Genomic DNA, 72089 nt, shown 5'->3' with positions numbered 1-72089 from the left:
GGTGAGTGCTGGTTGGCACCGATCCCCTGTGCAGGAATCTCTCCGCTTTGCCCTCCGCACCCCTGTTGCTGTACTCTCCTCCATGGCTCCGAAGCTTCTCCCCCACCCACCCCCCATCTCCACCAGTGAAGGGGCTTCCTAGTGTGTGGAAACTTTGCCTCCTTCACAGCTCCCTCCCCAAGGTGCAGGTCCCGTCCCTATTCTTTTGTCTCTGTTTTTTCTTTTGCCCTACCCAGGTACGTGGGGAGTTTCTTGCCTGTTGGGAAGTCTAAGGTCTTCTGCCAGCATTCAGTAGGTGTTCTGTAGGAGTTGTTCCACATGTAGATGTATTTTTGATGTATTCGTGGGAGGAAGGTGATCTCCATGTCTTTCTCCTCTGCCATCTTGAAGGTCCCCCCTCTTTTTTTTGATGATACTACATATTTAATTATTCCAGAAATCTTTCAGATTCAAAACATTCTATTGATATTCATCCCTTCAAGTAACATTGAGTGGAGGTAGGCTTCGAGATGCTTCTTAGACTTTTTTCAGACCTGTTTCTCCTTATTTTAGTCACATCCCTTCACCATCAGGTGAGGCTAGGATGTGTTATATCCCTTACTACAACTAGACCTCCCCACACCAAGTCTATTACCATTAATAATAACAATAGATAATAGGTTATCTTAGGGTTGACTTTTAATGGAAAAATTATGCTTGGTTATCAGAAATCTATTTATAAGTATGCATGTGTATTTAAGTTTGTAAAACTTTCACAATTAGTAACTGCCTAATTTTCTCTTTTTTACTTTAGAGCAATATATAATCTCAACATGTGCTGTAGAAAGTGAATGTACAAAAGGCAATGTGTTTGTAAAGCTATGGCAGCAAGTAATAGCAATTTATAGACACACTGAGTACCTTGTGAATTAATGCAGTAGGACTATCAAAGACTAAGACAAAAACATGAATAATATTGATTAAGGTGTGAAAAATAAAACTTTGGTAATAATAATGTCTTCTCTGTTAAGGTGGAGAATTATGAGAGTAAATTGTGCACATTTTTATTAAAGTGCAAGTAGACTTAAGGCATCAATATTTTTGTGTAAATTAAATTGTGCAAATTATATAAAACATTTGCATTTTATGGAGTTTTTAATTTAGAAAGAAAACTATAAATAAAATTGTGTAGGGGGAATTTTAAGGAAACACAGAAAAAACTGTTTTTCACTGAGTTTTAAGTGACAGGATGCTGATAAAACAGAAGACATTGAAAGTAATCAGAGGTGGCAGAAAATATTCTCATATAAGCAATAGTTGTAACATTGTGCAAAAGGGCGGATGAAATTAAATGCAACTGCACATCTCTCTCTCTGTTTCAGAGAGATAGGCATTTTAAACTGGATCATGAAATGGATTGGGAGCCAAAAGGAAATCTGAGATAAATGAGATGGCAAGCATGAGGTTTAGTGTAATATGAATTCATACAAAAAGCTCCTCCACAATTTAGAAAATGAGAAACGGAGATTTGTTCATGTTACTTCAGAGCAAACAAAATGTGAATTTAAAAGGAAAGCCAAGAAAAAAAAAAAAGCAGACCTTTTAGAGTACGGGAAAAAGGTGGCCACAGACATGATTATAGATGCAAAATGAGTGGAGATGAGCTGAGTTTTCTAAACGAAAATGATCAGAAAAAGTTGATGGATGATCAAAGAGAGGTAAATGAGCATAGAAACCTGAGCTTGAAAGTGTTCCAGATCAAGAAGGAGTTTTGATTTTGAAGTATCTATACAGTATATAAAATCATTTTAATGTGCTCTTTGGGTCATCCCAAAATTCACAGGGAATATGGAATCAATTAGAGGTGATTTATCACAATTAATTTATATATTCCAGAAAAATAAACTTTCTAGACACATTATGACTATCCAAGCTGCTATGAAATAAGCAACAACAACAAAGCCATAATACTTCCCTCCTCTCCACAGAGTTAGAGATTTTTTTGGATATAATTGCCAGGAGCACAAATTAAGCTGTTGTGAGTGAAAAAAAAAATGTGAATTTAATCATTCACTTAAGTGGTTTGAAAAGAGGTCGAATTAGACTATGGCAAAGTTCCACCCAGACATTAAAGAAATGTTATTAAGGATCTGTACCTACCTCTCTCAGCCTCTGAGCTCACTCCTGTTTGTGTTGCCTTCATTTTCTAAGCAGTTCTCTCCATATGGTGGGATTATACACCTACCTTCAGAATCAAGCATTTTCTCCATGGTTCATGAACAAAAAGATGCTGACAATAAAAACAACAAAAATGACAAATACCACCATGTAAATTGTTAACTAAGGGAGAGTAACTTCCTGTTCTATTTTCTTCACCTAGTATAGTTCTGTCTGTTACATGCATACCTCAGAGAGATTTCAGGTTCTGTTCCAGACCACCACAATAAAACGAATGGTGTTAGAGAATTTTCTAACTTCATTCTTTTACATGTAGCTGTCCATTTTCCCCAGCACCACTTATTGAGGAGACTGTCTTTTCCCACTGTATATTCTTGCTTCCTTTGTTGTAGATTAATTGACCTTAGGTGTGTGGGTTTACTTCTGGGCTATCTATCCTGTTCCATTGATCTGTAAGTCTACAAACTTACGGTTACCAAAGGGAAAACTTGAGCTGGAGGAATAAATTAGGAGTTTGGGATTAACATATGCACACTACTATATATAAAATAGATAATCAACAAGGACCTACTATATAGCACAGGGAACTCTTTTTCAGATTATTTTCCCCTGCAGGTTATTACAGAATACTCAGTATTCTGTAATAACCTGCAGGGGAAAATTATCTGATAAAGAATGGATATATGTACATGTATAACTGAATCATTTTGCTGTACACCTGAAACTAACACAACATTTAAAATCAACTATACTCCGATATAAAATAAAAATTAAAGAACGTGAAATGAATGGGACAACAAAGTTCATCACAGATTTTTTTGGGGGGTTTCCCAATGAATATAAAATATATCATATCACCCTATACTGTAGTCTATTAAGTGTTCAGTAGCATTATGTCTAAAAAAACAATAAATAAAAAATAATTTATTGCTAAAACCTGCTGACCATCATCTGACAACACAGGGTTGCCACAAACCTTCAATCTGTAAACAAACATGGTATTTGTGAAGCACAATAAAGCGAAGCACAATAAAATGAAGTATGCCTGTACTTTTACCACTGGAGAGTGGGGGAACAGTGGGATAAATGACTATCCACAAATAGAATAAACTGCTGTCCACTAGCAGTTCAAAGACTACATGCAGCCAATATTTAGTGAATACCAACAATGGGCCAGACAGATACTCTGCTATCGGTGCATCAGTGAAAAAAGACACAAAGATTTCTGTTCTCATAGAGCTAAGGAAATGAGTTAAGGAAATCAGAATATAAATAGTAATCATAAAAAGACATACATTATATAATATTTTAGAAGGTGATAGATGCTTTGCAGAAAATGATAAAGAGTTATGTTGAAGGAAAGGGCTTGAGAGTACAAGGATTGGGATATGGGGGGTTGGTACTTTAAATATGGTGCCTAGGGTAGGATTCACTGAGAAGTTCCTGCCAGGGCGAGACTTGCATGGAAGTGGGAGGTGGCCATGGAGATTTCATTCCTTCCAGGCCTAAGACAGGAACCTCTCTGATGTGGTAGAGGAATGGTGTGAAGGCTAGTGTGGTTAGAACGGGAGAGTGAGGACATGATGTCAGAAACTGCAACTCATTTTTGACTTTGACTTTTATTCTGAGTGAAGTGTGGAACCTTTAGAAGGTGTTGAGCAGAGGAAGGACATAATCCAAATTATGTTTTTAAAAAGATCACTCTGGCTACTCTGTTGAGACTTCTCTGGCACATGGGCAGAGAAGCAGTGAGATCAGTTAGTAGGAAATTGAGTAATCCAGGAGAGAACTGATGGTGTCTTGGACGAAGATACCTCCAGAGCCTTCTGGTTCTGGAATAGACATTGAATAAGCAGAGAACACATGTCTGCTACAACAATTTGGACTGCAATTTCTGTTTAATTTGGCTGATGCTTCATGGGGAGAAAAATGTAGCATTTTATCCTAAACAATTATAAGACTTTATTATAATATACCTAGTTATTAATAACAGAGCTAACCATGGCTTTACTAATAACATTCTATACAGTTATGCAGGGCTCTCTTCTACCATTTATTTATACAATTATATTCTTCCCTTATTCTGTGAAATAAGGCACCCAAATATTATCAATGCCTTTTTTATAAATAGAGAAATGGACATTCACTATAATTAAGTGTCTTGCTCAACTCGAGATTTTCAAGAATTCCAAGTGTCAATCAACACTGAAAATGCACCCATTTTGTCCTGCTATCTTCTCTCTTTTCTGTTTAACATGCCATTCTTAGTGAAGCCATGCAGCTGTTATCCATTCTCTTCCCATTCACTCCTTTTAATGCCTATGGAGTCTACTCTTAATATTTTGATTGCTCTTTGAAGAACAACCCTCTTGCTCAGCGATTCTCCACCCCTTCTCTCTTCCTTTCCCTGTAATGGAATTTAGAACATTTGATGCGGAACTTCTTTTTTCTTTTTGTCCTCAAACTCTCTCCCCCTTTGGTTCTAACCGTCTAATCTTAGGTGCTACGGGAAGTTGATGTCTAGATTTTCCACTGAAAACCAGTGTGTTACATTCATATAATTTTAGCTTCAACATCAGGAACAGCCAAGTTCAGCTCACTTCCATGCTTACAATTATCTTTAGGAGATGTGAACTTGAATGCTTCACTACTGTCTTAGGAATATTAACACTAATTTGGTAGGGATTCTTAAAACTTGCTATTCTTCTCATTTCTGGTGTCTGATCTTGACATTAGTGGTCTCCCAGTTGTTCCTGATTTCAAAATATTGAATTATATTTGATACTAGCAGGTCCTTAACTCATTTTTGTTGATTTTTACTTCCAAGCTACTCTCAGGGTCAAACATTCTCCTTTATTTTCGTTTCCATCAAACTGGACCTGGTACTCATTAGCTCATACCAGGTTTACTTTGACAATATCACTTGATGATTTCCTAGCTTCAAGGCAATTTATAATACTTACCTACATACTGCATTCAGAAACCCTATGGTGACATTTTTTCCCCTACAGCTTCAGGCCTAAATAGCTCTGGTTCTCAATTTCATAACTAATTAGATATCAATTTACTTCTAAAAATTTGCTTTACCAATCCCTAGAATTTTCTGATTTGGCCAGAGGAAGAGAGCAGGGAACTAATGTTTGTGAAATGCCAACTGTATTCTGGTCATATGAGACAGAAAAGAAGATCATAGAAAGGGACTTTAAAAAGAATGTATAGGGCTTCCCTGGTGGCGCAGTGGTTGAGTGTCCGCCTGCCAATGCAGGGGACACGAGTTCGTGCCCCGGTCTGGGAAGATCCCACGTGCCGCGGAGCGGCTGGGCCCGTGAGCTGTGGCCGCTGAGCCTGCGCGTCCGGAGCCTGTGCTCCGCAGCGAGAGAGGCCACAGCAGTGAGAGGCCCGCGTACCGCAAAAAAAAAAAAAAATGTATAGTACATGGTATGGTCTCTTCACAGAGAAGTTGATGAAGTTGATATGGTGATGTGACATGTTTTAGAGAAAATAGGAACAGCTCTTCTGAAAAGTGAAATCAGATGGCAAATGCTAGCACAGTCAGTTCATTTTGTTCTTCTCTGGCAACGTGGAAGGATGAATTGGACACATACATAAATAATACAGGAACATTTTCTCCTATTACGCCTTTGGATCTTCAAAGTTGGAAACTGAAACAGTATTCACAAGTTTATAACCTGAGTCTGAGCTAGCACTGAAGATGAGGCAGACCCATAAGGGAACTCTTGGTCAATTCCACGAGCAGTGCTTTAGTTAGGTTTAGAGAAATTATTGGAAGTTCAACATGGCAGCAGGTACATTTCAAGGAGCTAATGAGTTTCATGAGGATGATAATCAGGTTTTTCATACTCACTCAAGAAAAAAAAAAGAAAAAAAATCCCAGTAAGATTTGGAACAAAAATATCTGTGCCATCCAGGATCTTTTTGCAAATTATCACTCTATATTTGGCATATGCTATTTAGTATTTCCTTTCAAATTAATTTCTTAATAAAATTTTGTAACAAACGCATGTTGTGTGTGTGTGTTATGTGTATGCATGTGTGTGTGAAAGAGAGAAAAACAGAGACACAGAGGGAGGCACAAAAACTTTTAGAAAATCTGCTTTCCACAGAAATGTTTTGTAGGGAGATTGAAGATAAGGGTATATATGATAAATATGTGACAACATAACTTCTGTCAAAGATGGTGAAACATTAATAAATAGAGAACTGAAGCCAAGAGCCTGGAGCCAGGTGGGGCGAATAAAAAGACAGGTCACTTCTCCTGGATACTTAGTGAAACTGGAGAGGCATGGGATTTCCACCAGAAGTGGGTTGGAATTTGAGTCAGTTTCATCTGAATGGGAGGGGACAGGCTACACATCCGGGTCCAGTGGGTGCAGACACGGCATGCTGCTAGGCCTCGTCACCTCACACCAGCTGTGGGAGCAGCCACGAGCTGGTGCACAATGCAACCGGGGGTCTATTCTGCGCTGTGAGGGAAGAGTGCCTATTTTCTCACCTTATTACCATGAAGTAAGAGAAGCACTAGTCCTGAAAGCCAGCACGCCAGGAGAATTCCAGAGTTCTGTTGTCAGTTAAAGCAATTAGGGAGATTCCCAAACAAGAAAAGCAGTAAGGGCTTCCCTGGTGGCGTAGTGGTTGAGAGTCCGCCTGCCGATGCAGGGGACACGGGTTCATGCCCCAGTCCGGGAGGATCCCACATGCTGCAGAGCGGCTGGGCCCGTGAGCCATGGCCGCTGAGCCTGCGCGTCCGGAGCCTGTGCTCCGCAACGGGAGAGGCCACAACAGTGAGAGGCCCGCGTACCTCAAAAAAAAGAAAAAGAAAAAAAAGAAAAGCAGTAAGTAAACAAAAATCAGACCAGTTAAATTTGCATCTCTTAAGAAGGAGAACAAGCTGATATTTTTCTGCAAATCTTCCTAGGTGATATTAATGTAAGTTAAAGTTGAGAACCATTGTTCTGGATGGAATTACAGACTTTAGTATAGTCTAACCATTTGTGCTTACTATTTTTATAGCAGTTAATTCCATGAAGGAAATCCACATTTTCTTGGAATAGATTGGAGGCACCTTAAGAGCAGGGACTAATTGTTTGTTTTTGTTTATTTTTTATGTCTATTATATCCTTAGTATCCATCACATTGCCTGGCATTACTAGGTTCTTAGAAATATTTACTTTATGAACATTCATGATTGAATACATGATTGCATAATTCCATATCTTGTTTTTTGGTCCCACTGGTATTACCTCAGACATCTACTGGCAGGCTGTTTTCTCTTTGTCCATGACTGGTTCCCCTGTCTATCACACACAGGCTGGGTAAGTTCCTATAGTAACGCCAATAAAACAACTCTCCAGAGTGTCTCTTGTGAGGTTACCCTTCAAAGCCATCAGTACCAGGTGTATTAGTTTCCTAGGGCTGCCATAACAAAGAATAGCAAACTGGATGGTTTTAAACAACAAAAATGTGTGCTCTTACAGGTCTGGAAGCTAGATGTCTGAAATCAAGGTGTCAGTCATACTCCCTCTGAAGGCTCTGGCAAAGAAGACTTCCTTGCCTCCTTTAGGTTCTGTTGACTGTGGGCATTCCTTGGCTGTGGCAGGCTAACTCCAGGTTTCTGCCCCCATTTTCTCTCTATAAACTTCTCTGTCCTCTTCTACTTGTAAGGATACAAATTATTGGATTTACACTCACCACCCTAATTTCAGAATGGTTTAGTCTTGAGATTATTAACGAACTTCATGTGCAAACACCCTATTTCTAAAAAAGATCACAATCTGAGGTTCTGCGTGGACATGACTTTTGGGGGAATGCTATTCGACTCACTACACTCGGATAGTCAAAGGACCAATTAGAAATTGTCTCTGTTGAGGGGTTAATGCTGTGTTAGTACCATGACAAACATCCAATAGGACAGCTTTGCCAAACCAGGGAATTTCTAGTTTGAGTCAAAAACTAAATGTACTGCATTTCAAGAGCCAATAAAAACATGTAAAACATACCAAATAGTTTTTGTCTTATTATTTCTGCAATTCTTTATTTTGATCCAGGGAGAAAAATACAATTGTTTGTTAAAAATTATCATTGAGTATCATATATGCAGATGTAAGTGTTGTTTCTATATGTAGGAACTTCATTAGGTAGATTCTAGATTCATCCTAATGACTCATAATACAACTTTAGCTGTAAAAAATCATTTTTACTGTGGCAAGGAAAGCACATTCTTACATGAGGGTAGTGTCTTTAAAACAGACTCTGGAACTCAAAATTCATGAATTTTCAGGTTTGTAGATTATGTTTGTTATACTAGAAAAAACGTATACTTCACCATTAAGGATTCTAGAACACAGTGAGATTTCTTCCTGGAAGTGTTGGGCTGCTTCAAGACGGAAGAAAGAGCCTGGAGTCAGCAACAGAGACACCAACGGTTTAATGGAAGGGGAATCTTACATGTCTGAAACAAGCTCTTGGAACGACACCCCACCATGTGTGGAAATAGAGGGCAGGACATGGTGTCAGTCTTCGCTCCTGGGGAGAAGGGGAGGTTACCAGTTAGAGAGGGAATTAAGTCAGGTTGGCTCATTGGTTACCAGGGAAACCAGCAGGGGGGGCATGCCCCTCATTGCCCCTTTGATAAGCTATCATTGTGGAGATGTTCTATTCTAATAATTAGCTGGGGTCTGGGGCAAGTATGTAGGAAGGTCAGTCATGTGAGTAGGGTATAGGTAAAGCAGGCACTGGTCGAGCAGGGGGTGTACAGAGAGCAAGAGAACAGCTATCTTGGGTGGCCTGACCATACAAGTGGAAAGTAAAATTATAAATAGTATACAAGGACTCACTTTCTTTTATCTTGTAAAACATATCTGTGAATTAGTTATAACTAGACATTTGAGAAACAGATTCTATTTAATTGATTGCATACTGTTTGTGTCACAATACAAAATTGGAGACTTCTTAGGTCAAGAAATTTCCTTCTATTTATTTAATTTATTCTATGGTATCTGTAAACGAAAAAAATAAGGATATGGACTCCGAAATGGTATATACGTTTCAGAATTGATCTTATGAAAATATTAGTAAAATCAATTTGTTACTCTTACCATGTGTAAATATGGGTGTTTTGGCTGTAAAATGTTATGAGAGTGGCTTTTACAATACAGGCATGCATACCTTGTTTTTTGTGCTTGGCAAATATTTTGGTTTTTTTACAGATTGAAGATTGGTGGCAACCCTGCCTCGAGCAAGTCTATCAGTGCCATTTTCAAACAGCATTTGCTCACTCTGTGTCTCTGTGTCATATTTTGGTAATTCTTGCCGTATTTCAAACCCTCCATCGGCAAAAGAATTATGATTTGCTGAAGACTCAGATGATGGTTAGCATTTTTTAGCAATAAAATATTCTTAAATCAAATTATGTACATAGTTTTTATAGACGTAATGCTATTGCACACTTAAAAATCTACAGTATAGCATAAACGTAACTTTTCTATGCACTGGGAAACCAAAAAATTTGTCTCATGCTTTATTGCAGTATTCGCTTTACTGCATGGTCTGAAATCAAACCCACAATATATCTGAGGTATGTCTGTATCATCAGCACCAAATCATGCATCATCATCATAATAATAACAGTAAAATATTAATATTAAAATGCATTTATGGAAAATAATAGTATACTAAAATCAGGCATACTTAAATAGTGTGGGTTTTTTTTGCAGTATGCGGGCCTCTCGCTATTGTGGCCTCTCCCTTTGCGGAGCACAGGCTCCGGACGCGCAGGCTCAGCGGCCATGGCTCACGGGCCCAGCAGCTCCGCGGCATGTGGGATCTTCCCGGACCGGGGCACGAACCCGTGTCCCTTGCATCGGCAGGCGGACTCTCAACCACTGCGCCACCAGGGAAGCCCAATAGTTATATTTTTGATGTGTAGCTTCAGAATATAACATTTATGTTCAAACGTCAATTAAGTATGTTACATTTGTATAGATATATATTATAATATATATTTTTCAAATATATTGCTTTAGGTTAAGTTTCCTTCTTAATGTTTAACAAGTAGAAGGAAATAACTGATGGATTAGAAAGCAAAGGCAATATGCTTTAACGTTTGCCTAGCAGCATTCTGATTAGGGAGAACAAGGAATTTTGTTTCTAACTCTTACAGCCTAAAGCTTGTTATAAACATGTAGGCAGCATTCATTTGAAGAAACTATCATTATCAAATGGTGACTCTGTGGGAAATCAAATACATTGTGAGAATTGTATAGATTACAACTTATAAGATAAAGTAGGACATATTTAACTTGCCTTGTAGCTCAAAATAATTCACAGTGTTGAATAATACCTTTATTAATGATCAGACAGAAGAGATAAGTAGCACATGAGACCTAAGAATGTTACAATTTTTGAAAAGAAAAAAAGGAAACCTAGGGAAGGCAGAGAACTGTATCAGAAAAAATAAAGGTGCATGAAAATATAAGTAAAGGATAAGATTGAACTTTAAAAATGTAGAATGAAAAAAACACAAGATGTTTGTTTATTGCCATTTTCAAGTTAACATGAAAATCAATCCTTAGAACCTCATAAAGTTTATTTAACATCATAGAAGAAACAATTAATTAAGGACAGTTTTTTCTTCCCTTAAAAAAATTCAATCTATTTTCTCATTCTATGGGCTTATTTACTCCCCCCTCCCTGCACTTCACCTATATTCCTATTTCTGTCTGCCTTTAAGATTTAACTTTGATTCTATTTTCCTACTTCTGTTTTTCTTCCCAAACTAGGATAAACCAAATAATTTTTTTCTTCTTTTTTCCCCCAATTTTATAGCTTTTCCCAGAAGCAAAAATTGCCTGATGAGGTTATAAAAGAATCTAACAGAAAGAATGTCCATTGGCCTATTGCAAAAGTCAAGCAGAATCTATGGGTGCATGCCACATAATCTGCATTCATTTAATACAGGTTACAGGCTATTTCAAACTTGCACATGGAAAGACTCTAATTGGAGCATCTGTACTACATGTGTGTCCATTTTTCTCTCTATTCTTAAGGTTTCAAAGCTCAAATATTAGGTTTAAATGTAATTTTAATTAGTCCAGGACATTTAAAATTCATATTTATCTATATACACATGAATACACACATGTATAAATACAATATATATTTTTTTACAAATGCATTGTGATCAAGAATTTCTGCTTCTCCATGGGATGGAGTAGTTTGCGTCAAGCCAGCATTCCAACCAAAGAAAACTAGAAAACCCAGATAAAATAGAGAAGTCATCTCTTTGAAGCTATCAGAGCTCTGCAGTGGCGATGGTATCTAGAGGGGCTAAAACTCCGGAGATGAAAGACCTTCTGAGAGGTGAGCAGACATCTGCAGCCACTTTTATTCTGGAGAACTTAGCTATTTCTAATTCTGCACCACTGTCCAAGAACTGGACCTTTGTGTTGGCAGAAGACTATTGGCAGTGGACAGAGAGCTTTTGGTGGGAATTTGTGCTCAAGAATGCAGGGCTTGTTCCAATCTGGGATTTTATAGGACTGGAACCAAGAAATCTAAGCCATGTTCTAAAATCAGGCAATATTCTCTCAATTTGGGGACAAAATATTAGAGTCAGGGATTGATCAGGGGAGGGGTCCTAGACACTAGATCGATAGTTTAAAACTTCTGGGTGATCAAGTGCACATCAGATGTAGACATCTTCCCTTGGGTCTTTCTCTGTGTGGATTGAGCACAGTCTTATTTAGGTTAAGGCGATCAGCCTCCACTCTCTACCTGGTGGAGGGAAACCTTAATCATCCCTCAGGGAAGTTAACATCATCTGGAGACTTTTAAAAACACAGTATCTATCAATAAAAAAAATTACTAAGCACACCCAAACCATATGACCAAAATGAAGAGAAAAACAGTAAACTCAGATCTGCAGTGATTCACATATTGGAATTAGCTGACAAGGACTTTAAAATAGCTTTGCTAAATATGCTACAGAAAATAAGGGAAAAAAATAGGGAATTCCACTTGAACACTGGCATCTATGAAAAAAGAATTGATTAGAAAGAAGCAGACAGGGTAACAGAAAAATAGACAAAAACCTTGGACACTTCATAAAAGAGGGTCTTGAAATGACCAATAAGCATATGAAAACCTGTCAATTTTATTTTCGTCCGAGAAATATAAATTAAAATCACAAGATGCTAACACTACACACCCACCATCATGAATATGAAGAAAAAGTCAGAAAATAGCAAGTATTGTTAAGCATGTGGAACAATTGGCATAAACAGTTGCAACCATTTAAGAAAAAACTATTTGATAGTATTTTATAGAGCAGAATATACAGATGCAGTTTGATCCAGAAATTCGACACCTTGGTATCTGTTTAACATGTATTAAATGAAAGATGTATAGAAAATATTCAACAGAGCTCTATTCATAATATTCAAAAGTTGAAACAACACGAAATGCCTTTTTACTGTAGAATTGGTATAGTGTATAATAATAGTATACTATCAAGCAATGAGAATACGTGAATAAAGACTGCACAAATCAACATAGAAGAATATCTCAAAAATAATAGAGAGCAAAGTAAGCCAGACACTAAAGAGTACATAATTTAGATTCCATTTACATTAAGTTAAAATAAAGATAAATTTGATCTAAAGTGTTCAAGCTCAGGATAGGGGTTTTATGATTGGTGAACATAAAGAGTAATTTGAGAATATTAATGATATTCTGTTTCTAGATTTGGATGTTATATAGCTGTATTAACTTTATGAAAATTTACTGAACTGTACACTTATAATTTATATTCATTTCTTTTGTTATATTGTAATAGTATCATTAAAAATAAAAATAATGACATTTAAAGTCCTGACAAATTTTAATAAACACAAGAGAATTTATTCTACCAAAGTCTTGTTGACCTCTACAGTAGTCATATTCAGACTTTACACTGCATTTATTTCTACTGATGAGACTAACACTACATAATCTATTGCCTATAGTGTTGAAATTGTTTTTTAACTTCTTTGTACAAATTATTTTTGAAAATCAGAATTATTACTGTATTTTAAGCTCTTTCACCAATATTCAATGTATTAAAAATAAAAACAAAATAGTCAATGGCAAGGAACTTTAGACTACAGCCAGTGATAAGATAAAACAGACTATTGTAGAAAAGTAGAAACTTAGAAAAATTGTTTAAAACTCTGTGGTGACTTGTTCACTTTCTGGATAGCACTGAAATACTTATAAATCTAAAACAAAAGCAACTCAGATTATTACGATGACGTTCCCAAGGAAAAGTGAAAACGAAATAAGTGATTTTGCTCATGTGGTTTGTCCAAGAGCCTTGATACGACAATCTTGTTGATAAAAATGTCACCTAGTGAGCAGGACAATTTATTTACAAGAGCTGGTTTACTCAGATATGACCACACAGGTGCCATAAATATGATGTTTTAAGAAGTTTTTCTTTATAAATTAAGACAACACACCAGGTTTTAGCCAAACATAAGCACAAAATATACAGGAATAGCCTCACTTTTTAATGTCCTATCTATTGAAGATTATGTTTAAAGGAGAGCACACAGAAATAGAGAGATTGTGAAAGCATATGTTTTCTGTAGCAGGCTGAAGAGTAGATTTCCGATATCATCAAAGTTATAACTGCTGCATTCAAAATTAAAGAACACATACAAACCTCTAATATATCTGACCTGCTGGTCTATCATTGCTCTTGAAATTTTCATCACATGTATCACTTATTGTTTTAATTTTCTATTTATTCAACATGGACAACATGAATTTTGCCCATAAGGCAATTTCAGCTTCCATTTTATCACTAGCCATCACATTGCTTTAGAATTGTCCTAAATATTAAGGTAGGTTGCAACTTGATGTGAATTTCTTCGATCAGGAGACTAATGTTTCCCAGTAGGAAAACTCCATTTACATGCAACGTTTTTCTTTTCCCCCTTTGGCTTTTGGTGAAGCTGCTGTCCTGAGGTAAATGCTCTATTTGTAGCCCCTTCTTCTAAGAATCACTTTATATATGAGTCAGGCTTACATTTTGGTGCTGCTGACCGAGGAATGAGAGAGAAGACAGTTGTGCACCTGGGGTTGTGCTTTTCCTTCCAGACCAGCCAATCAAAGATTCTTAATCCAGAGCAACAAAAGGGGTTTTGTGTTGTGTGCTCACACTTGGGCCCGTATTTCCAACACTCACGGCTGTGATTTTCTCAACAAGAGAACTGCCTGGTGGCCCTTGTGTGCTTGCCTGCTTCAGTCTGCTGGGGTCAGTGTTTTGTGATGTAATTTGTTATGCTGGCGCCTTCTGCTTTCCCAACTAAAGAAAAGTTCCATTTGTTATTTTCTGTGGATTTAAGATAAAGGTAAATTGTTCAAGTGCCTTGAGAGAAGTAAATTTAAAAAGCTAAATATTCAGTACTATAATACAATATTAAATTACAATGAAACACTGACTTTGAAACAGAGGATCTCATTTCAAGTTCTGGCTCTGTCACTTGCTGATGATAAAATTGGACAAGGTGTATCAAGCCCTGTAAAATACAACAATAATAGTTTTCATTTCTTAGGTTTGTCGTGGAGACTAAAAGAGTTAATTAATGTACAGCAAATAGAATAATACCTGGAAGGTATTACATACAACATTAAGATTAGTCATTATTAATGTTATTATTATTACAAATATTCTTAACCAATTCTTCTAACATATGACTTGCTGCTTCAGAATTTCAAGTTGTATTAACACCTGGTTTTATTGATAATCTCTATGATTCAATACTGAGTAACATAACTTGTTTATAAAATATAATGAAGGCAAAGGAGATTAATACATTTGATTTTAGTAGCTAATCGTTCATTTCAACAATCATTCAACTGTTAAGTAACTACTTCATATCCGAAGAGTTAAAAAAGTGTAAGATATAATCCTGGTCTTCAAGGTCCTTGAAGTCTAATAGTGTTTACATTCTAGCAAAGAGAGGGAGAGAGAGAGAGAGAGAGAGAAAGGGAGAGAGAATAAATATGAATGACAGTTCCTGAAAGTGTTACATGTAGTTAAAAAACTTTGGCTCTGGTATATAACTCCATTAAATTAAATTCATTTATGTATTTATTTACTTATTTAGTGCCTTGACCCTTCATTCATTATTTTATAGATTAAAATGGTATTAAGTTTCCCACATATATTTACTATAAATAGATATTATTATCCAGAAAAGTAAAATATAAATACACTATGTACCTCTAAAGATAGGACAATTTTTCTTTGCTTTAAGCCAAAAAAAAAAAAAACCATCTTAAAAAAAATTCTAGGTGTCCTGGTATATGGAAGGAAAGCATATTGTACCAAAGAGTGGGTTTCCAAAACTATATATATATGTAGAGAATATGTTATTTATATTGTCAAAGAAAATTTGCACCAGATAGAGTTAAACAGACAAGGAAGACTTTATTCAAGACTGCTGCAATAAGGGTCAAGATTACTGCAATATGGGAGAGGGACTGAACTGAACTCCACTTAACAACAGGAAGGAGAGCTTTAAGCACTGGGTAAGCTAGTGGAAAAGTACTAGGCCTAATGTGATTAGGCCATTTATGTTCCCTAATAAGTACTTATGGAAGTTAGGCTCCTCTCCTCCCACAAAGATGAGGAAATATGGGTGCTATCTTTCTTGATGATTACATTCAAAAAGATAGTTCTCAGATCCATGAGAAAGACATTCTTGGCTTATAAAACTGGCAAGAGGTTGGGAGAAGATTTATCTCTGAAAGGGGAAGAGAAAAAATTTATAATTGGAAGTTTTCTAAATTAAGTGCTCTGGGAAAAGGGATGTCAGGGGCCTAGAGTCTGAAAGAATCTGGCTAAGGGGAAGAGTAAGGATGCCTTTGTCAGTTTTCTCCTTCAAAATATATATTTGAAGCTATATTTTAGATTAGAAAACAAAACTGGAAACGAAACAACAAAAGCCAGTAACAGCAACAAAAATGAAGATTTCCACAGTAAATACATAGCCAAACATGTGAGAAGAAAGTTCCAATATATGACCATGTTGGTAATTCAGTTTTGCTGTTTAATGTTTAACAAGACTCGTAAATAGTGATAATGAGACGTCACAAAAGACCCAAGATAGATTAAGCACTTAACATAGACCAATGTCTAATGGTTATAGAAAAGTGCAGACACACCACTGTTTTTGGATTTTGAACTTAAACCCATTGCTATTTTAATGCACAACATAATGATTCAAAGGCTGCCCCTATTTGCCAAATTATATTTCATTCAATATGAACAGATGGTCTCTCATTTAGACAAATTGTACCTCAAAACAAAAGATTCAATTCCCTGCTTTACAGAAGATACATATTCTGCCAACAATTTTTCTAAGTAAGTGTATTAGATAAATAAGAAAAGCAGTTGAAATTATGGTTAAATTACCTATCCGCATTGGAGGTTTCCTGTGGACCACACTTTCATTTCTAGTTTTGTAAGTTAGAATATATTTTGAATTCTGTTCCATTGATGAAATATATTTTTAATGCCAGTGACACTGACATTTCAAATTTTAAATGATTACTGCTGAATTACCAAGACTTGCAATTAAATTATAAAATGAGACCAGAGAACTATATAAAAGCTGTACTTAATTTTCTAAATAGCTCTAAAACATTTAAAAATACAATTCTCTATAATTTTTGAAATTGCTGGTAATTATTTAGTGAAGGTGAAGGAAGGAAGGACAAGAGTCTCTCACAAGGAAGAAAATGAGAGCTTGATGTAGATTATATGTTGTTTTTCAATTTAAACAAGAAAAACTGCCATCTCAATTTGTGAACAATTATATAATCATAGTCATTGCGTTACCTTCGCCGTCACCATCATTATAATCATCATCAGTATCATATCACCATCATCATATATGAACCTCAGAGGGAAAAAAACCCAAAACAAAACAAAAACTAAATACATTTCCCTTAGCTCCAAATACTGCTCCAAGTATTGTTTCTGTTTCTCTTGATCAACTTAAGAGCTTCCTACCTCTGTTTTCCCTCTGTCCATCAGCCTTTGCTGAAAATCTCCACAGAAACCGCTCTCTTAAAACCATCAAACACATAATTGTGCACTGCTGAAACCAGTGTCAGCAATTTAACCTCATCATCTTTAAGATCATCGCCTTTAACATCATCGCTTGTCCCAATCTCTGTAAATGATACCAAATCCACCTAGTTGCCCAAGCCCCTAAACTGAGATTATGTTTGACTCTTGGTTCTCCATTCCTCTATGTACAATCTCTAGAGAGGTTACACACATTTGCTGTTGTATCTCCAACTGCCACTAATCTTGTGTAAGTCACTCAATATTGTCTTTGTTCCTGCATTTTCTCCTAACTTGTCACCGTTTTTCTCATGGACCCCTCCCATCCTTTCTCTACAGGATATACAAAATTACCTTAAATAAAGAGGATCATATTACTCCACTTAAAATTTTGCACTGATTTTCCAGTGTATTTTGATTTAAAATTAAAACTCACTTAAATGACCCCTGTTAGAGCTCCTACTTATCTACAAAACCTACAATTTCTTCATTTTTCTTCTTGCCCATTTAGTTCTAACTAGTCTGGCCTCTTTCCATTTCTTAATCATAGCCACTGCCTTCCTGTCTTAAGGCCTTCACACATGAGGTTGTTCCTTCCTGGTAAGTTCTTTTCCCAGATTTTTCCATGGCTGTTTTCTATCCTTGTGTGTGCATATGTCCAAACTCATCAAATTGTATACATTAAATATGTGCAGTTTATTGCATATCGTTTATATGTTAATAAAGCTGTTAAAAGACTTTGTTTTAAAGTTGCCACTCCAGAAATACTTTACCTCATCTCTCTCTTAATTTTTCTTCAATTTTTCTCCAACTCTTTACCCTATTTATTTTGCACATATCCTGTTCACTTACTTTGTAACTGAATATTTGCTTGCTTACTTTTTTATGGTAATCATGGAGAAATTACCTATCAGCTCGGACGATTTCCTATGGGATACATTTTTATTTAGATTTGTGAGTCAGAAAATATTTTTAAAATTCTATTCCATAAATGAGACTAAATTATGATAATGCTGACCTCAGTAAATGCTCTAAACGCTAAAGATCATGTATGTACTGTTTACTGCTTTATATTCAGTGACTAGCACAGTATTTGGCACATGAGGCCAAATATTAATATGATTTAGTTATAAATTATATATAAGTGTATTTCCAATCAATTAATGGAGTAAGATAAAAGCTTACTCTTCTCCACAGAAAACTTACAAATTCCCATCACTTTATTAACCATAGTATAGGAGATTTTTAAAATACTTTTCTTCTGCAAAGATAGGAACATATTTTAAACTGAAGACTGCATTTCATTATGCCACATTTAATAGAAACCCAAATGTAAAATCTGTATCAACTCCTCTTATATAAAACACTGTTTTTTGATGGTGACATTCTTTTGACAAACACGTTCCTTGGTAGAATAGGTTGTTAGCCTAATCTACCAAGGAGAAAATTTAAATTACAAAAATAAAATGAGAAGCTCCCAAGCATTATATCTTAGGCTTCTGCCTTGATTTCATAAGTACTAAATTGTCCTACTGGTTTGGAAGGAACATTGTATAGCTGCAGCTTATTGATGGAAATTTCTGAATTTAATCGGTTAGATGTTATCAAGAGAAAAATAATTTTATATCAACTGCACATTTCTTCCTTTCCTTTGAGAAACAGAACAATAAATACATATATAAAAGGACTTTGAAAAGAGGTTTGCACTTAAGTCCGAAACTGAAAGAAGAGGAACATCTTCCACACTCTACTTGAACACAGCTGGAAGGCTTAATGAATAAGAACATTGAGTTCTCCTTTACAGCAAGGTTAATTTAGAGCTTTTCTGCCTGCAGAATTATCCATAAATTAATTTCTACAACCTATAACATTTTTATTAGCTCTTTCAGGAGAAAATTTGAAAGTAATGTGTATAAAAATCCTATAATCTTACATTTTCTGCTTAAGAAATGAGATGAAATACCAAACAGAAATGTTTCTGTGCTGTATCTTATGCTTATCAATTAGCAGTGTTATCAAAATACATGAGTTTTAGACATGAATAAAAGACTAAATTGTGTGATTAGAAACATTTCCTGCTTTGATAAGTTTTTCAATATGACTTCTAGTGCTTATTTTAAATATAAAGCTGTCCTCTTGCTTATCAAGTTTGCTATAATCCATTGTGAATTACTTGTCAAGAGACCTATTTCTTTCCACTCCTGTTTTCTAGTGCCTGATTATATGAACTTTATCACTTATTTAACCACTTTTCCTAAATTAACCAGGTTTCCTAAGCAACAAAATGAGTTTTGGCCTAAAAATAATTACTGACAGACCATCTATCATTAATAAATTAGGATTGACCTACTTTATTATTAAATAACGTATGACTAGCCTTTCCAACCTAATCAAATTATACAGTGGTATTTTGCCAAAAAGGCATTCCTTTTACGGAACTGGTTTAGAATATATTTCAACTATTTTAATTTACATATCCCTATTTTAAAATTGTGCAGTTTTGCTATATTCACAGGACATTTGTGCTTTCTCTTCTGTAAAATGTTTGGAAGGGTTTGCTTATGTTCATACTTCCCTGTTCCTCTTTTTCTTATGTTTTTAAATGAGTTTCTTCATATAGTTCAGATTATAATCCTCTGGTAAATAATTGTGCTGAAATAATAGTTCCCAATTTTTGCCTTCTTTTACCGTCTCACACTTTTTAATCTGTATTTTTAGGAGCAAACTTCTTAAATTTAATATAGTTCTATCTATCATTTCTTTCTTTTATGGTAAATTATTTTAAGTTTTGTTAAAAAATTTTTTCCTTACAGAGAAACAGGAACATTTATAGGGTAATTTTTATTATTCACTAATTAATATTTTAAAGGATACTTCAAATTCTGGATATTACATATTATTCATCAAATCATATTCATTAGTTCATATTAATTAATCTATACTATTTCACTTCAAAGTCTAATTGATTTTAGTATGATGTGTGATAAGAACCCTATTTCCTATTTTCATAGGAAAAGTCAGTATTCCCAGAATCATTTAATAAATAGTCTGTCCTTTCACCCCCTGACCTACAGTGTCCATTCTGCCTGTATTATGTTTCCGTGTGTGTGAACTTATTTCGGGCTCTCTATTCTGTCCCATCACAAGGAAGCGCTCCTCCTCACGTTTAAACTCTGACAGTCCATGGCAGGCCTTTCTCACTCAGCTGGGCCTCTGGCAGAAGACACCGCATCATTTGCCTCTATTGTGTGGACATCTCCTTGTTCTGCCTTGGATCTTACAGAGCAGACGTCTCTGCCCGACCCCCTCACAGTGCTTAGGCTGCTTCATCTCACACTAGGCTTGCTCGCAGCCTTTTTGGGATCTGTCACCTTCACTGGGCCTTTCCCCAACTGTATCCTTCCTCACTCTGTCAGGCCCTGGCACCCAATTCAGATTGGCCCCGTGTGTGACTGACGTCCTCACCTTGCCTAGGCTCTGACCCCCAAGGTGGGACATTTCCCTCCCTGACTGTGTCCCTTATAGTCTCTTCAGAATCAAAACAACAGAATTAAACTCTCCCTCAGCTCAAATGATGGAGTTGAAAGAAAAAAGTAAAATCAGCAGGGACCAAAGGGTTCTGCTGTTCCTGAGCAAATAATTACTTCATTAAGGAATATCTGCCCAACTAATGAGCAGAGGAAAAAACAAACAAACTATATGTATATATATATATATATGCCAGAATCTAGCAGATAAAATAATGCTAAATAATTTTTAGTGAATAAGTGAATGAATATTTTTAACAAATAATTAAGTGAATAAATGATTAGATAAAATATTAAAAGTATTAGAAAAACATCATAATTGTAGCTATTATAAAGCTGGGTAGAACTTCATGGATTTCCATAAGGGTAATTTAACTTGTAATTTAATGATTTCACTTGGAATTTCTAATAGATGGACAAGGTTTTTTTTTTTTTTTAACATCTTTATTGGAGTATAACTGCATTACAATGGTGTGTTAGTTTCTGCTTTATAACAAAGTGAAGCACCTGTACATATACATCTATCCCCATATCTCCTCCCTCTTGTACCTCCCTCCCACCCTCCCTATCCAACCCCTCTAGGTGGTCACAAAGCACTGAGCTGATCTCCCTGTGCTATGTGGCCTTCCCACTAGCTATCGGTTTTACATTTAGTAGTGTATATATGCCCATGCCACTCTCTCACTTCGTCCCAGCTTACCCTTCCCCCTTCCCGTGTCCTCAAGTCCATTCTTTAGTAGGTCTGCGTCTTTATTCTCATCTTGCCCCTAGGTTCTTCATGACCTTATTTTTTTTTTTTTAGATTCTATATATATGTGTTAGCATATGGTATTTGTTTTTCTCTTTCTGACTTACTTCACTCTGTATGACAGACTCTAGGTCCATCCACCTCACTACAAATAACTCAATTTCGTTTCTTTTTATGGCTAAGTAATATTCCATTGTATATATGTTCCATATCTTCTTTATCCATTCATCTGTTGATGGACACTTAGGTTGCTTCCATGTCCTGGCTATTATAAATAGAGCTGCAGTGAACATTTTGGTATATGACTCTTTTTGAATAATGGTTTTCTCAGGGTATATGCCCAGTAGTGGGATTGCTGGGGCATGTGGTAGTTCTATTTGTAGTTTTTATTTTTTTTTTTTTGCGGTACGTGGGTTTCTCACTGCTGTGGCCTCTCCCGTTGCGGAGCACAGGCTCCGGACGCGCAGGCTCAGCGACCATGGCTCACGGGCCCAGCTGCTCCGCGGCATGTGGGATCTTCCCGGACCGGGGCACGAACCCGTGTCCCCTGCATTGGCAGGGGGACTCTCAACCACTGCCCCACCAGGGAAGCCCCCAGCTTTCTTTTGATTTCCATTTGCATGGAATATCTTTTTCCATCCCCTCACTTTCAGTCTGTAAGTGTCCCCAGGTCTGAAGTGGGTGTCTTGTAGACAGCATATATACGGGTCTTATTTTTGTATCCATTCAGCCAGTCTATGTCTTTTGGTTGGAGCATTTAATCCATTACCTTTAAGGTAGTTATCGATATGTATGTTCCTATTACCATTTTATTAATCGTTTTGGGTTTGTTATTGTAGTTCTTTTCCTCCTCTGGTGTTTCCTGCCTAGAGAAGTTCCTTTAGCATTTGTTGTAGAGCTGGTTTGGTGGTGCTGAATTCTCTTAGCCTTTGCTTGTCTGTAAAGATTTTAACTTCTCCAATGAATCTGAATGAGATCCTTGCTGGGTAGAGTCATCTTGGTTGTAGGTTTTTCCCTTTCATCACAGCTGTTAACCTTATGGGGATCCCTTGTATGTTATTTGTTGCTTTTCCCTTGCTGCTTTTAATATTTTTTCTTTGTATTTAATTTTTGATAGTTTGATTAATATGTGTCTTGGCGTGTTTCTCATTGGATTTATCCTGTATGGGACTCTCTGCGCTTCCTGGACTTGATTGACTATTTCCTTTCCCATATTAGGGAAGTTTTCAACTATAAGCTCTTCAAATATTTTCTCAGTCCCTTTCTTTTTCTCTCCTTTTCTGGGACCCCTGTAATTCGAACTTTGGTGTGTTTAATGTTGTCCCAGAGACCTCTGAGACTGTCCTCAGTTCTTTTCATTCTTTTTTCTTTATTCTGCTCTGCAGTAGTTATTTCCAATATTTTATCTTCCAGGTCACTTATCTGTTCTTCTGCCTCCGTTATTCTGCTATTGATTCCTTCTAGAGAATTTTTAATTCCATTTATTGTGTTGTTCATAGTTGTTATTTTGCTCTTAAGTTCTTCTAGGTCATTGTTAAACATTTCTTGTATTTTCTCCATTCTATTTCCCAGATTTTGGATCTTTACTAACATTACTTTTTATTCTTTTTCAGGTGGAGTGCCTATTTCCTCTTCATTTATTTGGTCTGGTGAGTTTTTACCTTGCTCCTTCATATGCTGTGTGTTTCTCTGTCTTATTTTGCTTAACTTACTGTGTTTGGGGTCTCCTTTTTGCAGGCTGCATGTTCGTAGTTCCTGTTGTTTTTGGTGTCTGCCTCCAGTGGCTAAGGTTGGTTCAGAGGGTTGTGTAGGCTTCCTGGTGGAGGGGACTGGTGCCTGTGTTCTGGGGGATGAGATTGGATCTTGTCTTTCTGGTGGGCAGGACTGCGTCTGGTTTTGGGGTGTCTGTGACCTTATGATTTTAGACAGCCTTCTGCTAATGGATGGGGTTGTGTTCCTGTCTTGCTAGTTGTTTGACATAGGGTGTCCAGCACAGTAGCTTCCTTGTCATTGAGTGGAGCTGGGTCTTAGCATTGAAATGGAGATCTCTGGGAGAGCTTTTGCTGTTTGATATTATGTGGAGGTGGGAGGTGTCTGGGGGACCAATGTCCTGAACTCAGCTCTCCCACCTCAGAGGCACAGGCCTGATACCCGGCCAGAGCACCAAAACCCTGTCAGCCACACGGGTCATAAGTAAAGGGAGAAAAAAAGAAAGAAAGAAAGAAAAATAAATAAAATAAAGTTATTAAAATAAAAAAATTATTAAAAAGACAAATAAGAAGCAAAAGAAGTAAGAAATAAAGAAGAGAGCAGCCAAAACAAAATCCACCAATGGTAACAAGCGCTAAAAAGTATACAAAAAAAAAAAAAAGGACAGACAGAACCCTAGGACAGATGGTAAAAGCAAAGCTATAGACACAATCATACAAAGAAGCATGCACATACACACTCACAAAAAGAGAAAAAGGAAAAAACAAATATATATATAAAAGGAAGGGAGCAACCAAATCAATAAACAAATCTACCAATGATAATCAATTCTAAATACTAAACTAAGATAAACATAAAACCAGAAACAAATTAGATGCAGAAAGCAAACCCCAAGTCTACAGTCGCTCCCAAAGTCCACCACCTCAATTTTGGGATGATTCGTTGTCTTTTCATGTATTCCAGAGATACAGGTACATCAAGTTTATTGTGGAGATTTAATCTGCTGCCCCTGAGGCTGCTGGGAGAGATTTCCTTTTCTCTTGTTTGTTCACACAGCTCCTGGGGTTCAGCTTTGGATTGGGCCCCGCCTCTGCGTGTAAGTCATCTGAGGGCGTCTCTTCTTCGTTCAGACAGGATGGGGTTAAAGGAGCCGCTGATTCGGGGGCTCTGGCTCAATCAGTCTGGGGGGAGGGAGGGGTACGGAGTGCAGGGCGAGCCTGCGGCGGCAGAGGCCAGCGTGACGTTGCAGCAGCCTGCGGCGAGCCGTGCTCTCTCCCGGGGAAGTTGTCCCTGGATCCCGGGACCCTGGTAGTGGCGGGCTGCACAGCCTCCCCGGAAGGGGGGTGTGGATAGTGACCTGTGCTTGCTCACAGGTTTCTTGGTGGCTGCACCAGCAGCCTTAGCATTTCACGCCTGTCTCTGGGGTCCGAGTTTTTAGCCACGGTTCACGCCCGTCTCTGGAGCTCGTTTAGGCGGTGCTCTGAATCCCCTCTCCTCTCGCACCCCAAAACTATGGTCTCTTGCCTCCTCGGCAGCTCCAGACTTTTTCCTGGACTCCCTCCCGGCTAGCCGTGGTGCACTAGCCCCCTTCAGGCTGTGTTCATGCAGCCAACCCCACTCCTCTCCCTGGGATCTGACCTCTGAAAGCCCGAGCCTCAGCTCCCAGCCCCTGCCCGCCCCGGCGGGTGAGCAGACAAGCCTCTCGTACTGGTGAGTGCTGGTCGGCACCGATCCTCTGTGCGGGAATCTCTCCGCTTTGTCCTCCACACCCCTGTTGCTGCGCTCTCCTCCAGGCTCCGAAGCTTCCCCCCTCCGCCACCCGCAGTCTCCACCCGCGAAGGGGCTCCTAGTGTGTGGAAACCATTCCTCCTTCACAGCTCCCTCCCACTGGTGCAGGTCCCGTCCCTATTCTTCTGTCTCTGTTTTTTCTTTTTCCCTACCCAGGTACGTGGGGAGTTTCTTGCCTTTTGGGAGGTCTGAGGTCTTCTGCCAGCATTCAGTAGGTGTTCTGTAGGAGTTGTTCAACATGTAGATGGATTTCTGATGTATTTGTGGGGCGGAAGGTGATGTCCACATCTTACTCCTCCGCCATTGTGAAGGTCTCTCTCAATGGATAAGTTTTTGATGTACATATTTACTTTTCAGCTACTCTACTGTTCTGTTAGGGAACAGATAATATTGTTTAAAAGAAGTCAAAGTGTTAACAGAATATATGAGCCTATGAAGGGTAGGAAAGTTATTCAGATAAGTACAAAAGAACATTTAAATAGAGCTTATAACGTAGGGGATAAAAGGAAAAAATTGTTAAAGGTGGGCCTCAGTAAGAAAAATAACTTATTTGAAGATAATTTTGGTTAAGAAAAAATAAAAATATAGAATTAGAATAGGTACAGGATTTGGAAGGTATAAAAAGCCTAAGGAATAATGCATGCTTAACTTGTTATGAAGTAGGGAACATTAATTTGAACAAGGAGATGGTACAGTAAAAAGAAGAATGCAGGGTAGACTAAACCAGAAAAAATGTCACATAAACAAACTACAAGAAAAATTTAGATGCCTATGCACAAGATGTTGATGGTATATTGTAGTGGCAAAAAAATAGAAAAAGGATTGACAAATAACCATATATGAGTTTATGATTCTAATTGATTTATAAAGTTCACAATTACTCAAGAATATTATCAAATTGGGATGTGGTAAAATTAGTTTTTATTTTCTGTTTTGGATCTTCTCACTCTTCCAAATTCTACCCGGTGGGGGAAAAGTAAACTATCCTGAGATATCTGTTTAATGTGATTTTGAAGTTCGAAATTAGATTTTAGAAGCACAAAAATAAAATTAGCAAATGAAATAAGTGCATTTCTAATGGAACTCTGGAGACCTAACAGTCTATAATAGACTATAATGATAATCGGTTTTCTTGAATATTTTTATGGTTTTAAGTCTATTTTGAGTGTCTTATATTATTTTCATGTTATCAGGCCATTTCTGCTCAATAGTATAGCAATATGAATAAATTCCATTATTTTATTAGTTTGCAAAAAGTAGAATTAGACCATTTTCAAGAATATGCTGAATTTTTTCATTACTTTATGTATCTTCTATCACTTATTTTTCAAAATAATATAAATTCCTAAGTTATTGCTTTAAACTTAAACAACTTAGGGGAAAATACTTATTTCTATATTATTTCATCTAATTTTCAGTGTTGTAAAGATACAAATAACACTGATAATGATAATAAAAATGAATATAGCTTATATATTATCTCAGTAACTATCTATAAAGTTCTCTTATCCCACTGTCGATTTATGATGACAGCAGCATTCAAAATGATTTTGCACCTGACAACATGAACATTTAATCTTCAACTTTGGAATAAAAATGGACAACTCTGTATATGCATGAGTGTAAATGATTTGAGAACATAAATGTAATAACACATAGAAGCCTGGAGAAAAATGACCTCTCTTGGTCACAGAATAGACATTTGTGATTTAATTATTTGCATTTCTTATAAAATAGTGGAACTTCTAGATAGAGTGTCAATTTAATAAGTTACATAGTATAAATACCTAGGTAGAATTATTAAAATTTTCCATTGTAAATTTAAAAATATTAGTTAATATTTTTATATTAATTTAGATATTAATAGTGTATTTTACAAACAAGATGTGCAAAACATTAACAAACAATGGATTAGATGTGTGTACATGTATAAAAATAATTGTCAATTTTTTTAATACTAATCAGAATCTTTCCAAGTACCCTGTTACTATATCAGTTAATGACCAATCAGGGAACAGATAACACTCTCCAAGATAATTCCAGAATTATTTGAAGGAGCAGAGAACTTAGTAGAGGGCAATTCCTCAAGAAGGAAACCAGGGGCATACAAATCTCAAATTTACATTTATCCTTTCCTTCCATTTCCTGCTGGGCTCCTCTTTGGAAACCAAAGGGCAAAAATGTCCACTGATGTAGGGCATAGCTGTCAGGCTCTCAGGGTAGAGAGCAGGTGGATTATAAAATGGACCTTGAGTGGCAAATGAAAGATACTTTGGAAAGAAAGAGTTCACTTAAGTTAGGAACTATTGTTACTTTCAAATACTGTTGGAAATGGCAGAGTTAAGAAAGAAGATTTGATAATGAGAGGAAGGTAGAATTTTTAGAATCAAGTCCCTAAATAGGCAAGACAGCAGCAAAAATGCAGGGACTCTTCTCTGACACGGGTAGGGATTATTTATACATTCTAACAGTGCCCAAATCAGTTTTCATCCTACTGATACATAATGGTTGATGTGTCTCACTCACTGGTCCTTCTTCCGTGGAAAGGAGTTGAAGAAAAACTTAATATTATCAACACCTAGAATAAAAAGAGAGAGAAGAGAGAGACAGAGAGACGGAGAGACAGAGAGAGAAGAGAAGAGAAGAGAAGGGAAGAGAAGAGATAAATTGTCCAAATGTAAAATACAGGAGATAAATATCAGGAAACAAAAAGGAAGAAAGGGAAGGAAAAAGACTATATGTTTGTACATAAAAAAAAAGACTGTTGAGAGTCATAATTAACTGAAGCGTACGTTGTGAAAGATGAGTAAAGAGGGAAGTTTTTTGTATGATTCTTTTTTTTAAACGGAAGAATATAATTTGAAGGCAAGAGTGGTTGGATTTTATAGTTTCCTGTTCTGGAAAACGAGAACTCTTGATAGGCTAGGTATCTACAAAGAATAGGCTATTTCTGGAATTCAATCAACAGGAAGAGGGTATGGTCACAAAAGGAGTTACTGAAATGTAATTAAAATGTATACTCAAATAATTGAATTATAATTCATCTTGAAAATGAACATATTAACAAAAGATTTGTAATCTGTACATATGAAGCCAAATATTTTATGATGTTACTGCACAGTAGTATTTCATATTTACTACTATAGCAGTAGCAGACTTACTATAATGGACCTATTTGAACTGAAAGAGATGGATATTTATGCACTAAAGAAGAATATGCTACCCTCTTATGAAAGGGAGCAAAGCACGGACACTCAGAAGCTACAAAGTCTGAGTTCTAAACCTTACTTACTTGGTCTATGATCTCGAGCAAGTTATATAACTGTATATCACTTTCCTTATTCACAAAGTTGAGTAATAATTGGAACTTCCTCACAGGGTTGATATTAAGCTTAGCTTAATTGTCATGCAATATTTCTAGAGCATTACCTTACACGTAATAACTGCCATGTCATCATAGGTGTGTTCATCAACTTTCCCAAAGCCTTAACATTATCAACTTGATTTTTAAGGAAACTTTTTGTTGAAGTATAACTTAAAAACATGAAAGTGCCCAACTTACAAGTGGACATATCCATAGATGTTCTCAAAGTGGACACACCTATAGAACCACACAGATCAAGAAACAGAAAATGTTCATTATACAACAGGCCCCCTTAATATAGTGTCATAGTCACTATGCTCCCAAAGGTCACCAAATTAATTTTTTTTTGGGGGGGGGGATTGTGGTGGTGTTCATGGCTTTAGAACTGAAAGTGTGTGATCTCATTAACAAGTGTTGTTTTTCTGATTAGAGGAAAGTAAAAGACACTGAATTTTAGATTCACAAACAAGTCACTAGTGATTTTATTAAAATGTATTCATTTTAAAGAAGCCTGGTCAACTCTAGGTACCCAAAACAATTGTAGGCTTTGATAATGTGAAGTAGAGAGATAATGTGAAGTAGATATTTGGTTATAATCATATCACTGAGAAATCTATCTATCTATCTGTCTATCTATCTATCTATCCTTGAATGTATCTTTTCATTTTAAATTCAGCTCTACTAACTACACAGTTTTTTAACTTAGTTTTTCCCCAAGCTTTTTAACAATGACTAGCTGATGATTAGGATAACATGTAACAGTGAACAAATTATTTTCATATGCCCCTCAGACCAAATAGGAAAAGAATATTGCTTAGGTAAATTCAAACAAAGCTAAACGCAAACACAAGTAACAACAACAAAAATTGTGTATAAAACAAAAGCCAAGGCAGTTGGTTATTATTTAGTGCATGTCTTCATCTAAGAGAGAGGTAAGCCTTTGCATAGCTATAAATGGGGAAAGGAATTATTACACCAGTTAACTCTTCCTTTCAACCACATATAGATTTTGATCCTTGAAATGGGTTTAGTTCAAGAATGTGAAAGTTAAACAAATTGAACATAGTATTAATATATCAGGTTCTATCAAAAACTTATGGTTTTTAAGAAAATATTTTTTTTAATGCAACCATTTAACTTGGAGAAGATGTAGAGTAAGAATGTGGAATCAGAATGCAAAAGTTGCTTTACTCTGTATGAATCTAAAACGTTATTTAAGACACTTAGTATATAAATACATTGTCTTATTATAAATTGTAATAAATTACAATATGATTTAACTCACATGTATAGAATATTCAGGTGAATCGAATGCTTTTGGATGCATGAAAACATCAATGAATGTTTTTAAAGGCTGCGTAATTTTTGACAGTATAATTTACTTGTATTATAGATATTTGAGAAATACAAATAAAATAATTGTTCATTAACATTCTTTTACATCTACATCTCAAACACTTATCTTGTCCATGTGAATAAAGACACCTGAAAATCTCAGTTTCATCCAAAATTCTTCCTTCTCTCCTTTACTCCTGATAAGTTCTGTTGAACCAATCAAATAACATTACTTACATTACCCCTCTTTTGCACTGTTAATTCCATTAAGTTTTCTTCGGTTCCTCTTGTATAGTGATTGATTCTGACCTGGTCCTTTTGCATTCAGTTTTTAACTGCAAAAGTATCATTCACTTTATCACAGGATGTATTTCCCCAACGTACCCTTCTGATGATATTTTTTCCCTCTGCAAAAGACTTAAATGCTTTTCCCCTCTGCAAAAGACTTAAATGCTTTTCCCATGCCAATAACACAATACTATTTAGCATAGATCTTTAGGCTGTCCAAAATCTAGCTGCAAAATATATTATTTAATTCTTCCTATGTCTAATTTAACCTCAACTCTACTGCAGTGTAATGTCAGCCATTACTTCTATTTCCTCTGCCTATGACTCTCTAAACTTTATGCTAATTAGAGGTAATAGAATTTTTCTATCAGAGGGACTTGGAGTCAAAGATCTAGATGTAAAGGGAAGAGCACAGATTAAAGTTGAGTTTTCAGCATAGGTATGCAATTTTTTCTTGGAGCGTATGCTTCAGATCAGCAAAAATAGCAATGTTTTAGGAGATGCTTGTGTTCACACTGTATATAAGAACGAGAAAGTATCAGTGCTGCATATCAAAAAAAAAAAAAAAAAAAACAACTGTGCGGGGGATGGGATCGTGCCAAAGCCCTCCAAGCCGCCATTGGTGCTAACGCTATTACATTCAATGCAGAGATAATCCACCATCTTGAAAGGATTACTTCTTCTCAAATTCCTCTATCAAGCAGGATGTCCCAGTCCAGTGCTGCCACCTGATGACCTTTAGTTCAATTCATACTTTAAGTAGAAAGCTGATTTATTTGAGATATCATTTTAATATATTTTAGATATGTGATCTAAATACAACCAATGCCAGATTTAGATAAAATGTAAATGACAATACTGTGTTGATGGACTATTTTGTATGAAGTATATTAGGACTTATTTTTATAAGAATTAAAATAATTTCTATCTAGATAAATATTTTTGCAGATGGAAGTCATAACAGTATTTAACATTTCCAAAAATCAACTCTATAAGCCAATTCTAAAAATAATTGTCTCACAGTCTGCATCTGTTACAATGTTCTGTTAAATTGCAAGACACATGCTTTTGTATCATAAATAAGGTACGGTAAGTTCATATTCTAATATAACTTTACTGTGTTCCAAAAACTTAAACCATCAATTTTCATATAATCATAATGATGTTATAACTTCTTTAGATGAAATCAACAAAGCATAATTTTGAATAACAAGTAAATTAATCCACTAAGATGATAAAAATAATACATTTTTCTGTCACAGTATATTCTTTAAGGGAAATGTTATGTCCACAAAAATGAGTCTATTTATCCCTTACTAAAGATAGCAAGACATAACAAAATGAACACTTAATAAAGCATTTAATCCAAAGGTTCTCAGGCATTACTCTAGTTTACCATTAAATATAGTATACTTCATGGAGAAAAATAATCCTACTTAGGTTAAATCAGCTATTGACCCAATAATGTCATGTGACAAACCACCCCGAACCCCAGTGGTTTATATTGAAAACATTTATGTTTCTTCTTCCCTGTGTACAGTTCCCTGGGAAACTTTGCTTTAGGTTGTGATTTAGCTGGTCTTGGCTGGTCTTGTGGGAACTCTGCTCCAGTTACCTGACTTTGGGATAATGGATTCAAGTCTTTTTCAAGTGGGTTCAGATTTAAGGGGTCAAGCTACATGGAAGGTCCTATTTTTCTGGCAGATCACTGGAGCACAAGACAGCAAGCCAAGGAAATTCCATTTAAGATCTCTGCTCAGGCACTTTTACACATAGTCATTGGAGAAATCAAATTACCCAGTTAAGTGGAAAATCATACTTCAGGAAAACGGAGTCTTCTGAAAAGCAAGGGGAGTGATTATTTGCTGAAGAGTAATTCACTCTATTATAGTCTAATCTTGTTCACAAATATCCACTTTCCTTCTGTATGCAAAATACACATGCATCTTCCTCATGACATGTTCAAAGTCTCATCTATTTATAGCAGTAAGCTAGAGTTCCAGGATCTGGTGATCAACTGAAGTATGAATTAGGCTCTTCTTAGTCCGGAGACCTATGAACTAAAAGACACATTAAACATACAATGGAGACAAAAGGAGGTGGGGGATAAATGGTGGAATTGTGAAAATGGAAAGAATTTGAGCCTCATAGAACTCAGTGGTCTGTAGCAACCCTGAAATATGGCCGGGCAAATGTTTCCAGTCTGTTGATACTGTGTTTCAATTATACACTAATTTAGGCTTCACTTTTCATGTTTAGATGCAGGTCCCCAGTTCAATATTATCCAGCATTTGGACCCACTCTCTGGGAAGCACTTCATGTTTCCAGAGCCTCCTTGGCCACAGCTGAGGAGGGATTGGAGAATACTCTCTTTCTGGCAACCAAGAACTCTCTAAGCCTCATTACTATGATATGATATTAGTGGCACATGCATTTGCTTTTTCATCTCAGTCAGTTTCTTTTAACCCAGGGTGTGTGTGCTTTCATTAGCACACCTCTCCCAAATATATTGTGAGTTTTCTATGTATGATTTCAGTCAATTCCATGTTCCAAAGCCACACTCCTTGAGATGGAAATCTATGTATCTATTTATGTATCTATGTATGTATGTATGTATGTATCTATCTACCATCTAACTATCTACCTCTAGACTTGCCTACAGGTAATTTCAGTTAAAAAAAATTCTGTGGGACAATTTGCCTGTTGAAGCCACCTTAATCCTTGTACATGTCTTTGATTTAATGGTGTGTCTTATTATCAGCATGTTGGATTGGTCTTTTCCTAGAGGCTGCATCTGTGGTTTGGTTTGGTTAGAAACAATTTTATTCCCTAACACTTCAGTTTATTATCTTTCTCATTTCTGCTTACAAAGCTGGTTAGTTTTTTTCTGAGCCCATTACTTTTTCATTGTACCTTGTCAAATGTAGCTCACACTATTAACATTCTGCCTATAAACTTCTTTGGTGAAATCAAAATCAGAAGTTTATTAGTTACATGACATAAATCTTCCCAGTTAGTAAAAAACAATTTTACCCAAAGTTTCATCTCTATGTAACATGAACCGCTATTTTTCCAGCCTCCTACAAAAGATTTTTCATCACACACTAATATCAGCACCCGATATGTGATATCAGTTTCTATATCTGTCAGTTCTTGTTAAAACAAAGTTGTTTAAATGGTGAGCATTTATTTTTTCACCCAGTGGCCCAGACCTGTGTCAGTCTTTCTATCAGCTGGCCTTTTATTGGGATTGGCTGAGCTTGTCTCCAGGCTGCATGTCCCAGCTTAGTTTCAGGAGGCGCCATGTATGTTCGTTTCAGTGCTCAAGCTGAAAGGGAGTGAATATTTGTCTACCAGTAATACAATTGATCACAGTTTTCTGCTTCTCAGTGCTATCATCTATGAAATGAGGATGATGCTTATAATCCCTAAGATGACTCTGAAACTGAAGAATAGTGATGCCAATGGAAAATATTTTTCATAATGGATATATTCCGTCTCTGTGGGTCAATTTCCACTCATTTTTTTTTTTTTAATTGTCACAGTAACCTCATGCTGTTTGATGTACTTCAGTTTTAGGTTAGGCACAAACAGTATCCATTTTTTTCTGGATAACTAATGAAGTGGGAATAATGAATAGACATGATTGTTAGAGTCGTGGCTTTCTTTTCATCTATAGCAGCTCAGATTAAATGAGCAATAATACTCCTATTCTTTGTCTTCCCTCTCATTCCAAGGAAAGTATGCTTTCTTGATCTGTTTTCTCTTATATTTCATTGTGATTTAAAGGCATGTTAATTAGATACTAGCTGAAATAATGCTTGTTATTTAATTTAAATGGTTGGTTGATACAACCAACAAAAATATTTGAATATATTTTTTGCAAAGTTTACTGAGTTTTCATAAGGGAATATTAAATATATCTGAAATGCTGCATTGTCTCCTAATTGCAAAATAATTTTTGTAAGTAATGTTCTTTAGCAGCAATGCAACTTTGTAAGATAATTTGTAAATTTCACTATATATAATCATAAAATATATGCATATATACGTATACATGTGATGTTGCATAGTAAATTACTTCTTCTAAGGAAATTATGTTTTAATGTTTTATCAAATTGAAGAAGCCATTATCTTTACTAAAGTCTCCTTTCTTATAGAATTCAAGAAAAATGTTGATCATTTGCCAAGTATACAGTTGCATTCATTATCAAGGCCTCCTTAAACATCTGTTAAATGTCCACAGTAAAAGCGTAAAATAATTTCACTAAAGTTTGTCCATATGATTAATGAATTATGTGATTAAGATGTATGCAAGTGGAAATAGCTTATGATTAGAAATATTACAAAAATGGAATAAGGCTTTTTCTTTATTATTTGAATTTTTATTTATTGCTATTAATTATAGTATAATTTTTAAAATTTAGTTTATATTCTACAATCTCATAATGATCTCAATGTATTGTCTTTTGGAATACAGACAACTTAAATCAATTAGCCAGTCATAAGTCGTAATGGGCTGTTAACAAAATGTAGGAGTTAAAATAATCAACGCTGTTAACTCAAACAAATGTCTAGCCATGATTTATCAATTATTGCAAATTGATTTAAATTTGTGCAGAAGCATAATTTATCAATCTTTATAATATAATCTAGCAACCATACAAAGTTTTATGCATTGGCATGTATCAAATTGTAACTCCACACACACACATAAAATGATAATAATTTGTTAAACAGTCCAAAGTATTGCCATTTTCTACATAATAGTCATGGATGTTTTGGTATGAAATTGCCTAAAAAATTTGTGTATAAAGGAAATAAATATGAAAAAATGAGTTTTATCCAAACAGTTTGTTACAAGGTAACAAGGTTAGTTAATGAAATAGCTGAAATCTTTAACATCATTTACTTTTGTACATGATAATAGCACTGGATAAGTAATAGCTAAGACATATAATTCTATTGTACTGATCCATTCATTTTAAATAAAATAATTTTAAATAACTTTTTATACTTCAAGATGGATATCTATGTAGATATCTGTCTGTAAATCAATCTATTCATGAAAGCATACAAGTTAGAATTGCATTTTGCTTCATGAAAAAGAAAAACCTGAAAAAAGTGGCTTAAATGAGTCTATGAATCAGGGGTTTATTTGTTTTATGTACCAAGATGTTTTGGGTCTGCAGCTCAGGTTTGTGGAAACAACAGAGAGGTCATCTAAGACCTAGACTCCTCTCTCTAGTCGTTTATAGCTTATATCCTCATTGTGCAAAAAAGAGTAATGGTAGATGTAACAAGCTCTAATATCAGTGGCTTTAATTTGGTAAGATTTCATTTCTTACTCACCCAAACTCTCATGCATTACCTTAATATTCCTTAATTTTTAAAAAAACATGGTTAGATTCTTAGTATTAGCTATGAGTTCCTTAACAGAAAGGACTGTGCCTTATATATCTCTATAGATCCTTATTTACTATGGTGTTTAGAAAATTTAATCTTCTCAAGAAAGGGTGTTGGACTAAGTTAACATGCTTCCAGTAATTGTGACGTGCATCTTCTGAATACTAATATCACTGATCGCCTACAGACAGCATAAAGCATGAGGACCATACTACTATATGGAACAATTTTGTGACCTATTATTACTTCTGGAATCTTTGAAACCGATTTCCAGTAAACTTTAATAGAAATAGATTTAACAAAATAACCGAGATCAGAGAAAGAGAGAGAGAGAAATTGATTTCTTAATTTTCTAGTCTTGACAAACTCAGATTAACTCCTGTTAGTTGTCTATTTAGGTGTCACAAATTCAAACATAAATATTGGGCGAGAAATGTTAAAGTACAATTATAAAATAAGCAATTATTATAATAAAGATTTAAATACTAATTAAATATTCAACAGATTAATTTATTGCCACATATTTCGTGTGTGTGTGTGCACATGTATGTGAGTAATTATACAGTTCCCCTTGCAATTTGTATTGAATAATAGCTGGGGTTACTAGTGGAGATACCTGGTTTTATTTCTCTACATTCAAAGTAGAAACTACAGAGAACCATATAAATTACTTGTTTGCTCTGCTAAATTATTGGGTATTAATATGGTAGGTGTAACTTAAAGTGCATAAATATTGTAGTCTTTCTGTTCTAGGACCTAAAACCTATATGATTGATTTTTTTTAAAAAAAAATCAGGCCTGTTTATATAGCTACTGATAAATGACAAACTTTTATCCTTTACCAGTGTTCTCAACTAGCTCCATCTCTACTTCATGAGTCTATTAAACAATGTTAACAAATATTCTTGTTTTCTGTGGAAATAAAAATTCCAAAGCATTTCCACTACGCTATTAACATGAATAGCAGTAATAGAGTTCTGTGTACATCATTTGTGTATCATTAGAAATCATATAAAGTTGTGTATCTCAAATTTTTATTTATATGAAGAAATGATTGTCATATGATTTCACTTTGACCACAAATGTGTAGTATACATATTTGAATATGAAAAAGAATACATTGAATATATTTTTCAAATCTGCTTTTCCACTACTAAAGCTACTTTTTGCATCCTTTATTTAATGTTGGAAAAAATTGCTTTGTTTAATATTTTACTAACTTAAATAGAAATCTAAAGCATACCTTCTTGAAAATGTTTATTTTCAGAGGAATCCTTTAGTGTGACTAACTACTGTTAGCACATTTAAAAATAATCACGAACTTGGATGTTACTTCAGGGTTTGCATACTTTTCAATAATCTCACATTCTATTTATATAGATTATTCCATACAGTTCTCCAGAACAGATAACATGACTCAGTATCCTTTTTCTTCATTTGCAACACCTAAAAATAAACAGAAAAATAAGAGTTCAAGGCTTTCAAAAAGAAACATATTTAATCATTTGGATCGGAAACAAAATTATACACATATCAAGGCAAACAAAAGCTATATCATGAAATTTACTGCAAAAAAAATCATCCTTAGAGTAAATAAATACATTTAAAAATATGAAAAATTCCAATTCAAAACTTTAGTTAATCTAAATTGAAAACTAATGAAATTCAAAAATTTTCACCATTATATTATTTGTTATATTTTGAAATAAATGAGTTATTCATACAAACGTCAATCCAGTATATGTAATTTAAGGGAAGTAAACAAATAATTATAAAACAAGTATAAATAATACATATGTGACTATATTAATATATATTTTATATATACTTATATGTATAATTTAGATATTAATATATCCATATTCATATAGATATATGAATGAATAAATGGGAAGGGTCAGCTGGAATTGAATTTAAAAAATTGAACAATATTTGTCTTCTAAACGGTCTTTATGAAACTGCAGGAAATCTGTACACCAGTTTGAAAATCAGATTAATAATTCTCTTTACAATCAGAACATCTATTTTCATTTTATGTTCACAGTTTTGTTAAGTATATCCATTCTTTTTTTTTTTTTTTTTTTTTTTTGCGGTACACGGGCCTCTCACTGCTGTGGCCTCTCCCGTTGCGGAGCACAGGCTCCAGATGCACAGGCTCAGCGGTCACGGCCCACAGGCCCAGCCGCTCCGCGGCATGCGGGACCCTCCCGGACCGGGGCTCGAACCCATGTACCCTGCATCGGCAGGTGGACTCTCAACCACTGCGCCACCAGGGAAGCCCCAAGTATATCCATTCTTGATTAGCCCATTTTCTCAAATCAACAGTCAGGTAATTCACAATATTTTTCAAGTCTACTTTAGAAGCATCTATTGCATTGCATTTGGTACACGGATCTCAGTTTTCAGAAGTTGAACTTTGATAATGGGCCCATGAGTTAGTATAAAGATTTTGTTACTCATAACATGTATTTATTTGTATAGGGATGATCTATGGATTTATTGAACATACAAATATTGAGGATATTCATTTCTGCTATATAGTCATTCTAATCTTTTAGGAAGTAGGGAGGAAATTTTTTTTAGCCATTCTTTATTGACATCCATGGATTGTAAAGTTCCAAATGAACTGTTATGAAACTTATAATGTGGAAATCAACTATTCAAGGTCAGGTTTGCCTAAATGGATAATAATAATGAAGAGCTTGGCCTTTAGGGTCTACAGCCCAAACATATAACTGATACATTATATTTTTTTGTAAGACTCTTATGAAGATTAAATTAGAATATACATGTAAAATGCAGAGCAAAATTCCTGGTACATAGAAAGATCTCAAAAGAGTTCTCTATTATTTTTGTTATTAATATGATATTAATTTTCTTTCATAGACTATGTCTGAGTAATTTTAGCATTAATCCCCTCAGCTTAGTTGATTGAGTCGAACAAAGAAATGTCAGTTAAAACAAGGAAGCATAAATTCCCTCTTAAATATTATATTTTAAATTAAAACACTATCATAAATTTATTTAAAATATCTTTATGTAGAGCCATACAGTTTTCATTCATCTGTTTTGGTTGTATTAATTTTATTTTAGTATTGTGTGATTTTTTTATGTTATTAGAGTCATCAAATCATAACACTGCTGTACTTAAAACACTCCAATGGCTTTCTGCCAATTTACAATGCATCAAAAGCGCTTACCTGGATCCACATGAGCTGCTCCTTCCAGCCAGCCTTTCAGTATCTCCCAAACCTTCCAACAACCAATCTACTCCAGAGGCAATGGCCTCCTTGCTCATCCTCAAATACACCCAGGTAACAATGGTTCACTCGCTCTGTGCTCTGCCAGAAATAATTTCTCTTCAGCAAATAAATCAGGTCAGAAATGTGAAGTCTGGGCGCTAGCATCAGTACAGCAAAGATGCCATTCCTGGACAAACTACTTAAAATGCTTCCCCTCCACTTTCTTCTCTTAGCTAGCTTTACTTTTGCTTACATTATATAAAAGTATGTTAACATTTGTGATATTTTACTTGTTTAGTCTATGAATCTCTATCTCTACACTGTACTTTCCATAACATTATTTTATATTTTCATCTCATTATACCCAGCATCTAAAAGACAGTCCAGCACATAGCATACACTAATAATACATTATTAATGAATGTGTGAAGCCATATATGAGCTAATTTAGCAATCTGAGAATTGGGGTCCCTTGTGCTTCTTGAATAAAATACACCCCTAATGCAATCTATGAAAATTCCAAGTTCATTCCTTTAAACTTGTATTAGAACCTGAGGATGTATGTGAAATAATTTGAGTACATTATCTCCTAGATTTATGTTTACAGTTTTTTTTTCCAACTTTCATGTTTTCTCACACAAATTAATTTGACGATATATTTTAATAATCATGAGTGTCCAACTTTCCAAGCCCCAAATCTCTTTCTTTTCACATTCATATTCTATGTAACTGAATTAAATAATATGAACAAGTATGAATGATAAACAAGTCACAGAAGTTAAGATAGAGACTGCTCTTTCCTTGTACCACCATAGTTCTCAGAGAAAAGGGAATTTTCTAATATGAGACAATTTTGATGATTTGCTATTTAGTCTCAAAAATGTGTATGAAAAGGCAATGGGCATTTTTTAAATGTTTTGGACCTCTTGATAATCTCTTGAAGCCTATGTTATCCTACTTAGAATGAAAAATTAAATGCACAAAATATATTGTATTAAAATACAGTAGATTACAACATGAGTTATGTTGAAATTTAGTCATCAAAATATTAATTAGAAAAAATTTTGTAATTAAATGCTATATGTGCTTCTTTATTAAAGAATTAAATTAAAAGATCTAGTGAGAGGGCTGTTAAATATCACAATCTCAAGACAATAGTTAGTGAAAATCACGTTTAAAAGCAACTGTTATCACTGCAATATGAAATGATAATATCTGTGGATACTATTGTTACAATGTCAGGTAGTGCTCATCTCCCATGGTGTGTTGCCTATATTCATAAAGGAAGCAAAGGATAATTTCCATTAAAGGTTAATGAAAATAAAGATATACTATTTGTCTCATCAAAGTTCAGTTTCTCCCCAAATCTATTTACAGAACACTACATTCCATGAAATACAGAATAAGGACCCCTGCTGCCAAATATCTTATGGCACACATATTTTCTTTTTAAAAATATTTAATGTTTTATTTATATTTTATGTTTAGATTTTATATTTCATTTACCTTCAAAATATAATCAATTTAAATTTAAATGTTGTACATTGTTAGAATTGGATTCCACTTTTTGATATGATAGAGTTTTCACTTGGAATTAATTTTGTAATAACAAGACCCTTTAATATCAGAGTCAAACTATTGGGAGAAACTCCCTACCATAAATCCCTACTATAAAAATATGCATAATTATTCACTAAAATAATATAGACATAAATCCATGCTTTATATATTTGTAAAGACAATTTATTTGTTATTCCTTTTCTTCTGTTCCAAAAATTTTTAATTTTAAAGTATAAATGTAAATGTAGAATATATACCTTTTAAAACAAAAGAGCTTGAGAATATCCAAAAATTGGTCATGTGAATCAGGGCATATTATTTTATTTTTTAAACCCTGAAACATTGTATCTGTATCTGTAAACAATGGAGTATTGAGAATGAAAAAGTAAGCAAACAACAATAACAACAAAAAACACCTTTGCCCAGATGCCTTTGCAACTTAGTTTAACATCCATTGCTTTGCATGAAAATACTCTGACTTCCGCCCTCAGATCCAGGATAGGTGCCTCTGTGTGTCCCACTGCTATCAGCTCAAGGGGGCCAAATGGCCTGCAGCTCTGCCATCACCACACATGGAGCTGTGTCCTCAGATTTGTTTTTTGTTTTTCTTAATCTGGTGTCTGTTTATTTGTTTTTTGATTTTTTTTTCAATTTTACGGAGATATAATTGACACAGAGCTTTGTGTACAACATAATGACCTCTCATACATACATTGCAAAATGATTACCGCAGTACGTTTTATTAAACTTAGATAAGGCCCAAACAGAGCTGCCAAAAATTATCTTTAGTGCATGATCTGAAATGTGTCCCAACAGCTTACACCTTTTGGAGAGCTACCATCTTCATGCAGACGTGTTTACCAGGTATATAGTTCATGCCGTGGCTGGTCTCATATCAAGCATGGTGAGAATGTAGATTCAACACTTATTTCCATTTGAAAAATGCTAATATCTTCACATTCATATTTATCAGGAATTTGAGCTGAAGAAGTGAGAGGAGGTCATGCAACTTCACTCATTCTAAGAGTGACCTGGGTCCCTGGAGATCGGTGTTCTCCACCCTCTAGCCTAATGCCAACAAGAGGAAAAGGGAGTCCTGAGCTCTGGTGCTCTTGGCAAAACCACTGCCCCATCCCTGAAACCAACAGGACTTGCCTCATAAAATTAATTCTTTCTTATATGGTCACCACCTCTTTTGCCCCAAGTGCTTGAGATTCACAGATCATCTTTCACAGGTGGCTCAAATGAAGTATCCTCTGACCAAAGTATTTCAAAATGGCCCCACTTGCCACACACTTCCTATCTTTTCCCCACTTTGTTTTTCTCTATATATTATTCAAAAACATCTGGCATAAACTATATTTTACATATTTTTTCTATCACTTGTCTTCCTGATCTGGATTGTAAGCTCCAATAGAGAAAGGAATTTTGTTTATTTTGTGTACTTCTTTGTTCCCAATACCTTGACCGATGCCCTGTAGGTAGTACTTGTTTGATGATAGAGTTGTTGAATGGATGAATAAATGATTAAATGGGATGTCCCCAAACAGGATTGCTATTCATATCGGTTTTCTTTAGCATCTCAAATCCAGTACTGATGACCAAGTAGATGCTGTCTCATTCCATCAGACACTCTCATTATTTATACACACTCTGTTATCTCCTTCAGTTTTCCAAATAAGGAAGAGGGAGATGATGCAGCAAGAAAGTGGGAGATCATCCCTGTCTCCAGCTCTTCTTCCATGTCATATATGACTAGTAAATTTCTAAAAATTTCTGAAAATGATGCTTCTCCTAAAAAAGATTTGCAATCCTTGATAGTCATAGATCTAACGTTCATTATTGACATGTTATTGTTTGGACATAGTTATTAAAAAGTCTAATTTTTCTCTTCTTCCTCCTCCCCGGCTACTATTTTACTCCTCTGGCTATTATTCTCTAGGTTGAGGCAATATGTATGTTTAATTTCAAATAAAAATATAGACTATTGTATTTACATTAGGAACTATGCAGATAAATTCAGATTAATAGTCTAAAAACCTTCAATTTACCTCATTCCTACTACTGTTTTAGAAATGATTCCCCTAGAAATAATGAAGACTGATATTTTCTTAATATTTGAACAATGTGTCTTTAATATTTCCACTGATCCATAAATGAATTTCCCTATATATATTTGGAATTCTTTCAAATGCTATGCTAATTTGACTATACAACTAAATAAATAATAATTTCAAAGTGATACCAAGTAGTGACCTTTCCCTCTTTTCTATATGCAGAGGAGAGAAGCAGCACCACAGATTGCATATTAATTAATAGGACAAGCTCATTATGCCAAATGCTTGCACACAAGCGGAAGTTATCTGCCATCCTATCTCCTTCTTGTGTTCATCTGTCTTTCCTTATCTGTGTTCTTTTTTTTTTTTCTCTCACCACTTGTGGTGGCATGTTCACTTCTCAGTCACTTTACCTTGGCGTCACTAACCAACCTTACTCTTTTTTTTTTTTGCTCCCACATCCAGGCTGTTCATCCAACACATTTCAAAATTCTGTTATTTCTTCCTGTTCCTGTCCTTAAAAGCTGTCACTTCCTCTCTGTTCCTGAAGCCAAAAAACCTCATCCTAACATCTTTATCTACAGCAACATGTTCTTCCATTCAACCCCAAATTTATTCTGTGGTTAAACCACGTAAATTGGCAAATAAAGTTGCTGTTTTCCATTCCAGTTGATTACACATTTTACAGCAAATTTCTTGCAAATTACTTCTGACACAACTGAAGTTGAATTCCTGCGGACTCACCCTGGGGCTTCCCTTTCAGATGGTCCAATAGACTCTCCTTCTGCCCACTTTGCTTCTCCACATTGTTCTCAATGCCAGACACAATTTGTTTATAACTGTTGCCATACTTCTGGGATAAAAAACTTTCAAGCTTTATATGCCCGCATCAATCAAGATAGATTAGAATATGCTGTGGTAACAAACAACCCCTGAATCTCAGTGGCTCATAACAACAGAGGACAAATTTTCCTAAATGCCAGTCTCAGATTGACTACTGCCTGCGTAGTCGATGCAGGGCGTCTTCACTTTAGGTCCGAGGCTGACAGGGTAGCCTATGGATAGAGCACTGTAAGTCTGTGGCAGAGGGATATTGGAACCGTGTGCTGGCTCATAAAATGTCTGCTCAGACTGACAAGGGCCACTTCCGCTCACATATGATAAGTCACGTGACAATGCTTGAGTTCAGTGGTATAAGGATATACTGTAGTCCTCCCTTATTCATGGGGATAAGTTCCAAACCCTCAGTGGATGCCTGAAACCCTAGATTGTACTGAACCTTATATATACATACATACTTATAATAAAGTTTAGTTTATAAATTAGGCACAGTAAGAGAATATCTGAATTTCCAGCGAGCTTGGGGCCATTATTAAGTAAAATAAGGGTTACTTGAGCACAAGCTCTGCAATACCATGACAGTCAATCTTATAACTGAGTGTGGCTACTAAGTGACTAGCGGATGAGATACCTGGACAAAGGGATGATTCACATCCTGGGCAGGACTGAGCAGACAGCACAAATTTTATCACATGACTCAGAACAACGTGCAATTTAAAACTTACAAATTGTTTATTTCTGGAATTTTCCATTTAATATTTTCAGACTGCAATTGACTGTGGATAGCTGCAACCTAGAAAAGCAAAACCACGGATAAGGGGGCACTGCTCTATGTTTCCTACATGTTCACGGAGGGAAGGGCACCAAGCTACTTGGCCAACAGCAATGTAATCTACCACCTTCCCACAATTACTACCACCACTACCAAAACTTCTGTATGCATTTCGATGAAGAAAATTCAGTTGATCTGGAAATATGCAAGGCATAATCTATCACCATTCCTCTGAAATTAGGTTGTCGATTTGAAAGAAATCTCTGTCAGATGGTAAGTGTGAATGGCAGAGGCAGTGCAAAATATATCTTGGAAATATGAGCTCCAGAAGGACAGAGAAAGATGATGACAAGAGACTACTGCAGCTCCTTCGGTACAGTTGCCTACACAAGAGTTGTTGTCAGGTATTCTTAACCAAATGTAGGGGGCCATGATAGAGTATGTGAATGTCCCCAGATTAAAAGAAGAAAAAGGTGAAAAGAACCAATTAGCAAATGCATCAGGCAGGACATCATTGCAGGAGAAAATGTTGACTGAGTTCAGGACCCTTGCCTGAAACACAAGAGAGAGAATTGACTGGAGACTCAGAGATTTGCAATTCACTACTGGATTTGAACACTATCAAGGTGAGACTTCTTATTTTAACTAAACATATAATTACAGTTGGATTTACTTATCGATTTTCACTACTGTGACGTCTTTTCAACTCTAGACTATTATGTTAAATAAATTACAAAAATTTTAAATTTAGAATACAGTCTACAAAATATTCAGTTCATTGAATATGTCAATTATTTCTTGTTTGGTATTAGACAATGGCATCAAATAATCATAAAATCTTAATGCTATAAATGATTTTAGATGATTTCATTTACGTTAGCAACCAATCCTGGAAAATTTCCACTTGGTGAACATATTATATTATAAACGTTCTATTGATACTTTTTAGAAAAGGCTCCTTTCTTGTTTACCTGAAGTGTATTTTTCTGAAATTTCTAGTCCGTTATCACAGTTCTGCCCACCTGGAAGAGATTAAAACAGGTCCATTTAATCTTTTATGTGAAATAACTTCAAACCTTTGCAAACTGCTATGGATTCTTTCTCACCTTTTCCTTACTCTTTCCTAAATAAATGACTCACTGTCTCTGAGGTTTTCTGATATGGCAAAATGTATAGATCCTTTGACAATCTGATTAAATTCCCTAGGACTCTTATTCTCTGAAGAAATATTTATTGTCTGTATGCTCTGGGTTATCAAGAATTGTGCTGATAAAATGATGAAGGTTCAAATGTAGTTTTTTCTCTTATGAAGCTTACAGTCTGGTTGGTAGATAGACAACTATCATCAAATAAATTTATACATAGTTACTTGATATTACATAATGATACATGATATTAAGGGGGATTGCAGTATGCTTTCTTAAGACATCACATGGAACATAATGTTACACGAGCATGGGAATCAACTTGGCTTGCACTTTCGATTTCCTCTATCACATCCTAAGTTTCGTTAGCTTTATTTGCAGTAGCATTAAAAGAGTGACAAATTACTGGTCAATAATATATGATTTCAGTTCTTTAATATGCTTTCATATATAGAACTTTCAATGGACTTTTTTTTTTTTTGCGGTACGCGGGCCTCTCACTGTTGTGGCCTCTCCCGTTGCGGAGCACAGGCTCCGGACGCGCAGGCTCAGCGGCCATGGCTCACGGGCCCAGCCGCTCTGTGGCATGTGGGACCTTCCCGGACCAGGGCACGAACCCGTGTCCCCTGCATCGGCAGGCGGACTCTCAACCACTGCGCCACCAGGGAAGCCCATCAATGGACTTTTAAATTCTACCTTCTAATTTATATTTTGCAATATTGTCGCTTACAAAAAAAAATCCCTAAAGAAACAAACAATCCTCCCCTGCCTCTAAAAAGAACAAACAAAGAACAAAAACAACAAAACTCTGGCAGATTTGTGACAACATGGATGAATCATGAGGGTATTATGCTAAGTGAAATAAGTCAGACAGAGAAAGACAAATACTGTATGATTTCACTCACATGTGGAATATAAAAAGCAAAATCAATGAACAAGCTAAGGAAAAACAAGCACAAAGATACAGAGAACAGAGTAGTGGGTACCAGAGGGGAAGAGGCAGTGGTAGGGAGGGCGAAATAGGTAAAGGGGATCAACTGTATTGTGAGGGATGGAAACTAAGTATTTGGTGGTTTTGAGCATGGTATAGGGAATACAGAAGTAGAAATATAATGTTGTACACATATAATGTTGTACACATGAAACGTATAATGTTATAGACTATGTTACCTCAATAAAAATGTAAATAAAAAATACAATTCTGGCAGGTTTTTTGTTTTGTTTTGTTTTTTGTTTTTTAAGTATTTGGTTGGAGTCATTTTGATTGAATTGAAGTAAAATTTCAGGCTTAGGTACGATGGAGTATGGAAAGGGGATGAGGTGCTGTTTTAGTTGACCCTGGAAATCTTTGGCAAGTGTCAGGTTAGATCACTAGAGACAAGTGCTCTTTGGACTTCTTTGCTAAAGGTTGACAAGGAGTCAGACTGTGATGACTTACTGTTTTCATCCAGCCAAGAAGTAAAAGTCTCTTTATTTTTTTACAATTTGGTAATCATAGAATGCTCAGGAAAAGCCTAAAAATGAACTAGATAGATAATGAACTAGATAATGAACTAGAACTAGATAGAACTTAGCAATTTAGGAAAAACTGCTGCTATTGTCCTGTAAAAATGAAAGAGATGATTGAAACTTAAGACATTAAGAGGTAAAATAAATTGAATTCTCAAGATTAATTTTTTTAAGGACACAAGGAGTTAGCTCTGTTTCTTTTCCTTTTCTGAAGATAAGTTGTAGTTGTAACTTGCTAGAAGAAAATGAAATCTTCAAATTCCATTACATAAGGGGAATAGACAAGGTCAAATAGCAATAGTTTCCTAAAATTCATCACTGATGAGAACTGCAAAGGAAATACTAATGTTTCTAGATTAATACTATTTCAGATTAAGTATATTATGAATCTAATCCAAAGGACATTGTTTATGAAAGAAATACTGTGATATTAATTAATATTTACTAATAGACTAGGAGTTTGCTTTGACCAATCTTCTAAAATCTGAAATACTTTATTTAGATAAAATAGTAAAATAAAATGTAGAAATCCTAAAATGAAAAGTTGACGCATTTTCTTATCTAGAATAAATACAGGGACAATGACAATGTGATTTTCCTGACAAGGAAGATGGTCAGGAAAAACAGTGACTATCTGTATAAAGTCACCTTTTCACTCACATCGGAGCTTCATACTGAAGTTCACAGACCTGAAGTAACATGCTTTCCCCGGAGTGTGTCTATTTCTCAAGTAAACAGAGCATCATCAACTTCAGCTTGTGTACTGTTAAGTGGCCCACAGTTGGCTTACAAGTCAGTTTTTAAAATACCTTCAACTTTGCCTTCTTCAACAGCCCTTTTGCTCAGAATGTTCTGTGCTCTCTGGGTCCGTCTTGTAACTGATCCTGGATTTGAAACTCACAGCTGTGAACTAGCAGGAAAATGATGTGGTGAGAGTTGCCATGCTTTGAGAAAATTCAAAGAAAGTCTGTTTGAGCAGGTTGTAATTCACCACTCATTCATGGACAAGAACACAAATTTTTATCTTCTGAGTCCCTTTAGGCCACATGGATTTTGAAGTGCAATTTATATATTTTATTTATATGTATATATTTAACTATTATATAAATATAATATAAAAATAGAATGTACTTATATTTATTTACATTATTTATAATTTTATTTATTAAATTATTTATATTTAGTAAAAAATTTATATATATAGTACCAAAAAAAGATATTGCAGTACCCATACCAAATATTATTTAACATTCCAAATAGGTTCTGAGGTAGTACACTATAATCAAACACATTACTATTTCTGTGTCCAAAGGTAAACCAATAGCACTTTAAATAAATAACAATTATAAAGCATGTTATGGTCATTCATGTTCTATCTGCAAATTAACCAAATATTTTTAAATATTGGATTTTTAGAGCTTTTTATATTTTGTTATTGTGGATAAGTTATTATATTAGTCTGTATTCACAAAGTATTTACTGTAAGTCTAATATGTTCAAGGTAACCTGTTAGGTGTGGTAAAAGAACATCAAGGAGTGAAAACGATAAATCCAGATTTTCAGTTTCACACGAGATTTAAGAAATCTGAGGTTCTGATTTATTTACACAGGAAGGATTGTCTTTGGGTCTCTCCATGTGAGGAGGCTGTGACCCCATCAGAAACAGGCATCTTCTCTTCCACTGCCTACCATAGCATCTTAGAAGCTCTGATTGGCAATTACTTTACATCATAAATATTTTTACTCATGCCCTTTCTCTTACTAGATTGATAAAGCCTTGAAATCAGGAGTCATATCTTATTCATATTTATATGACCTGTACCCAACCCATTGCCGGAACTATGAAAAGCATTAAATATGTATTCAATAAATAAATACAATAAAAATGTTTTTGCCCAAATTTGGGGGAAAATATTCACAACACTTAATGATTCTCAATTTATGTACCAGATTATATTAAAATTACTCTTCAGCCCATCAGAGAATGTTTATTAACATATGCAGGTGTGGAAAGCAAATACAAGTCCTGTTTTTGGTTTTCAGTACTTGTTAGGTCTATAATGGGAACATAATATGAATGCAAGTGAAAAATTAGAGTAAAAGACACAATATACTTGTCATGTAGAGATTCATCAACAAAATATGTAAATTTTAATTTGAATTGGATGAATATTTGCTGAAGAAATGGCATTTATTAATCCTGGTGGCTATTTTCCTCATCTGTGTAATAAAAACAAAATACCAGTCTCTATACCATTACTTTGTAAAATGATTTGAAGAGCAAAATTTTGTCATGCCAACATTATTTAATACAGGAGCTCAGGAAAGGGAATAAACAGTATGGGTTGAAGGAAAAAAAAAGAACAAATGTATGGACACCAAGGGGAGAAGTGGGAAGGGGGTGGTGGTGGGATGAATTGGGAAATTGGGATCGACATATATACACTAATATGTATAAAATAGATAACTAATAAAAGAAAGAAAAAAGCAATTAAGCAAAGAAAACCAAATAGTTTCGTTAGACTTAGCTATAAGCTGTGTTTAAAACAACCAGGAATTTGAAAACTAACTGCTTCTTTGCATAATTAACTTAGTTATCAAAACAATTACTTATGTGACACAAAAACAATTAATTATTTTATGTTATAGGTAAATGTATTTATGTTTTACATTATAAATTACAGTAAAGTAGTGAGGCCAAGATGCAACCCAGCCTCTTTATAGCCATGTCTAACTTAACTTGCAATAGAACTGGGGAGAAAACCAGATGATTTAATTCATGATTTAATTCACCATGACCCCCCCACTCTTGTGCTGTCCACAGTCCTGGGAAAAAGGTAACTCACCTTGGGAGTTATGACAGAATATAAGCATATTTGGTTAGTCAGAAACCCACCTTTATTTGGAAGTATACGAAGTAATATGACCTCACATGGCCAAGGGTCCTTTGGATTAGTAGTTCATCAAACACCATATTTTCAATTGAGCTTTTTGTTTTTGTTTTCATTCTTAGAACCTACACTTACTTTTCAGAGCATTTTTCAGAACGTTCTCTTATTTTCTAATTGCAGCTGAAATAACATTTTCAAGCACAGCATCAACAGTTGTTTTGTTCCTTACACATTACACTGTATTCTTCCAGGGATTCGATTTTATTCTTGAACATAAAGGAAAGAGAAAGCAATTTTATCTTTTTTTTCCTCCCACATGTATCTTTTACCCAAGAAATGCATTTCAATATATTTCTGTGGAAGCACAGGTTTTAATTATTTTCTCGGGGACTGATCATTCCAATTTCCCAGATGATGTCAAATGTGTAATGCTTGATTATATATCACATTTCATTATATGCAACTGGATAATATCCATGTGAAAGTTATTCCCTAGAAACAGACCACTAAAGTACCATTTAGTACACTGCTGATTTAGGACACAAAGTGATACTTCAGTCTCCAGAAATAGTTGACAAAACATCAAAAATTATGTAATTTACTGTCTTGAAATATTTTAATAATGCCAAATTCTTTATAGTTTGCAAAGCAATTGCAAAAGTGTTACCATTTTGTACCCATAATAAACCCACAGATAACTATTCCTGTCTCCATTTTACAAATAACAATATTACAGCTCGAAAAGATTTTCTGTTACTAAAATATCCTTGGTTGTTAAGTGACAGGGCTGGAAATTTTACATCCAGACCTTCTGACAGTTGTCTTAGGATGGTTCCTATAATGCAGCTTCCTCTAGTTTCATGTCTGTGAGGGCATTTAAGTCCTCTTCTGAGAGAAGGAAATATTCTCAGTATAATATATTAAACCAGCAAATTTTAGTGTATAATTTGGGAAATGCCAAGAAGAAATACCTTGAAGTGTTTGAAATTCACATTTGAAAATATGATAGTGATTGAATGAAAATAAAATACATGTGGTCAAATAGGGTATAAATTGTATTTTTCTTTGTCTAGGACTTCTGAAAAAAATATGATTGTTGGTTAGCAGAGCAAGTATTTCTCTAGCAGTACAGCAGACGTTTTCTTTCTAGTGACATGTGAGAGTGGGTGGTGAGCATTTCAGATCAGAACATTGAGTACTTGTGAACAAAGAATGTATAATGGCTGGATTTACTTTTTTCCCCCTTTTTTTCTTAGATTGGCCATCATACAGCATTTCAGAATTAAACTCTAGCTCCTTTTCAAAAAAGAAAACAAAAACAGTACTATATGAACTTTGGCTATAGGCAACCTCTATAAAAATTCATTTCTTTATAATTTATTTTCTTTGGAGAATAATCCTCAAATGCTCAATCAGACAAGCATTACATTATGTTTTCTCCTTTCTGAGGATAAGATAAAATTAAATTGTAGTCTTGATTATCATTAAATACATTTGTCAAAGTCTAAAAAAATATTCCTTCTCTTGGATTCTGCTTAGAGGAAAGCACATGTAAAATTATGGAAAGGATATCCATAAAGTCAGGAATAGTTCTTCATCCTCACAGAAGACTAGATTCAATATACAAGCAAAAAAACTAGGGTTAATTTTTATTTTTGTATGAGTAACGTGCATAGTAAAACAAGAATTCACTTTGAGACCACATGAATTTTAAGCAAATAAAAATGTACTTTTTTTTAAACATAGGCCTTCATATTCTAGAGAAATCACAGTAATGTTTCCGTTCAAGTTTGTAGAATTCTGAATTATCATCTTCTTGTCAGAAAAACCGAGGAGTCTGGTTTTATCCTTGCTTACTACATATTAGGTATGTAAACATGCATAAGTTACTCACATTTCCTGTATGTCATTTTCCCCTTCTGAAAAATAGGAAAAATAAACTAAATTGTAGGGTTATTTTGAGGACTAAATGATAATACTAAAGAGGTTTTTTGGCTACTTCTGATGACTGTATTGGGTCTCCAAACTGAGAAGAGAGGTGCTAAGGGACAAACATTGTTTAAAAAAAAAAAAGAAAACTTAAAAAAAAAAAGGTGTTGGGAAAAAACAATTCAGTATTTACTAAAAGATATCCAAAAACTAGACTTGCCATCATTCGCTCACCACCTACTTCTACATTTATATGGATAAGAGTAAAGACCTAGTGGATAGGGACTTCCCTGGTTGTGCAGTGGTTAGGAATCCACCTGCCAATGCAGGGGACACGGGTTTGAGCCCTGGTCTGGGAAGATCCCACATACTGCGGAGCAACTAAGCCCGTGTGCTACAACTACTGAGCCTGAGCTCTAGACCCCGCGAGCCACAACTACTGAGCCTGCATGCCTAGACCCCGTGCTCTACAACAAAAGAAGTCACTACAATGTGAAGCCCACGCACCGCAACAAAGAGTAGCCCCTGCTCGCCACAACTAGAGAAAGTCCGCGCCCAGCAACGAAGACCCAACACAGCCCAAATTAAACAAATAAATTTATATATTTAAAAAAAAAGACAGTGGATAGAGAGGTAGATGTCTGTGACTTAACAAAGTTTTGTCAGAGTCTTCTCTTTTTTACCTCCCTTTGCTTTCTATGAGGCTGAGGATTTTCCCTTCTTTCAAGGCTAGCTCAGGAAGTCTCAAGAGATCTGATGAGACAGGAAGGGGTGGTTACAAGGAGACAAGACTGACATCTCCCTCCAGCTGGATGCTTTCTTAGCTGGCAAATCCTGGCTCTTCTAAGTTGCTAGAGAAGAGAGATGTGCTGAGATGGGTTTTGTGAGCATACGATCTGTCCCTCTGAAGAGTTTAATCAAGACAAACACAGACTTGTGTCTTCTTTTGTCTAGAAAAGTCTCCAGGTGCTAGACTGGCTTGGCTGGACTCATCTGCAATTGCAGAGCAGCGGGACCGTGTTGTGAAGGGGAGGCTGTGCTGAGTTTCTGTGCTCTAGAGAAGAAACAAAAGCTGTGTCTCTGGCTAACTTGAAAGGACAACACGTTTGCAAGGAAATGGCAGTTTGGGGGTGCTCCACGACAGAGGAAGTTTGCCTCCAAAAAGCTACAATGTACCCCATGAAAGAATAAAAATAACATATGAGTGTATTTGGCATGCAGAAGACATCAAAGCTAGATTACAAAACACCAGTCACGCCATACCTTCCCGGCCCTGCTGTCTCACCTCCCTGCCATTTCCTAGATGGAGGAGCCAGAGGGCAGCACAGTCAACTAGGGAGAAGCCCTGGAGGACAGGAAGCCACAGGGCACCATTTCTCCCTGCCCTGCAGATTCCTCAGGCCAGACCAGAGCCAGAGCCAGAGCCAGAGAAGGGGACATGCTTAAATTGGATAACAAGTCACAATTTTGATACTAATCTTAGGTAGGCTTAACAAATATATACTTGAAAATAAGTTTTCTAATACGTGGAAGTAACCAAGAGTGATTTTGCATCTAAATATACTAACCTAGGGGCAAGAAGGTAAGATCTGACAGAGATTATTTAAAGTGAGGGGTGAAAAAGGAATAAGTTTTTCATACACTGCACACCACTGAGTTCAGCTTTGTAAAAATATGAGTACTGTCTTACCAATTGTATCTTCAAGATAGTACTCAAATCTGTCTTTTCACCTTCAAATCTTGATATCACCTTAGTCCAAACCAACCATTGGTCTCAAATAATTACACCAGCTTCCTCTTTGGTGTACCACTCCTATGCTTTCTCTGCCCTTATTTGGTCTCCAGAAAACAGGAAACCTGATTTCTCAGAGCATGATTAAGGTCATGTTTAACTCCCTTGCTTAAACATTTCAATGGCTTTGTATTGCAGTATTACAAAATCTAAATTCCTTTGCCTTGGCCTACCTGATCTGTCCTCTGCCCATTTCTCCATCTTCTTGCTGAGCCACTTCCCTTCTTCTTACTCTGCTGCAGACTCTCCAGTCTCTGAGGTCATCTCCTGGCTCATGACACGCTCTTTCCTACATGCAGTTCCCAGTGCCAGCAAAATTTCCCCCTTCCTTCCATCCCTTCAGATAGCCCAGTCATCCTTCCCATCTTCCTCTTCATAGACTTCCTTGACCTCCCTACCTAAATAAAGTTTTCTATGCATCCCTCCATCTCAACTAATTATTTTCTCCTTCATGGTATTAATTTACAGCTCATGACAACGTTTACTAAAATTCGACATGTATGTTTAATTTTTTAGTGCTAATTTCTTCTTGCAAAAATAATGTGCTCCCACACCTCAAACAATGTCTTCACATGGTAGGTGTTCAAATATTCATTAAAATGGATTATTGTGTTATTATTATTGTTGTTATTATATTTACCATAGGCTGTAGACAGCATGAAGATGACGACTCTAATGGGTGGACACAGGCAAGAAATAATTTTTTGAAAGACCCTAACCCTCAAGTTGGATTTGAAAAATAAGTATCCAAAGTCCAAGTTGAAAACTAGCACTAGAAGAGAAAATCAATAGCCTTATTATTAAGAAATGAATTCATTTCTGATAAAAGCAAATTAGAGAATATTAAGGTGACTTTAACATGAATATGCCTATGAAATTCAGAGATATTAAAAGTCCAGCAGATACAAGAATTACTGAGAGATCTTGTTAAAATGTAGAATCTGAGCCAGTAAATCTAGATCGGGGTCTGGGATTATGCATTTCTTACAAGCTTCCAGGTGATACTGACACTGGTCATTGGAGAACCACATTTTCCGTAGCAAGTCTTTAGAATATGACAAGTCTCTAGATGAATGTAATAAGGAACAAATTAGAATTTCTGGAAATCAAAATAAAAGACAGTGATATAGAACAATTCAAAACACAGGAATCTTTAGATTGGACAAAGCCAAAGACAAAATTTGTATTGAGGCATTCAGAGGAGATTCAGCTCACAACAAGTATTAGAAGAAAAAAATTATAAGAGAAGAATTAACAAACATGAAGAACATATTAAGGACATTTTAACCTAGATTATCATTGAGAAATGGCAGAATGAGAAAGGCAAGGAGAAAATCCCTTATGATTCCCGGAGGAAAAAGGGAGCACATCTAATGGCAACATGATTCCACCCAATGGACTTATTCTCAGCAAGAGGTGTCAGAATGGGGAGGGGAATGTCTCCAAAGCACTGAGGCAAAGTAAACATATTCTGAGAATTCTGTACACAGTTAAATTTCATTCACATATGAAAAGCAAAGACTTTTTAAGATATAAAATCTAAGGAGGGTAGTAATACCTATGGATCCACAATGGAATAATCACCAAAGCACTTACTTCAGGGACAAGGAGAAGAGCACAGAGTGATGGAGTTAGATGGAAAAAGGAAGATAGGAGTCAAAGTGGTGAAATACATCAGTAAGTGAATCTATCTATCCATCTCTCCATCTATTGTGGTTAATTCTATGTGTCCACTTGAATGGACCATAGGATACTCAGATATTTGGTTAAACATTATTCCAGGTGTGTCTGTGAGGGTGTTTCTGGATGAGATTAATACATGAATCTGTAGACTGAGTAAAGCAGATTGCCTTCTGCAATGTGGGTGGGCCTCATCTAATCTATTGAAGGCCTGAATAGAACAAAAGAAGGAGTAAGGAAGAATTCACTCTCTCCGCCTGACTATCTTTAGGTTAGGACACCAGCTTTCCTGGCTCAGGCCTTGGAGTCAGCCTGGAACAACAATATCAACTCTCCATGTTCTCGTGCCTCTGAACTCAGACAGTAACAGTACCGTGCGCTCTCCTGACTCTCCAGCTTGCTGACTGCAGATTTTAGGACTTCTTGGCCTCCATAATAGTATGAGCCAATTCCTTATAATGAATCTATTTATACTTATATTTATTCTATTGATTCTGTTTCTCCAGAGAACCCTGACTAATTATCTATCCATTGTATATCATCTGTCTATTGACTTACTGATATGTCAATTTATTTCTAAGAATAAAAACTGAACAAAATAAATGTCTTAATTTAAGGGAATCATAACAAGTGAGATGGAAGGAAGTGTTCTGTATCTAGTGAAATCTGTTCAGGTGTCGGTTTGATTTATGAGGCGGTTAAATATATACCAATTAATGTAAAAAACTTACACTTTAAATATGTTTGATTGTTAGACTCAAAACTAGCAAGGGAAAATTTAAAGACATATTCATCATTTCAATAAGAAAAAGGAAAGGAGAAAATTAAAACGATATAACAAATAGAAACCCATAGAGAGCAGAAATAATCCAAATATGATCATTATTATTAAAATGGAATGTGATTATCTTACTAGCAAAGAATATCAGATTTGATTTTAAAATACCATCTACTATTCAGAGAGATACATAAAATGTAGGAGCATAGAAGCTCAATATACAGATATATCAGAGAAAGAAACAAGAGAGTGAAAGAGAGAAAACATTAACCTAACAATATTAATTACAGTCAAAATGTAATGATGCTCATCCTAAGGATGTTATATAAATAACATAACTACAACCTCAACAATTCACCAAAGATAGGTAAAGTCATTAATGTATAAGGATATAACAACATAGTTTTAAAATATTTAAAGTAAAATCCCACAAAAACTAAAAATAGAAAGTTGATAAAATATTAGGAAGGATATTGAGGATTTGACAATGCAGCTAACCTATCCAACCTAATAGATGGATATTGGTCCTTGAACACATAATAAAGAAATAAATTCTTTCCCAGGGCACATAGAATATATTCAAAATTGGTCATAATGTATTGACAAAGGAAGTTTTAAAAATCGAAAAACTTATATCATGGAAAACACAATGCAATTCAATATAAAATTTAAAAAAACCCCAGAAAACAGCAAACATCCAGTTGAAGAGTATAAAGCACATTTCTAAATGATAAGTGGTAAACAGGAAATCACATGGAACATTACATGCTATTTAGAACTGAATAAAAATGAAAATAATAGATATTACAAGTTGTGAGATGTGGTCAAAGTGGTGACAGAGGCAAATTATAGTGGAGGGTGTATGAATTAAAGAATAAGGATGAAATTATGTTAATTAAAAAATTTTAACTCAAGAAAATAGGAAAAATATGCAAAGTAAACAGAAAAATAGGACAAAGAAATTTATAACAATCAGACATAAATAAAACACATATTAAATCATGGGGAAAAGAACTATACAGATAATAAAACAAAAATTGATTCTTTCAGAGTAAAAATACAAGACAATCCATTAGGACAAATTAGGGAAAAAATGAAAAAAAAGCACAAAGAAGGTAAATGAGCATTAAAATAGAAGAGTTAAATTAGTAGAAGCTGTTTAAAAACTTCAGACTTGTGAAAACATTAATGATGATATATTTGAAAAAGAGTAATAGAGATGATATTTTAGAAAATATATTTTCAACTAATATTAATGAAATATATAATGATTAATATAAAAATATGGATCAGTGGCCAAAAAAATTTTTTCTATAAAAAGGTTTAGAAAAAAAAATATGGTTTAACTAGGTTTGGAGATGTCTTAACAAGCCTTTCAGGAAACAAACAATCCTTATCTTATGAAAGTTCTTAAGAGAATAGGAAAGAAAAACGGACTCCCCAACAGATTTTATTAGTCCTGTGTGACCTCAATTATAAAACTGCACAGGAAAACTACAAGAAAAGGAAATTGTAGAAGAAACTCACTTATGTACATAAGTGCAGAAAGCATGAATACGCTGTTATCAAATTGAAGCCTGCAAGATATGTATATAAACTATATCACATTTAAATTTGTTCTGTTCCAGCAATAAAAAAAGGGCTTTAGTATCAGAAAGTATAAGAGTGTGTTTAGATATTTTAGCAAATAACAAGTTAATCTCAGTTGTTGCTTTGAAATATTTGATAAAAATTCAGCACTTATTCATGAATGAAAATAAAAACAGAAACAAACACTTAGCAAATCATAAAGGTTCATTCACCTGATAAAAAGGTATTTGTTAAAAACCTGAACAAATATTATTATCTTTATTCACGAAACTTTAAAAATATTACAAAGGCCTGTAGTAGTCCTCAACTCTAGCTCAAAGTGACCTATGCCAGCACTTTGTGATGTCCCTGCTAATGGAGTAGCAGTAGTCAGAGAGCACACCAAGATCACTCATAGGGCACACTGTCAGGCCTCTTAGCATTTCCTGAATGAAAACCTCCCTTACTATATAAAGGACTATCCTCTCCATAAATGTGCTCATAGTGAATATTGTAAGGGAAGGAACGTTGCAGGCTGCTTGAAAATTTACTGGAATGGGAATGTGTAGGGAAATAGCTAAACATATTTTGTTGCATTCAACTAAGTCCAAGAAAAATAAAAGTCTAATTCATGAAGGCTGTGGCCTCCCTAACAAACATACCTTTTCTTTTTCAGTTATATATCTGATTGTAGTTGTTCAGGTTCAATAAGTTATACTCAGTGGTAGTTTCTAATTTTAGTACAGCTGAGGGATTTATTTCACTCCTTAATAGGAAGTGCCACCAATTGCTATCTCAGTATTCTTTCTAACTATTGTTTTGAAAACTCTACACTCATGCCAATAACTTCTTATGTATTTGTCGATTTCTATTTGCATTTATCTCAAATTTCATGGAATTTCCACGAAAGTTTAAGCTTTCTGATTTATAAATATTCAGTTAGCTGCCAGATATTCTTGAAATAAGCAGACATCATAAGAGAGGAACGTTGTAAGATAACTGCTTAAGTTCACAATCAGGATATAACTGTTTTGTGAACAAATCAAAACTCTCTTTAACATGAAAGAACATATTATAATTACTATATTTACTTAACTATGATCTTGTGAAGACAGAACTCTCTTGTGCATTTGACATCAAGGCGTAGGATTTGGTTTCTCCCAATGTCTTCATAGTCACTCCAGTGTTAAAGATATTTGTTAAATGGGTTATATTTTACACATTCAGTCACTTGGCAGAGTGTTCAGTAGTTTTCAAAATGATTAAATATATATAATTCAAATTGTGAGATTCTCTGTAATTCATGGTAGTGAGACAGCCTTTTAAAACTTCACATTTTTATATTAGAAAAAATAACTGATACTTCTTTTCAATTATTTAAGCCTGTTGTTTTAAAAACAGGAATCATGATACGCATATTATTAATAATTGTATATTGCATTTCTATAATATTTTGAGGTTTTCTAAGTTCTTTTTAAAATTTAAATATAGTTGACACAAAACGCTAAGTACTTTTTACATATAATCTTATTCTTAGCTTCTTTTCGTAAATTAAAATATCAATCAATTTAATTATTTCTCAGCCATTTCTTGCTAGGATCTAATAAACACATTCCTTTAGCTTATGAAGAAATTATACTGGAATGTTTTCTTTTATTCAATGCTGGCAAAGTTTTTTAAATTTCATATTATATAACAATTTTACATCATGTTAAAATCTTGCTGTAGCATCAATCTTTAGATTACAGCATCCTTTTCTTATATTTGTTTGCTTTTACCTGCTGTGGAGAAATTCTTTTATTTCATATTTCCTTAAAGTTTGTTTTACATCTCTTTGTCAAAAATGTCAGCTATTTATTTACCCCATGGAAATTTGAAAGAAACAGTTCTTGCTTTTAATGGTTTGGATCAAAGTAATAATTTCAAGTTTTCCTAATTTTACCTTTAGATTTATTTGAAAGATAGTCCTTTGAAAATTAACGTCACTATATTACATTTAATATAAAAATGCTTTTTTAGAGTAATCTTTACAAAGATAATTAAAATTATTCTTTCTGAAAACTATATGAAGACCTTTGGATAAAAATGTATTTTAAAATTAAAGGTATAAACTCACGACAGGCTTGACCTATATTCTTATGTTACGCTCAAGTTTTGGACTAAATCACTTAGCAACATATTGACATTTAATATTAAAAATATTAAAAGAGGGAGAGAAAAATTCTTACTTATATAAGAATGCTGATTAAAAGGAAATGATAGAAATAGAAAAATCAGTAGTTAACAATTAGGCTGATTTTAGTAGTAAATGACTAATGACTAAAGTAGTAGTAAATGACTAGGCAAAAACCATAAGTTAATGAGAAATCTCTAGATTATAAATGTTAGGATATACAAAGAGTCTAAAATTATCACCTCACAGATTACGAATTAATGACAAAAAAACAAAAACTTAATTTTACAATGGAAATATCTGGCAAACACTACCTTAACCAAGTGACCAAACTTAATATCACCAATTATGGGACCATTAAAGAATTACTAACATTAACTATTCTTAAATATCATTATTTCTATTGCAATAAAGAGTTATGGCTTTTTCTCTCTAAATGATTAATTTTCCAAAACAAGTACAAGACAAAAAGTAATATCAAATGAGTGCTTGTTTTGAACCCAGTGGAGAATATTTTTCAACAATAAAGCACAGCTTGTTAAAAACAAACGTCCAGGAAATTAGCTTTTTTCCTTTTTATATAATTGTTTCATATGCTGATAAAGAAAGATTGCAAGTTAGTCACATATACTAATAATAAGCTTTTAGACTTTATAAAATTGTGGGAAAAGTAATACATTCTTAGATCAACTATGTAACTTATAGATATTTACCAAATAGATAAATAGACATTGAGAATGTGTCTGGTTTTACCTGTGAAAGTCTCTGAACTTTTCATGTTAAAACACACCCTTTGTGGGGCTTGAATTCTCAGTCTTGTGGAATTGACATGGCTCTAAGCTAACACTACTACAATTAAAATTTAATTAACAGATTTAAAAATTAGCACCTAACATCTAGAAGACACAATGTCTAGGAAACTTTCTTTATATTTTAAAGCTTATAATCTAGTAGCTTGGTTGAGACAAATATACCATTTTTACATATAAGATCAGGGTTAATAAAAAAGCTGATTTCCCTCCTCCAGCTCTACTGACTAATAGTATCTGTTTTCGTTGTAGTATCCAAAATCTTTGTATGGAAAGATGGTACTTGATCTTAGATTTTGGTTTGACCCAGAATGACATGAAGTGGTTAATTTGAAAATCCCAACTTTTTGTTACCAATTGGTAGGTTAAAAAAAAAAAAAAAGATGAGTTCAGGACACCTATGCCCAATGACATAGCCTGAAAACATCAATAAACAAAGAGGAGAACTTTGACCTTTCTCATTTCTTAATAATAAAGTTGCATCATAGTCCCATAGCAAGAGCTATGGATAGATAAAATATCTCTCTTATTGTGGTTTTATATGGCAGTGCATCTGAAGTCAAGTATTTGTATTCTAATGTTTGTGTGTGTGGTTATTTGATCTAATTGTTGTCTAATCTCCAAAAATGTCATAAAGCACCTGAGCTGTCTTACTGAAAGAGAAGTCTTTAAAGAGACAGGACTTGGAATACCCTCACCCATCCTAAAATGTTCTGTGGTTCCTGAAGTGCCAAGTCCTGGCTAGTGCTACTATACCTCATAATGTGTTATTCTTGAGTGTATATTTCAGATTTGCTGAGAGTAGGGGTCTAGGGCCTGGGGTAAGATAAAGCCATGTGGATAAGGGATAGATTTCTCCTTAAAGGAGAACCATGATAAGTAGCCATATGTTTGAAAAAGGATGCACTTTGATGGGATTGAGAGGACTCTTGCCAACATGGTGGACTGAACTAATGGGGGTAGGTCCCTACATTGAAAAATATATAAATTCTAGTTAATATGTTAAGAGTATATAATTAAGCTCAAAAGAAATAAAATCAGTTACAAGTTAAAAGAGGATAAAGTAAAACTGCAAGTAAGAGTTAAGACTAAACATTTCAGTGGGCATCAAAAGGTGATACACACATAAGTCCCAGTAAGAAAGATTGCCACGCCATAGACCATCACATTCAGCTACAGGGAGATGAAACTGAGCATCTTGCATTAAATCAACATTGAGGGAATACTGCCTTATCTTTGAAATGAGACTATAGGTTTTTACCCCAATGTCTTAGATACGAAGCAAGCAAGCAAGATGCCTATAAATCACCAATGAGTTTTAGAAACGCCAGGTCAAAAATTAATTTTAAAAGTGTTATGAATTTAGGCAACCCATATGAATTATAAGGCATAAATAATATATTTTATAAGAAGTCTTTTCATTCCAGGTCTCTTAAATACCAGAAAACAACTTTCAAAATATATATTAAATAATTGACAAAGAACTAAAGATAATAGAGAACTATGAAAGAGAGCATGTTTACAGTGTTCAAAGTAAAAAATGGACTAGAAACTGTGAGAGAAAAAGAGCATTATATAAAAATAGTAGAGATACAAAAAACTGGAAATTTTGTAAATGAAAACGTAGTCCTTGAATTAAACAACAACAAAAAAGCTTACAAATAGACAAATGAATCCAATGATGAGACATCACCTAGGAGAGAATAAATAAATTGTGTATAAGGTGGAGATCCTGAGGAAAGAAAAACAAGTCTTGAAATTGGGGCTTGACAACACACTCATTGTTAATGTTTTAGTCTATTTATATTTTTCATGGACTACAAAGGCAATTTAGACAGTTTTAAAATGTTTTTCTCCTATGATTGAATTTTCCTGAATTATGCTAACCACTTCAAAACTTGTACATATCACAAACTTATACATTGTTATTGTGGACAGTAAAATTGTAGGGACATAAAAAATAATTGAGCCCGACCACTTCGAAATCTCCACTGGTGTCTTTTTAGAGATATCAGCCTCATGTTGAGAGGGCTCTGAATGTATCTGCTGTGAATGGACTCACCTACCATGGAGACAGAAACAGGGAAGAAGTGCATGGAACTCAAAATAGCAGGTGCCCAAAGTGATGTCAGATAAATCCTAGTATTCCACAGTACAATTTGTGGGAGGATGATCTTAGAAGCAAGGAATAGGGACAAGAACTTTAGTTAAAGAATGAGTCCCATAAAAAGATACAGAGTTGTATGGAAGCTTAATGGATGAAATCTTTATATAAGACAGAATTCCTTTGGGTATTTTATTTTCAGCATTTGACATAAACATTGAAGAATGTGTTGAACGGTGACAAAAAAAGAGAAAGCAAAACAAAGAAGATTTTATGCAAAATAAAGAAGGACATACCATGAGCAATGGCAAGTCTGAGCTAGAAAAGAGTGGACAGTGTTCTTTAACTGATAAACTAGATAAATGGACATTTAACATGGAGATATAATCATAGTTAGAAATTGAGAGTAGAGTTTTGCAGAGAAATCTAGGAAGTAGAGTTAAAATTAAAGATTGACTGTAAAGCATACAATAAGAAAAGTAGGCAACCAAGGAGATGTAGAGCTTGCAAAAATGAGAGCAAGATATTATGAAAAAGAGAGGAAACATTAAAAGAATTGAACCTCTGATGAACTAAGAGAGAATGGGTGTTCAAGCTATGAGGATTGTTGTCCGATGCTGAGGTGTTGTAAGAAAGAGGAATGAAAGAATGAAAAGGGGATTTGGGGGAAGGTATTTAAGCAAAGGGATACCATTTAATTTAATCATTAAGTGACCATTATTGACCTTTATTGAGTGCTTTTTAGAGTGATAATGGCATTTCAGTTTCTAAACTTAAAATGCTGTGTCAGTTGTTATCCCAAAATACATTCCCCCAGTCTTCCTGGCTGCATCTAGCTGCTGGTGAGCCTACAAAATATAGTTCTTACATTCGGGAACTTCTTGCTACTGCAGCCTAAACTTTAATCAAGATAAAACAGAAATTACAACATAAACCTAAAATATGAGGCCTTGGATTAGTGGTCAGGCAGTATGGACCCATAAAGTTGGAAAGTGGGTGACCCTTGTTATGTCATCACAGTTGGTGAACTGTCATCTTTGAAAACTTGTAAAGCAGAACATGTGGCTCTTGAGTCTGTATCTCTGGGGAAATGGTTGTAAAGAGCCATGATGTGAATGAATAATGCCTTATTCTTACTGATTTGTGCAATTTATTACAATAAAGTAAAAACCTCAGGCAATATTTTACTTTCAAAACAAGATTTTATTTACTTTCTGGGCACATGGCTGCATAGGTATGAATGACTTTTCTCATCCTCACACTTACAACCAGGTATGGCTCTGCAGGTAAGTTCTCACCAATGAAATATGAACAGAAATGAAGGGTGCTTGTTTAAGAGGAGATTGCTTGCCCTGGTCTTCCTCTCTTCCCTTTTACAGGCTGAAATGTCCAATGTGGTGGAAGTACAATGTCAACCATGCTGATGAAACCAACATCTGTGTAAATGATGGAGCATGAAATGAGAAGAAAACAAATCCCTGAAAAAAAAAATCACAGAGCAAATCTGCCTCACGTACCTAGGCTCTTTGGGCTTTTAAGTTGTTCCATGTGCATGAGATAACTTTCAATCTATTTTAAGCCCTTGCATTTTTTTTCAGCAGTTTAGTCTTTATCTTAATAAAACTGCTTAGAAGAATATGGGCTGATTGCTACTTTTAAAAAGCGAATGGGTAAATTGAGTTGTTAACGATAAAAAAAAGATCGACTCATCTTTAGAGTGGATAAGAGACAGATGGATTGTGTGAAAATAACTAACTTATTGTCCTTTCGTCACATAGTTTCACACATGCTTAGGAAGTAAGATATTAATGAGAATTATAAGGGGAAGACTTAGTCATGAAACCTTATCACAGATATCTCCTCCGACTGTCAGAAAAATATGTATATGTACAATAGAATATAGAGTATATAGTATAGTTAAGAGTATATATGAAGTATAAATAGTATAGATTATAAATTGATAATATAATAAATAGTATAGAGCAGGGGTCCCCAATCCCCTATATAATATAGGAACTGGGCTGCACAGCAGGAGGTGAGTGGTGGGCAAGTGAGCGAAGCTTCATCTGTATTTACAGCTGCTCCCTATCACTGGCATTAGCGCCTGAGCTCTGCCTCTTATCAGCATTATGGTGACTTGTGTAATTATTTCATTACATATTACAGTGTAATAATAATAGAAATAAAGTGCACAATAAATGTAATGCGCTTGAATCATCCCGAAACCATCCCCCCCACCCCAGTCCGTGGAAAAAATTGTCTTCTGTGAAACCAGCCCCTGGTGCCCAAAAGGTTGGGGACCGCTGGTAAAGAGTACATAGTATATGCAGTGGAACAGTAGATAGAGAAGTATTACATATTACTCTCTATGTATTCATAAGTATATCATATATTTCTATATATTAATTTCTACACATTCACAGAGAGTATATGTTTTCTGACATTAGCAGAAGATTGAATTTTCACAATTCACAAAGGAACAGAATCTTCTAGGTGTTCTAAAATTAGGTAGAAAATAGTTACTTGTAAGAAAAAATCTAGAAATGCATCATTAACTCTCTGAATGTGTGAATGAATCTGACATTTCCTAGGAGCTAATGAGATACATGCTTGCTGTCTAACTTGTCAAGCATTCTTTTTTGGAAATCTTGAAAAGAGAAGCCTTCTAAATCTGAATCACTAAGGTGAGACCAAGTCAAAACATACCAAAAATGAGAATTAGATTCCTGTTCTCTAATGGTGTTTCATATGAAAAAGCAAGGTCTCTACTGTTGGATAGATTTGATTTAGAATCCTCCTCCTCTGAATGACTGGTTGTCATCTTAAACAATTTGTTTCATTTCTTGGAGACCTGTGCATGGTAAAAACTTAGCAGTCCAAACCAACAATAGTTTTGGTCCCTACTATTGCCAATGTTGTAATTGTATTTTTTCCTTTTCCTTTTTTTTTTTTTTTTGCATTCTCACCTGTTTATTTTGTAACTGTTCTCCTTGTAGAATTCAAAATCCAGTGTCCTAATTGTAAGCTCAGATTTAGACCACTTGATCTCTTAATGCTTGGTAAAGTGGTTTAGTCTGTAACCCACTCAGCCAGTTATTGGCAGTGGATGGCTGCTGGATTCAAATTCATCTTGGATCTATTCCTTTAAGTAAATATGCTTGAATTTTGATGTGTGTGTGTAAAAAGTTATGCTGTTTGCACTTGTAAAAATTAGCCTAAAAACTTTCATTCATTTTTTCACTTTTGTTAACTAATAATGTATTTTTCCCATTTATCAATCATATCTTTTCCTGATTTTTATTTGTTTTTAAAATAATATTTTTTCTCTGAAAATAATCCTTCATTAATTATTTACATTGCAAATATTTTCTCCCAGATTATGACTTACCCTTTAAGTTTTTCAGGATGTATTTGATAAACAGATAGTCTTTATTTTAATGCCATTGTATTTATAAACATTTTCTTCTAAGATTAGCATTGCATCTTAAGAAATTCTACTCTTTCCCCAAGGTGATAAAATGTTTTTCTAAACATTCTTCTGAAATTATTAAAACTTTACCTGCCACATTTAAATCCTTAATCCTTTGAGATCTGAATTTTGCCTTTGATGCATGGCAGGATTTTATCGTACCTAATGGTATTTCTCTATTAGGTAATAATATTTTAAAAGCTCTTAATTTGTTTAATTGGTGACTGTCATTTTACATCTCATAATTTTAAATTACGCTTACATGAATAAATACAATTTGGTATTAAAATTATTTTGGAGCATGCAGCTTTTTATTTGCTAATGTTCCATTTAGGACGTTTTCATCTATATTTATATGAGAGACTGGCCTCAAATGTTTCCATTCCTTTTTAAACTCTTATAAGATAAAATATATTTGAAAGTTCACAAATTATGAATATACAGCTCAGTGAATTTGTGCAAAGTGAACATACTCATGTATTTTGGATCAAGAAATAGAATACTATAAGCATCACAGAAGCTTTCCTTGTGACTCTTTGAAAGCATCATCTTCAAAGGTATTCAGAGTTCTGAACACCTTTAAGCACTAATTTATTTAATCACTAATTTAAATAAGTTTTAATTTTAATTAAAATTAAAACATTGAGTTACTTCACTCTGTATGACAGACTCTAGGTCCATCCACCTCACTACAAATAACTCAATTTCGTTTCTTTTTATGGCTGAGTAATATTCCTTTGTATATATGAGCCACATCTTCTTTATCCATTTATCTGTTGATGGACACTTAGGTTGCTTCCATGTCCTGGCTATTATAAATAGTGCTGCAGTGAACACTGTGGTACATGACTGTTTTTGAATTATGGTTTTCTCAGGGTATATGCCCAGTAGTGGGATTGCTGGGTCATATGGTAATTCTATTTGTAGTTTTTTAAGGAGCCTCCATACTGTTCTCCATAGTGGCTGCATCAATTCACATTCCCACCAACAGTGCAAGAGGGTTCCCTATTCACCACACCCTTTCCAGCATTTATTGTCTCTAGATTTTTTGATAATGGCCACTCTGACCAGTAAGAAAGAGAAAACAAATACCATATGCTAACTCATATATATGGAGTCTAAAAAAAAAAAATGGTACTGATGAACCTAGTGGCAGGGCAGAAATAAAGACATAGACATAGAGAATGGACTTGAGGACATAGTTGGGTGACTGGGAAGCTGGGGAAAAGTGGGAGTAGCATCAACACATATACACTACCAAATGTAAAATAGCTAGTGGGTAGCAGCAGCATAGCATAGGGAGATCAGCTCTGTGCTTTGCGATGACCTAGAGGAGTAGAATAGGGAGGGGGGAGGGAGGCTCAAGAGGGAGAGGATATGGGGATATATGTATGCATATGGCTGATTGACTTTGTTGTACAACAGAAACTAACACAACATTGTGAAGCAATTATACTCCAATAAAGACGTATATATAAAAAAATTAAAGCATTGATATACATAACTTGGATCAACCTGAGAAATTATATTTTATATAAAAAGCCAAGCTCAGAGGATACAAACTACATGATCCATTTACTTAATATTCATGAAATAACATACTTACAGAGATAGAGAGCAGATTACCAGATCAGTGTTTGCCAGATTAGAGATAGGGAATTCCTTGGTGGTCCAGTGGATAGGACTTTGCACTTCCACTGCCGGGAGCCCGGGTTCAATCCCTGGTCAGGGAACTAAGATCCTGCAAGCCACTCAGCATGGCCAAAAAAGCAAAAAAATAAAAAAGATTTGAGGGAGAGGGGTTAAGGTTAGCATGAAACTATACATATGATAAAATTGCATAAATCACACACACACGCACACGCACACACACACACACGCACAGATGTGAGTGCATTTATAACTGGTGCAATATGAGTAATTTATGTTGGTTGAAGCAATATCAGTTTCCTGGTTGTAATACTAAACTGTAGTTATGGAGGATGTTAACAGAGGAGGAAGCTGGGTGAAGAGTGCAAAGTAAACGTGTACATTTCTTTGCAATATTGTGTGGATACATAATTATTTCAAAATAAAACAAAAAATATTTTAAAAAGCACAATTTTGAGTCTTTTAGTTTATTTGTTTAAACAGCAATGTATAACAAAAACATTGTCTAAAATTGCCTAAATGCATTTACTGTTAAAAATGATCAGTCCTATCTGGCTTATGTGTATGTTAGGAAAAATAAGAAATGAGAGTACATCAAACGGTTGGTAAGGATGTGGAGAAAAGGGAACCTTTGTATATTGTTGGTGGGAATGTAAACAGGTACAGCCTGAAAACAGAAAACATTATGGAGGTTCCTCAAAAAATTAACAATATAACTATCATATGATCCATACGATCCATCTATTTCTTTTATGGTTATGTATCCAAAGGAAATGAAATTGTTATCTTAAGGAGACATCTGCGCTCCCACATTCATTGCAGCATAATTCACAATAGACAAGATATGGAATCAATCTAATTGTTCATAGATGGATGAATGGATAAAGAAAATGTGGTATATATGTACAATGGTATTATTCAGCCTTAAAAAAGAAGGAAATTTTGTCATTTGGGACAAAATGATGAACCTGGAGAACACTATGCTAAGTGAAATAAGCCAAACACAAAAAAAGAAATCCTGCATGATCTCACTTGTATGTGGAATGTAAAAATTTGAACTCATGAAAGCAGAGAGTAGAATGGTGGATGCCCTGGGCTGGTGGGTGAGGGAAACATGATATGGAGATGTTGGTCAAAGGTACAAAGATTCATTTATATAGGATGAATAAGTTCTGGAGTTGTAATGTACAATATGGTGACAATATCTAAATTTGAAAGTGTGTTATTCTTGTCCTAACTGAAGAGGCACATCCAATGCAAAACCCATACAAGAAAATAATCCCCGTGTAGTGTAAATGATGAGAAGAAAAGGCTGGCAAATAAATATGCACAGTCTTTTTATCCCCTTGAATTTTGATGATCTGAAAGTAATTAAAAAATCATATGAAATATGAAGGCACATGGATGAGAATGCCACAGAAAAATTATGAAATCTTGGTATCTATTTAATATAACTTGGCTAATTATCTTTGATTACAACCATATATTTTCCCTTTAGCTTTTTATGATTTTTCTTTAACATAAATGCTCCCATTAATTACATTTTTCTTTTATTTCTTACCTTCTAACTTGATACTCATCATTACTAGAAAGCAAACAATGTATTTCAAAGAAGAGATCAGTGAAAATCTATATATTATTAACTAAGGATATCAATTTAAGCACTAACAATTAAATTCAGAGCAAAGGAAAATAATCTTTAAAACAAACAGGAAACAGAAGTTTTCATAAATTTGGTATCATATTGTTGTTTTAAAAAATACTGCTACATTCTGAGGTTGTGAGGAAATGCTCTTCTGATGAACAAAGGTATTTTTTAATATTTGAAACACAATTTTCTATACATGGGTTTGGAGATATTATACCATATCTGTACGTTTATTGGAAGGCATAGTTAAATAATGTACTTATAATATTTCTAATAACAGTAAAAGCATTTGTACCAGATACTGTGCTTCATGCATACCTTTATAATACTAATCCTCAGAATAACCCAAGAAGATATAATTAGTACAGTTCAAAACGAATCATGTGATGTTTTTAATATTCAAAAATTGTGACTAATAATGCAATTAAATATTTAGACACTAAAACCCATTTTAGAAATAAAACTAATATATGCATTTGAAGCTCCCATTTTCCTGGGCTGATAACATCCCTCTTTCTCTCTGTCCAAATTTGCTTTAGAACATTCCTGTGACTTTAAAAAAATTTACTCTTCATATTATATTCTTAGCCTAACCATGTTTTACAGTTTGTACTTTATATAAATCCTATTTTATGTATTTGTAAACCTGCTTTTTAAATTTTGCATTGATTAAATTTAACACCATTTAACACTTTGAGATACGCAACTTCAGTTCACTCAGTTTCGTTGTGGATTACTGTTCCACTATGTTACTATGCAAAAACTATTTGGATGTTAGACTGTTTTCTTAATTTTTGTACATAGTATTTCCTTCTTACTTTGTGTAAGATTTTTCTTTTAGATGTATACACAAAAGTGGAATTGTTTGTTTTTTCTTTTTATTTATGGATGATCCCTATGTTTGTTTGATGAATAATAATCTAGTTTATGCCTTGAAAATATCTTCTTCCAGATTAGAACATCTTTTGAAGTGAAGAAAATTAAAATGTTGATGTAGTCAAATTTATCAATCATTCCTTTATTGATTTTATGTCATACTTAATTTCATAATCTCCAAAACATAAAAATAATGACTAGCTAGTCTTACAAAAATTTAAGGATCTTCTTTTCAAATACAGGTCTTTAATACAAAGAAAATTTTTGCATGCATTGCTTGGGATTGTAATACATTTTTGCATGTATTGCTTGGGATTGTAATACATTTTGACTCAACATTACTGACTTTTTTTTTCAGTACTATTTGTGGAACTGTCCAAACTTTAACTTGTCATTTACAAAGATTGAGTTTGGCTTCCCATTCTTTTTCATTGGTTGACTTGCTGATATATGCTAATCCCAGATTTTTATAATGGTTAAAATTTTTTGAGTCATGATCTATGTTTTCATTCCTAACGTTATATATTTATGGTTTCTCTCTGTTTCCTTGATCCATCTCACCAGAAGAAAAGTGGGGAAAGTTACTACTTTGATTCAGAAGGTGGGTAGAAAAGAAGGATATATCAAGTGATGGACTACATCACTCTGACATATATCGACATATATAGCACGAGTAATGGAAGAATATAAAATGTTATTGTTACATTTGTGTCCAAAAGAATACTAGCAGAATAATATTTGACAGTGACATTATAAAATTGCTGGTCACACACACTGGTTGCTCTTTTTCTCTCAAGAAAAAATCTCTGGCTTTCTTGACCATTTCTATTTTGTATTTGTTTTCTATTTCAGTTAGTTTTCAATAATTCACTTAAAAATTTCTTACTTCTTTCTTTAGGTTTAATCTATCTTTTTTTCTCTTTAAATTGGATTCCTGTTTCATTAATATGTTAGCCTATTTGCTTTTCAAATTATTGCCCTTAAGTGCAATGATTTTTTTCCTATAGAAGTTTTAAAGGTATAAATGTTCCTCTAAGCCCATCTGGGCTTCATCCAGCAGCCTATACAGCAGTATTTGCATTATCATTCAGTTTTAAGTGATTTTCATTAATATGGAAATATTAAACATTAAGATTTATTTCTTTCATATTATTTTGTATTTCCATATTATTTTATTGTTTTCTTTTCTGTGTTATAAAGAATACGTATTTGTTACATGCTTATGTTAGCATTTTGGAACTTATACACTGTACTTCTCCCTTTAAAATAACTATTATTGAAATTATAATGTCCATTTCTTTAAAATTTTGAAATGAATAAATTTCTTCATTCTCTTTTCAAACAATTCAATGACCTTACAATACTATACCTAAAAATTTCTCTCTCCTGTTTCTCACAAACATGTATCATTGTCTGCTCTTCTGATTTTATCTTATATTATCACTAATGGGGACATTTCAGTTTTATAGTTTCAACATTTGTTTAGATTTACCCACACAATTACAGATTTTTCTTGGCTACAAACCATACATTTTCAATCTTTTTGAGGGCATCATTTTCTTTCTTTCTTTTTTTTTTTTTTTTTTTTTGCGGTAGGCGGGCCTCTCACCACTGTGGCCTCTCCCGCTGCAGAGCACAGGCTCCGGACGCGCAGGCTCAGCGGCCATGGCTCACGGGCCCAGCCGCTCCGCGGCATGTGGGATCCTCCCGGACCAGGGCACGAACCCGTGTCCCCTGCATCGGCAGGCGGACCCCCAACCACTGCACCACCAGGGAAGCCCCTCTTTCTTTCTTAATAACATAAAACTATATTAGAAAGAATTAATGGATGGCACAGTCACTATGTTTTTGTGGGTATCTTTCTTTTGAAAATTCTCTTAGTTTAGTATCATTCTGGAATGACAGTAAAGATCATTAACTCATCTTGCCTTCAATCCAGATTGAATTCTGTTCCTGCAATGCTTTAAATTTACATAAAGCTAACTAAGCGTCATAAACTTATATACCTCTTACATCTAATTTTAATATACTTTGAAACCTAAAACTATTTTTAACCATAGTTAAGAAAAAAAGAACTGTGTATTTTACAGTGACTTATTTAATGGCTCCTAGTGTTGTAGAGAATTGTTTGATAAAC

This window comes from Lagenorhynchus albirostris, chromosome 18 (assembly GCF_949774975.1).
Source record: "Lagenorhynchus albirostris chromosome 18, mLagAlb1.1, whole genome shotgun sequence".
Taxonomy (NCBI): domain Eukaryota; kingdom Metazoa; phylum Chordata; class Mammalia; order Artiodactyla; family Delphinidae; genus Lagenorhynchus; species Lagenorhynchus albirostris.
The sequence above is the reverse complement of the archived record's forward strand: the minus strand, read 5'-3'. Positions refer to the sequence as shown.